This window comes from Capsicum annuum, chromosome 4, assembly GCF_002878395.1.
Source record: "Capsicum annuum cultivar UCD-10X-F1 chromosome 4, UCD10Xv1.1, whole genome shotgun sequence".
Taxonomy (NCBI): Eukaryota; Viridiplantae; Streptophyta; class Magnoliopsida; order Solanales; family Solanaceae; genus Capsicum; species Capsicum annuum.
Window position 1 is genome coordinate 197,396,098 of NC_061114.1, and position 72,089 is coordinate 197,468,186.

Here is a 72,089-nt window from a genome sequence, read left to right on the forward strand (position 1 = left end):
TGTGTCTTTACTTTTTGAAAGAGGGTAAAAATAGAAAAACATGATAAATTTATGTGTTTACTTTATTTTCTTAATATGTGTGCCAAAATCCAACAATTAACTTATTGTGAAACGGAGGGAGTACTTTATTTGGTGCTCCCTTCGTCCCAAATTATGTGTCGTTATTTCCTTTCTGATCCATCCCGAAAAGAATATCGCCTTTCCTTACTTGGTAAGTTTTCAAAAACACAATTACAATTTTACCCTTAGTGGTCTCACTTGATTTTAAATATTATTACTCTTTTTTTATTTATTTTTTCAATTAAAAGTGGTCCCACTTGATTTTAAATACTGTTACTCTTTTTTTAAGAAGGGTAATTTTGTAACTTTAACAAAGTCAATTCTTATTTCTTAAATATCGTGTCCGGTCAAATGGCGACACATAATTTGGGACGGAGGGAGTATATCTTTTTGCCTTGTGTGCATTAGTTATATACTCTATTGTGTATTGAATTGTGTATTACTAATACTTTAAAATTTATGGCATTAGTAATGCAAGGGATCTAATGCATGCATTAACATGCTTAAAGAAATTTTTCGCATCCTCTCCAACATATATATTGAGGGTATTATTTAAAAAAAAAAGAATTTTTTTTAGAAATTATGTAATTCATGTTATTTTTAATACACCGAATTAAACACTGCATAAGAAAAGTACAAACATAACTAATGCAAATATAGCTAACACAAACATTATTAATACAAACATTGTTAATACATCATATTGTGCATTATTAAACCTTTATCGCCTTTGCCAATGGCAATTGACTTTAGATTTACTCAGTTTATTTCCTGAAAATTAAAAAATAACAAAAAAAGAAAAAAAAGAAAGAAAAAGAATCAGTTTATTTCCTGAAAATTTAAAAAAAAAAAGAAAAAGAAAAAGGAAGAGAATCAGTTTATTTCCTGAAAATTAAAAAAAAAAAAAAAGAAGAGAATTACACTGTTTGAATGATGGTTTCTCGTGGTATGATATGGTATGACTATTAAGAGGATTATGTTTGTTTTGATTGTTTCTTAAAGTATATGATATGATATAGTTTAATTTTATGATTTAGTAATTATGAAAATCCTGTAACCACTGAATTAGTGATATATAGTTTGTTTATTTTTTTTCAGTTATACTCTTACTTAATATTATATAATTTTATTTTATTTTTCATCTCATATTATTTAACTCCATCTTGTATCCTGATCCTTCAATTTATTTTTTTTTGAATTCTTTTTCAAAAAATTTCAATCTTTTTTCTTATCTCACCAACCTACCCCGACCTCGACCCCACCACCTTCCAAACCACTCAATTTTTACTTTTTATAAACTTCGTTTTTTAAAAAATTTCAGAACTTTTTCTTACCCAGTCATATCCCTCCTCACCACCTACCATCCCCTTCCCCCACCAATTTTTATTTTTATTTTTAAAAGGAGTAATACATAAACACGCTTTTTAATTTGACTTCAAATCAAATTTATGACCTCCAACTTTGGAGTGCACAAGTAAGACACTAAACTTATATAAGTTAAACAAATATCTGTGTTTATTGTTTTCTATTAAATATATACAAATGTTTTTAGAAAATATTTTTCTACTTGTGCAATGAAATGAACAAAAGAAAATAAGTAAGAAACAATTTGTTTTTCTCAAAAATGATTCTTTTGAATTCTATACCGAACACACCCGTGGCATACATAAAGGCGCATTCAAACTTTGTACATGTCGTTGGTGTCACGTCTCAAAACACCCAAAAAAAATATTAGTATAAAAAATAAATTTAATTACATTTATTTTGATCTACTCTTTTATTACTTTTGTTAGAAATTACATGAATTTAATAACTTAACATATTTACATACATAATTTGTGTCAAATTAGCACAATAACAACATATCCAATATATTCCCATATAGTGGGGTCCGGGGAGGTAATGTGTACGCAGACCATACCACTACCTCAGATGAAGTAGAGTGACTGTTTCTGATAGACCCCCGACTCAGAACGTATAATAGCATAACAAATACAAAATATAAAAGCACACAACAAAATGAGGTAATAAACTAACTACGGAGAAAGGACATGGGCTGACCACTTTGAAAAGAAATAGCCTACAATTTGAAAATGTGGACAATTGGAGCCAGTCGATCCAATTTATTTCCGTTTTTTTAGCCATTTGGCCCAATTGGACCCAATTGGACACATTCAGTCTCTATACTAAATTAATACACTTTTATACCATATTGATACACTTTTATACCACATTGATACACTTTTATACTATATTAAAGGTTGTATAGAATGTGTATAGAAATTATATAATTATTGTATAAATATGAATCTATATACAATGCATACAAAAATTGTATCATTATTGATGTATGGAAAAAATATGCTAATTAGTGTATGTGTAAATATACATCATACAATTAGTGTATGTATATTATGCATTGATTATATATTAATTATATATTTATTACACAGAAATAACTATACACTCAATATTTTTTAAAACAAGAGCAACAAAATGGAGCGGGAAAAAAAAAGTGAAAATAAGCAAGTGCAGTGATGTTCTTTTTTAAAAAAAGCAGCCATAATTTTTTTTAAAAGCAAAATAAAAATAAAAAAGTAAGATGAGCAAACAATAACTGAAGCAGCAAGGACTAAATGGCATTTCAAAGTCCTTGGTCATTCGGTTGGAAATAGTTTTCACCGAATGGCTGTTTACCGGGTTTTTAAATTTAGGTGTTAGTTTTGTGAAATTATTTTAACTTTGAATGTTCTTTTTGTCATTTCCCCATAAACTACCAGCTAATACAGGAACTATAAACACTCTATTCGAAATCACATTTGTGACAAATTAGTAGGAAGAAAAATATTTTATTAACAATTATTGATAAATTTAATATTTATAATAATTAAGAACATTTTAGTAAATTTACTAGTTACGATACAGTACCATACAGTCGAACCAAATAATAAAACTGTTATTAAACATCAATGAACGATATAGTCTATCCAAATATTATATTATACTATACTGTATAATACAATACAATATCATACCGTACCGTACATTATGAAACCATGTCAAACAGCATCCAATTACACTACTGATTTTCTCTGTGTATGTATGGTGTTTTCCGGCCAACGCCATCGGCCTCAATGTGTGCATCGTCAAGCAAAATAAACAGCCAGGGCAACGCTATCTTCCCTTTCCCAGCCAAGCATATGGCGCATTTCAGCAACTTCAACATCCTTGTGTAACAAAAATTTGAATAAAAAGAAGAATTTCTATCAGAATGACTTGCATTGAGTAACCAAGATTCTATGCTCATTCACGACATCTTACGTTTTTGTACATTATATGGCGTAGCAATTTGTACACTTGAATTGAATTGTACAAGAAAAAGAAAATCAGCAGTGTATTGTAACGAGAGAATTACAATATTGCGCCTCCATACTACTAATACTACCTATATATGTTTAGACTTCTGTATTTCTTGCAACTGCATAGGTTCTGGGGACTGAGCTTCTCCGCCTTTTAAGATAAAATCAACCAAGATCTCTTCATTCGGGACTGGCCAACTTGATTAGATAATTGCAAACCCCAAAAAGCTCTCTGAGAAGGACCAATATCAAATGACTCGCTTTTTCCATGATAAGCTGGAACATTTCACAAGAATACCCTCTTTAACGTCCTTGCAGCTACTCGAGAAGCTAGCTTTCCCGCTAAATCAGCAGGCAACAGAAGTAATTGTTGTTGCATATCTTGTGGAAGCTGCAAAATAAATGCATCCATGATCCATTAGTAAACATGTAAAACTAAAATAGGCTTTCGCATAAGTGCTTTTATTTTTTAGTTATAAAGAAGTGAGTCACATTCGGGTCTCGAAAACCCATCTATTAGCCATTTGGCAGGCATTACCCATTTGCTGTCAAAGGCAGTTAAACTGAAAAAGAGAGTGACCACTAAACGTAGCTTATATAGTACCGTGAGGACAAAGTTGAAAACAAAAGCCATCAAAATGGAATAATCACCGTTATAAAATCCTATTTACGCATATCTTTTCACTCAGAGCAATCATACACTCAAAAGGACTTGTACAGCCTAAGTAACTTGAGGGTAAACAACGTTTAGTGCAAAGGAAGTAAAAAGAGGCGCGCCGTGTGTGTAATTTTCTGATCATCAGGCATATTTATGCAGTTAGGCCCTCATGACATCTGATCTTTCACCTTTTATTCTTTCAAAAGGTAGTGAATCATTTTTTTCACTATAAACAACAACCAAAAGATTGGATTAGAATTCTCTCATTGTCATTGCTATCATACAGATGCAACCCAGTTGTAAAATTGTTTTTTATCATGTAAATGATAGATCTCTTGAGCTTTACCTCAGGTAGAACTGAAAGGAGGGGTAGAAATTCTTGGACAGCTTCAAATTGCCGAAGGGCTACAGGTGCTCCATTTAAGGACATCATCTGCTCGTTGGATGTGCCAACTCCATTAACCTTTTATAAAGAATAAGTTAGGAGTCCATGATTTACTAACTTATCAACTAATTGTGCAATAACAATAAACATAAATTTGGCACTGAATTAATGATAAAAAAAAAAAAGAGGTGTCCATAGTTAAACCAAGTATTATAGATGCAGAGTATTTAAAGATAGCATATCAGTTCAGTAGCAGGGATGTCATCCATTACCGGAATAATAACTAGCCTAAGAGCATGGAGACCAGAATTGGTAATATGTGAAGCGGAATTTTAAGCTGGAGATGGAAAGTTTCTTGAATTCCATCAATATTCTAGCACGCTTGATGAAATATGATTTCAGCAGCTAACTAAGAAGCAAAGAGTGTTCTCATAATAGTAAGCAATAAAAGTTTGAAGCATCTTCTTGATGCTTTCCTAATACGATTTGATTACTTCACCCCCAGGAAAACTAAGCAACACAAGCAATTGGTATTTAAGGGGCCACATAAATATTTGCAATGAAACTATGGTCTTTTGAAAGACATGTAAGATATCAGATATGTGATGAGAAGCTAACGGAAATAAGATAACTGGATTCTAATCATTAAAGTGATGCTTCCTCTGGTGTCTCCAAGATCCAATATCTTAGCTGTTCATGTATCTAAAAGTGTTTTCTTTTGAGATTTCATGCATGTTATGGGAGTATACTGTGGATAGTTTCTCTATAATATCAAAAGTGGTAAGCAGGATAAAAATATTAACGTGCATGCAAATCCGTATCAACACTTTCTACAGATATTTTTCCATAATGGAGTTTGGTAACACCATGGTGCTTTTATATGCATCCACTTCAATTAGCAAGATTCTCTTACCATGCGGGGGTTCTCGTTCTCCCTAAGTCCTGATATCAACAGTAATAGACGTTGCAAATTTCTCAGATTAGTGATATCTTCATCAGTCATTGAAGATGGCCGGGAGGGAGAAAACGGTAACCTGGTTGCAACTGCATTTGTTACTGAATCGAGAGTTGCAACACCAAGTGCATCCATACCCTGTAAATTGGGGTAAAGAGTAAATTCCAAATATAATCAGTGCGGTTGACTTTCTAAAAGATATTGGGCGTTGCTTTATCAGATGAATTTCCATCCAAAAATGACCAGCATGATAGAAAAAACTCTCTCCAACTTTCTGCTTTGTATTTATGTCTACTACTACTCCCAGAACTATATTTTTTGGAAAAGAATAAAGATGAGAATGCCCAATTGTCAATAATATCTGAATTAGAAACACCAACCAGCTATTACTGCTAATGAAGCAAACCTGTTAGTCTTGATTATAATCCAATTAAATCGAAAAAATTTGACTGACATTATGAAACTGCAACTTCCTAACGAGTTAAGCAATTATAGTACCCATCATCTGTTTAAATTTAGCCAAAAGAAGGTGTTAGCATTCCTAAGAAGTTTGCTTGCATTTTTGTAATATTAAAACCTGAGACCATACCTTAGCAAATTCCTCAAGTAGAATTTCTCTGACAAAGGCACCCTGACGATAAACAAATGAATTAATAAGTAGTATGTGTATTTTTTCTCTCTTTCCTTCCTTTGTTCCCTGGTGTATTCCAGTCTCTGGCCTGTTTAATAGTGTAATATTTTCCAAGATAGAATACCTTATCATCCAGTGTAAAAGAAAGAATTTGCTTGATAACGACCTTCGTATCAGTCCCACCATTTTGATTCTCTATCAGGCTTCTTTCTGTCTTGGCACGGAGAGACTGTTATGAAGAGAGATTCAGGATCTACGCTTGTACATCAGAAACAAAACGCTAATATGGTGATACATGAAATACTAAAATTTTTCCAATTTTCTTATATATAAATATCAAGAAAACAAAACTTCAGCAGCAGCTTCCAACTTTCATTCGATATCTGTCAGGCATATGTTTACAAAATGTAAAAGCGATATGTACAAACATATCAAAAGGTTTACCTCTGATAAGAGCGACTCTAGCCGATCAATCCTGAACTGGCCATCCTATAATCAAATTACAGACTTAGAGTTTATCACGAGTACATAAACAGTAGGACTTGCAATTATCAAATTTTTTTTAATGTAAATAGCATTGGCAATGGGTAAAACTTCTATATACTGTCTCAGGCTTCAAGTTTGGTATTTCTCTACCTAACAGTTAATAAATTAGTCTTTAATTTTCTTTTGAGAAGAAAGCCCCTTCAAAGTAATCATAATTAGTTGGAAGCAAGTTTGTACCAAGTACTATGCTTAATGCTTAACAAAGACGACACGACAAAGAAAAAGAAGAGCAAACAAAGTCATTGCCGGCATAGGTGCAATTCGCACATGATGGAACTTGGCTTGCACATTATTTCGAACATTTAAAACAATCCCTTGTTCTTGTAACATCCTGAAGGAGGAGAAATAATTCCTTTTTTTGAATCAAGCACAAGTGTGGCATACTTGAAGATTCGAATCCAATTAAACCTTTTGAACTCATGAATACGACTTGTAAAGATTTTTAACCTTTTCCTCCTCTAAGAAAATTAATTGTTAGTGGTTTGGTTGTGGCACCAAAAATCAGAATGAAGGTCAGAAATATGAACGAGAACGAGGTCTGTCAAGTTGCTTCAGCAAGGGGAAAACTGATGCTAAAAAAGAGAATGAGAAACCTCATTTGCGTATACCTTATAAAGAAGTGCTCTTAAAGAGGCTTTCAGTTTTGGTGAGCTGTCAGTTAGTACTTTTCTAGCGATCCATGGGTATGTACTGCCCAGAACTTTGTAATCTGGGTTGATGCCAATAGCAATGCCCTCCAACACAGCAAGGCTAAATGTTTCAGAATACCAGCGAATAACATCAGCCACCAACAAAATAATCAAGAAAATACAAAACAAACTATCCCTAATGATTCTTTTTGTTGAGAAACTTTTCATGCAAAATTACCTTCGGATGACAAGAGAGAAATAAGAAGGTATTTGAAATTTAAATTTGTACCTGTGATCAAAGAATTTCGCAAAACTTATCAGAAAAATACTACTACTAATAATAATAATTAGAAAAAGAAATCAAAGAGTGTTGCAAAGAATAAATGATCAGTCTAGCATTTAGTGCCATCATAAGGAAAACCATACAATCTGCTAAAGCATTATCTAGACTATAAAGAACCTTTCTGAACATAATCATCAATGATTTCAACATAAATGCCAACATTTCCCAGGTTTAACGTGCAAAATGCACACAACTCCCCATGATAATTTGGTTTTCAGAGATAATTGAAGGCCATCACCACTTCATCTCATCACAGCGAAGACCAAAACCTTTAGTACTATACTACTTATGTGGAAAGTTGATATATAGTTTGAAGAGGAAGACTATTTCTGTGTCTTCAAACTCTTTGTGTACCCATACATAAAATCAAGAAGAGAATGACACCACAAAAATTCTAGATGAACATCAGACTCCGACAAAAATTAGACAATCTGATTCTGCAATTGGTGGGATTATGCATAACATAAGCAAAAGAAAGCAAAGTCCCCAGTTGAATGACCTCCTAGGCAGTGGACCAAGCATTACTTCACAAAGTAACTCCTTTAAACGGTGGTGTCCCTGCCTGCTTGTGTGCACTCAATTAACCCACCGTGTAGCTGCTAAGTCCCACCAGTTTAACTCTACCTACAACATAGGCAAATGAGAAGAATTCACTAATTTTGCCTCTGCTGAGATTTCCTAAGGTTATCACTCCAATTTTCCAAACAGATAGCCCAACCCTTGGCAGCATTTTAAGAAAAAGAATTTTGTTTCTTTGTCAATGTACTTTATTCATCACATCATAAAGTACCTACCCAAGATATCACTTTTTCTGTGGATGATTACTGAAAGCAGTGGTCATACTTCATCTACCAAGAAGAATGTCAGCATATGTTGTTAAAGCTTTGCATGCTTCAATAACTAAAAGGGCCATTAGAGATAACTACAGTGGTTTCTTAATGCGGATATATGCATTAGCAATGGCATAACGACAATTTTGCAACCATATTCTATTATTTTTTTTGAACTTGGTAATTTGTATTATATCACACAGTACATGGGTTATACTGAAACCTTACATACAAGTGTACTCCTAAATCCACTGCTTATATCTAAATTGAGTCTAGAACATCAATTCTATATCAAATTCTATTATGATATAACTTGAGAAAATGAAACCTTTATGATACAGTCTTCACACATTTAATGTAAGGAGGGGTAGTATAAGCATCAAATGGAATTCATACGCTAATTTTGTTTATCATTATTCACTAGTTCCTGTTCTTTCTTTATATGTTCAAGCAAAGTCTATTCTCTCTTCAGATTTTGGTGTTAGAAGCACAAGTATTAGTATCTCAGTTATCTATCAGATCAGGGTTAACAAATAAGATAATGTTCGATGAATTAGACTAGTGCCTTAAAAAAGACGCATCTTTTATTTAGAGAAGTCCCCTGCTCGGAGATTATCCTCATACCGAACTCCATGATAAATCTTCTCTACCAACTTAGACGATAGACATAATTTAAGCATAAGTGAAATAAGACCAAACTACATCACATAATAGAAGGTTAACGCAGGAAATAAAATATATATTCAATTTCAATCGAAAGAAGAAATCATGAAAAGCTCTTACATGGTAAATCCCAAATCTCCAAGAAGATCCCCGAAGCTTATATTGCGGACTCCTTTGGCAACAGCATCCCGAAAAACACCTGAATTTCATATCAGTAAATAAGAATCCAACAATTAGGCCACTTTCTAGGTCGAGAGTTTAACTGTATAGCTGATAAATGCCAATAGTATAAAGGATAGAACCTGTTAGAGCTTCTGTAACTGCAGCTTTGTCACTTGTAGGTGGAATAAGCCTGTCAAATAAGATATGTATCAACACTAAGCAATTTTCTTATATTAAGCAGTGACCTCTCATTGAGTAGTGGAGATGCTAATAATACCCAAGAGTGACAAAATCCTTGGCCAGTGCACTGTAATCACGATTCACTAGATGGAGACACGCTTCAATGAAACCATCACGATATTCTTGTTTGAATTCACCCATCATACCGAAATCTGGGATTAAGAGAAGTTCAAGTAAAATGAATTGATGATTGGTAGCTAAAGGTAAGGTACTCAACTGGGATAAAGTACTTATTTCTACAAGACTAACTGTTAAAAAGATGGACCTTAGGTTTAAACTCAACCCAAAGCTAGCCCAACTGTTAAGGCATTTCCAAGACTATATAAGGAGATACAACCAATACACTTGATCAATGTGGAATTCTTACCCTCCTCGCCCCTCCGACTGGACATTTGGAGTCTGGAGTATTATAACTTGGGTAGCTCAACATTGGATAGCCCAACATCACCAATTGCATTAGCTCTAATACTATGTTAAGAAAATAACCTTGGGCTTAACTCAAGCCCAAAATCTAGCTTAAGTTATGAGGATTATCAAACACGATATTATAAGGAGACTAAATACCATGAACTTAATCTATGTGAGATTCTAAAAATAATGAATAGAATTACAAGGAACATGAGGAATAACCAAGAGCAACCCAGAGAAATTTGTTATCTAGCATCACTAACAACCAGTTTCATGATACACTTCATAAGATATTCAACAAGCTACTTTGAGTTTCCCGAAAGATAGCTACCACGAGGTCCCAGCAGCATTTTCATTTTGTGAGCTACTAAACAGTATCTAAAACCCGCATTTGTGGATAGTTAATGCCTTAATGGTAATAAACAAAGTATATATTTCAACCTTCTCCTTAAAAAAAGGCAACAATGCTAGAGTGAGGGGGGAAAGGAAAAATTAGAAAACACAAAAGATTATCATCATATATTTGAAAGTAGCAAGTACATAAGTAACCAGCATATATTCGAGAAATAGCACGTAAAAAAGGTTACCAAGATGATATATTTATTTTCTAGCCCACATCCTACATGCATAAGACTAGAAGCCAAAATCAATGAAGTACCTAAGTAAGCTAGCTTCCCATCATATGTACGAAGAAGGTTTCCGGGATGTGGATCTGCATGATAGAATCCATACTCTAGAAGTTGATTGAATGAGCAATAAACCCCTACCTGTGAACATTAATTTCACTTTAAAGTATGGTTCAAAGTGGAAAAACAAACATTGAGGAAAATGAGTTTAATGGCTTACCTCAACCAAATAAAGATCCTTGACCCCAGCCAGCTTTTGCCCCTAGCCAAGAAAAAGGTGTAGTAACATGAGCAAGATGTCTAAGCTTCATAACCTAAGGAGACAACATACACTAGTTTATAAGATATTCCACCTTGTCGGAACTAAAAAGAAGGTTCTTGAAACTCTCCACGTTAATACATAAGTCAGTGAACCCAATGAGAACACGTTACTGCTAGGAGCTACTGTATTCAAATCTGAAATATCTCAATATAACAAAACCAATAATGACATAGAGGAAATTCTTCAAGGAAAAGACAAGACTCTCAAACACTCTATCCAAGTCAACATTCGTGTAATATAAACCTCTTTGGATTTAAGTGTAACTCTTTAATCTTGCCCTGTTGCTTGTCTAACCCCAGACAGTAGGTAATGTGCATCATCAGTGAATATGTTAACCTAGATAAACTCTCAATCAAGTAACATCTTTTATTTCCTCAGGGAATGAATCTCAAGGACTACCAGAAAGCCAACAGGAATCACAAATACCGATGTTTCAATCAGAGGAGCAAGGACAAGAAAGATACAAATATTCTCAAAATTATTGCTCTTCAGTAAGAAAATATCCAAAATCATTTTTATTTTAATTCAGCATTTGAAGTAATCCTGTCTTTGTAGACTTAGACATCTTCGTGGAAGAATATTAGCTGAAGATAAGAGGGACGTCCAACATAACTAGTCACAGACTGTAATTATCACTTGACCGAAGCTTTTAGCTCCTGATATGGCGTTTTTACCTCTAGCCATTGCATAGTGAGCACTTTCCGGGTTGTCCGTTCCAAATGCATTTCAGGAACCACAACATCCTGTATTGCACCATACAATTGCCTGTTCATGTAATTATGAAATATTCAGATCATATGTGAATATAATATTGTTTTTCCTATTATCTTAGTCGATGCATGAATGTGCAATCACAAATTAAAGCGTAGCATACACTCTAATACTAATGATGTTAGATGACGCATGCTTAATCAACCCAGCTGGAAACTACAAAATTTTTGCAACCATTGGAATGATGAGAATGCTACAAACTATGATAATCAACTAAAATGACATGGTGCATGAAAACTTTCTATTGACAGTCATTTGATAGTTGCTGAGCACTTACCATATTGCCATATCCAATAAGTGGTCATTCATGATGGACCTGATCCTAAATAATTGTGCAGGTTAATCTCTTCCTGATGTAGTGGTATGGTCTGCGTACACTCTACCCTCCCCAGACCCCACTAGGTGGGAATACACTGGGTATGTTGTTGTTGTTGTTGTATATGTTCTTTTCATTATATTTCATCATGCTTTCAAATCTTTTACTGGATTTTCCTTTCTCTCATTTTTATAATATATTGGTTCACTATTTTGACATCTTCTTACTACATCCTAAAGTAGCTTACCCTTGCATTTACATGACGAAGGGGGTGCATTTACCTCTAGTCTCGATGCATCAGAAGACCAAACAAAGGAAAATCAGTACACGATTTATCGATGGAGTTTTTTAAGTACTCTCTCTCTCTCTCTCTCACTCCATTTTCCAAAGCTTTCCAAGTTTGCAATTGTTTAGTGTCTCATAAAGAACAGTGGAAGAAATACTTCTCTTCCTACCTGCTGTTTAATTATCTCAGTTAACTCAAAAAAGAAACTTTTCCTTTTGGCTTTTTCCCTCAACTTGCAGAAGGATAAGGGTCAAAACAATAATCCATAATAATGAATAAGATGCATAAACAAAATGCTTGTCCGTCCTACTGTTGCAAGAAAGGTTTCTAGGTTCGTCACATTAATTTAAGAGAAAAGACTTGAAATTGAAAATTGTTAGACTAGTATTACAGTAGAAGGATCATAACTACAAAGCTTTGATGAGAATGTAAGTGATTGCAATAGCTCATCCAGTACAGAATGCTACAAGCTACCCCAGTTTCATATAAAAGGATAAAGATTTAACACATTCAGGATATGCATTCGCATGATAAAAATTAGTTGAGTTTCATTAAGTTCAAAACCCCAATGAAAAATTCTGTAACAGACCTTGGTGCAAATCAATTATCTTGTTGTTAACCAAAAAAACAGTGGGATTAATCTCTGGTCGGTAAGGTTTTTAAAAGTGCAAACTCACTCACCACGTTCTAAACGAGACTGGATTAAAGGTATGTAAGTTTCAGATATATTATACAGGATGCAGTCAGACAGGTCAATTATTTTTACCGAAATTTGATTCCATTCCGTGCTTCTCGTTTGTAGTCCATCTCCTGCATTCAATTTGATTACCTGTATTCAATATAAAGCACTAAGAATATTCCTCATTATTAAAAGTAGTTATTGTTAATTTTGATTTTTGTATATCTATCCATTTATGCACATACGAAGATGTTCGGTTAAAATGAAAGATTAAGACTTAACAGTATGAAACTGCAGTGGCGGAGCCAAGATTTTCATTGAGGGGGTTCAAAAATGCACACACAAACTAGCCGAAGGGGGTTCAACATCTACTATATATACATAAAAATTAATTTTAACCAGGTATAAATTACACTATTTATACATGGTACCAGTCAAAGATTTTCTGGTTTATTATAATAGAAGGATCAGAAATATTCATGTAAAAAGGGTAGTTGAATGTTGACATGTTATTCTAAGCTCACTTCAAGTGGATGCTTTCCTTGTCATCCCCATTATTCTTCAGTGCAGCATGACCTTACAAAAATTGGATTACAGACTACTAAATCAACCCATCAACCAAATAACACCCCAATCCTAAATTAGCTGGGGTCAGCTACATGAATCCCCTCTCTCTACACACACGCTCGCGCGCGCACACATATATATATATTGCTATCTGTGTCCGTTTCATTCCGATAATTAATGATTACCTTTCAGGAAAAATTAGGGCTCTCTAAATCTCACATTATAACTCTTTTAATCACAACTAATTTGTTAGAATAAGAGTAGAAATAGGAATAGTATATACAAAATCCTACTTGAAAAAGGATAATACTATAGTGTCTATAAATAGGGGATCGATGTAATTATGTAAACACACAATTCAATAATATTTTCTCTTATATTTTCTCACATGGTATCAGAGCGTTGGTGAGAAACTTCAGAAAAGAAAACTCAGTCACCGTGCGTCAATTCCGGTGACTGATTTGCGTCATTTTATTTTGTGGGTTGTGTGAAAAATACAACACCACCAAGAGGATCGAAAAGCTCAGGCGACAAAAAACTCGACCCAAACCACCGGAAAATTACCCCACGCGCCTTCCGAAAATCCGGCGAGTTACATCACGCGCCGGCGCGTGAGTCTTCTCCGATAGAATTTTTTGAGTGGTTCCTTTTTTGTTGGGTCGCGGTTCTTTTCCGATCCGGCCAGTTACTTTATTTTCAGATTCCGGCAATTTTTTGAAGATTCCGACCGCCGGATTTAGGGTTCCGGCGGTTTCAGATAATTTTTTTTTTCCTGACAGTTTTTTTCAGAGATTTAGATTCTGTTTCTTGGTGCTTTCAAGTTAAAATTCCCAAGATGTCTTTTAGGTATGATGTTTTTGGCCCCAAAACTACCAATATCGGAAGTTCAAGTCCTATGATCACTTTCGAACCATTAATGGAAAGTTCAAATTATTTAACCTGGGCTTCCTCAGTTGAGTTGTGGTGCAAAGGTCAAGGTGTCCAAGATCATTTAACGAACAACGCTAGTGTGGTAGATGAAAAGGGAAAGTCTAGTGCGGAAGATGCGAAAACTAAAGAGCAATGGGAGAAAGTTGACGCTCAATTATGTAGTCTCTTATGGCGATCTATTGATTCCAAGTTGATGCCCTTGTTTCGTCCATTCTAGACGTGGTATTTAGTTTGGGAAAAGGCCTGTGCTTTATACACTAATGACATCTCGTTTTTATGATTTAATAGCTCGAATGACCAACTTGAAGAAACAGGAATCCGATATGTCTACTTACTTGGGACAAGTACAAGCAGTCATGGAAGAATTTGATACATTGATACCCGTCACTGCGAATGTAGAAAAACAACAAGAGCACAGACAGATGTGTTTAGTTCTTACATTTGCTGGACTTTCTACTGACTATGATACTGTACGTGATCAGATTTTAGCTAGTCCTACGGTTCCTACAATTGATGAGTTATTCTCTCGTTTGCTTCGTCTTGCCGCGCCTCCCAGTCACAAAGTAGTTTCATCACCCACTGTTGACTCTTCTATTCTTGCATCTCAAACCATAGAAAACGAACATATCAGCCTATGGAAAATCGGCGAGGAGGTCGTTCTGGAAAATCTCGATCGAAGTGTAGTTATTGTCATAAAGTAGGACACACTCAGGATATATGTCATAGTTTGCATGGTCCACCACCCAATTATGATCCTACTGCTGTAAGGAATATAATGAGTTTCTTCGGAATCGAGCAAGAAAGCAAACATCTCCACAGCCTAATCGACCATCCAATAACGCTCATATTGCCCAAACAGAATATGATGAGTTCCTTCAGTATAGAGCAAGTAAGCAGGCATCTCCAAAAGTAGCCTCAGCTGCCCAGCCTGATGCTTTTGTTGCTGGTAATCCTTTTGTTTGTGTTTCACAGTCTAGTACTCTTGGATCACGGGTTGTGGACTCGGGTGCTTCTGATCATATTTCTGGTGACAAATCACTTTAGTCTGATATTGTTTATTCACAATTTCTTCCTGCTATTACTTTAGCCAATGGAATCCGAACAAAACCAAAAGGAATTGGACAGGCCAAACCCCTATCTTCTGTCACTCTAGACTCTGTTCTTTATGTCCCTAGTTGTCCTTTTAATCTTGCATCTGTTAGTCGTTTGACACGTGCCCTTAATTGTAGTATAACTTTTTTTTATGACTCTTTCCTAATGCAGGACCGCAGTACGGGACAGACGATTGACGCAGGACATGAATCACAAGGCCTTTACCATCTTACCTCTTCAAATTCCTTCACAGCATGCTCCATTACAGACCCTCCAGACCTAATTCACATACGTTTGGGACATCCGAGTCTATCCAAGCTACAAAAGATGGTGTCTAGTTTGTCTAGTTTATCCACATTAGATCGTGAGTCATGTCAACTTAGGAAACACACCCGTGCTACTTTCCCACTTAGTATTGAAAGTCATTCAGAGTCTATTTTCTCATTAGTACATTCTGACGTTTGAGGTCCTAGTAGAGTCAGTTCACCTTTAGGTTTTCGTTATTTTGTTAGTTTCATTGATGATTTTTCAAGATGTACTTGGGTTTTCTTAACGAAAGATCGTTTTGAGATATTTTCTATATTCAAAAGTTTTTGTGCTGAAATACAAACTCAATTTGGTATTTCTATTCGTACTTTTCGTAGTGATAATGCCTTAGAATACTTATCCTCTCAGTTTCAGGAGTTTATGACTCATTAAGGAATTATTCACCAGACATCTTGTCCGTATACCCCTCAGCAGAATGGTATAGCAAAAAGAAAAAATAGGCATCTTCTTGAGACTGCTCGCGCTCTTCTCATTGAATCCCATGTTCCGCTGCAATTTTGGGGCGATGCAGTCCACACATCTTATTATCTAATTAATAGAATGTCATCATCTTCCATTCAGAATAAGGTTCCCCATTCTATATTGTTTTTGGAAAAGGGTCAGAAATACCCTTCAACTATTAAAATTGGCTCAAGAATACCCTTTGTTTATCTATTGGGCCAAAAATACCCCTCCATCCACCTTTATGGATCAAATATACCCTAACAATTAACAGAATTTTTTTAAACCATAATTAGAAATTCTATTAAACACGTGGAAACTTTTTATAGATTGTAAATTAAATTAATTAAAATACTAAATTAAATTCAGATTTTTTTCATCTGAAACTTCAAACTAATGTGTCTAGTTTTGTCTATTTCCTTTCAGTGAGACGCTGCTTATATACTTTTTGCCGCAAGTTCTGAACTTCCCACTGTCACTACCTCAGGTTCTCTCCCTTTCTCTCTCTCTATGCAATTCATCTTGCAAAATATAGGATTTTTTAAAATTAATTTTGAATCTCTACATACTCTCAACTCCCTTGAATTCCTTTCAGCTCGCTGGTATTATACCTTGTCCAAGGCATCGGCTCCCTAAGTAAGCTGTCTAATTGAATCAGCTCATGTTTGGAATTCATGTTCGTATCTAGACTAACTAATCTTGTGTATCCTTTCAGGTTTGATACTCAGACCGGCTCATTAACCGGAACAAATGATGGGATGCTAGTGAACTTTTTCTCAAGGCAATTGGGCGGAATGTCGGAACAATCTCTTTGTGTCGCGCTACTAGCCTTTCAGGTAAATAACGTTTCTCTGTCTCTCATCTAAACTGCCAGGGGCATTCAATTGCTTCCTCGTCTAATTTGCAGTCAGTGTCTGTTACCTCAAACGACTATCCTTAAATCACAAAGACATTGATATATTTCTAGCTAGTCAACGTAGTTATGACCTAAGTTGCTCGGACTCTTTAAAAATGTTGACGCACCCGTGTCAGATCCTTCAAAAATGCACTATCCGACATGCACCCGATGACATTTTTGAAGAATATGAGCAATATAGGTTATGACAACAATATCACTGATCGTGGCATTCTCAATCGTTGAGCTCATGAACTACGTTTATTTACCTCTCTTTTTCAACTTCTTGTTCATGTGCATAACTATGTATGTACACGTTCTTGTCTGGATAGATTGTCAAGAGTAGTAAATGTTTGTGTTACAGGCTATTTGCTGCGGCTTCTGTTTTCTGCTGAGATGAGTACTTACGGGTTGATACAAATGACGCTACAATTCAAGGAGAGCTATTTCAAATTGAACGAATTCCATCGGAACATTAACTTAACCCTGCATGAAAAGGTCTTTATTTTATGGAGAAACAATGATACAGTACCATCTACTTTGAAGAAAGTGACAGCCATACATTCATGTATGATAGTTCAAATGAACCAATGATGTTTGTAACCTATACTGATTTCCTAGGAGAATTTTGTTAGAAACTGCGTTGGCACGGGTTGTACTTCAGTTTTCTTTGTGAGATTTTGATGTTGTTAGACACCTTTGTCTTGGTAATTTAGTCTGTAATGATCTTTGCATACGTTGATTATCTTGAATGCTTCTTGCTCGTAAATCCCCAGACCTGACTTGTGGGACTATACTGGATATGTTGTTGCTTCTTGCTCGTAAACCTGCAGGCCTCATTTGTGGGACTATATTGGATATGTTGTTCTTGCTCATAAACATCTCATGTATGTCCTGTTTATGCAAGTTTCGATATCATTGTAACTATCGAGTCACTTTACTTCTCCTTAAAAGAGCATATATACAACATAAAGCATACAACGAAAAAGAAAAGATAATGGTTTTACCAACAATATTTCGGAGATGCTGTTTCGTTTACAGCAACAAACCAAAGTGCAATCCTACAAGTGGAGCCTGGAAAAGGTAAAGCGTATGCAGACCTTACCTCTGACTTGTGCAGGTAGAGAGGCTGGTCCTGAAAGACCCTCGACTCAAGTGACATGTGGAGAATCAACACAGAGCATTCAACAAATAATAATAACAACAGCGAAATAATGCAGTAACTGAAGAGGAAGTACAAGTAAAAGACTTAACACTAGTACTCCCAGGCTCCTACCAAGCCTAGACCTGCCGAAAAGCGCGTCAAATTTCTGAACAGCTTACAATACACTAGAATGGAAGCTTCTCAGAATGTTCTTAAATTTCTCAATCTTGTTGGATCACTCAATACAATAGTTATCTGAGAAATGCACTGAATCTGCAATTGCTTATAATGAAGAACAGGATTACACCATAACATGAACCTTCATCAAAGCTTCTACAGATAACTTTGAACTACCTTAAAGGACCACTGTTATAGTGACGCATCGTATCAAAGTTTAGCTGGTATGCACAAAATTAGAACGAAACAACTCAAGATGTTCCATTTGTCAAGGAATTGTGTGAAATTGACGTTCTAAACTCAACTCATGGATTGGCAAACAACCGAACCCTTGGGACCTTCCTGAGCAGTAAAGGATGTCACAGTTTCATTGTTTGACGAAGGCTTTACATATTATAGAATGAGCAAAATGGTCTCGTGCTTCAATTTTCTACACATAAATCAACATAGTCAACTCTTCTTGATGATCTCAAAAAATGACACGAGTCGTATAAACTTAGCAAGGTGAAAATCTAGTCGATATCCATTTTTTCTTCCTTTTCAACTTTTTTGCTTGACCATATCTTGATTGTTCGATCATAAGACACAGTGGTGATGACCCTCAATTCCAAAAGAAGGGTGAAGAAAGCAGGATAGAGAGTGAAAAAAAAAAGAAATAGAAAAAACAGAACGGCAAGATAAACAAAGCAAACTAGATAACAAATAGTACTAAAATGGAAAGATAAGATAATTGTGAATACGAGGTCAGACAAATGACTAAATGCTAAACATATAGATCAAAACAACAACGGACATAGACAAAAAGAACATAAACAACGTCTCACTGAAAGGAATTAGACAAAATTAGACACATTAGTTTGAAGTTTCAGATGAAAAAAATATGAATTTAATTTAGTATTTTAATTAATTTAATTTACAACCAATAAAAAATTGTCACGTGTTTAATAGAATTTCTAATTATGGTTTTAAAAAATTCTGTTAATTGTGAGGGTATATTTGATTCACAAAGGTGGGTGGAGGGGTATTTTTGGCCCAATAGATAAACGAAGGACATTCTTGAGCCAATTTCAATAGTTGAAGGGTATTTCTGACCCTTTTCCGTATTATTTTCACAGACACATCTCTATTCTATCCCCCTCGAGTCTTTGGGAGCACATGTTTTGTTCATAACTTAGCCCCTAAAAAAGATAAATTAGCCCCTCGTGCTCTCAAGTGTGTCTTCCTTGGTTACTCTCAAGTTCAAAAAGGGTATCGTTGTTATTCACCAGATCTTTGTCGCTACTTTATGTCCGCCGATGTCACTTTTTTTTAATCTCGACCGTACTATATATATTTTGATCATCCTGATATCTCTGAGATCTTACTCGTATCTCCAGTCTTACCCGCACCATCCTTGGTTTTACCCATATCTCTAGACTTACCCGAACCAACCTTTAAGGAATCAACGGTTACCTCTACATCTCTTACTACAGTGCCACCACTTCTGACTTGTCATCGTCGTCCGCGTCCACCATTAGTCCCAGATGATTCATGTCATGCGTCGGATGCTGCTCCTACTGCGGACTTGCCTTCTCCTAGTCAATCAGTTGCACTTCAAAAAGGTATGCGTTCCACTCGTAATGCTAACCCACACTATACTTTCTTGAGTTATCATCGTTTATCATCACCCCATTATTGTCGTTCGTCATTGGCCTCTTTATCATTTGAATATTAAGAATGTTTTCTGCATGGTGATCTTGAGGAAGAAGTCTATATGGAGCAACCACCCGATTTTGTTGCTCAAGGAGAGTCTAGTAGCCTTGTATGTCGATTGCGCAGGTCACTCTATGGTCTGAAACAGTCTCCTCGAGCTTGGTTTGAAAAATTCAGCACAGTAATTCAGCAGTTTGGCATGATTCGTAGTGAAGCTGATCACTCAGTGTTTTATCGACGTTCTCATCCAAATTTGTGTATTTATTAGGTGGTTTATGTTGATGATATCGTTATCACCGGCAATGATGAAGATGGTATCTTTAAATTGAAGCAACATCTCTTTCACCATTTTCAGACCAAAGACCTCGGCAGACTGAAATATTTTCTAGGTATTGAGGTTGCTCAGTCCAACTCAGATATTGTTATTTCTCAACGCAAGTATGCCTTAGACATTCTTGAGGAGACAGGAATGATGGGATTAGACCCATTGACACTCCTATAGATCCAAATGTCAAACTTCTACCACGACAGAGGGAGCCACTCAGTGATCCTGAAAGGTATAGGCGGTTGGTTGGAAAGTTGAATTATCTCACCGTGACTAGACCTGACATATCCTTTCCTGTAAGTGTTGTAAGCCAGTTTATGACCTCCCCTGTGATAGTCATTAGGATGCAGTTGTTCGTATTCTGCGATATATAAAGTCAACTTCAGGTAAAGGACTACTCTTTGAGGATCGAGTTCACGAGCATATCATTGGATACACAGATGCTGATTGGGCAGGATCACCCTCTGATAGACGTTCTACCTCCGGATATTGTGTTTAAGTAGGAGCTAATTTAGTGTCTTGGAAGAGTAAGAAACAGAGTGTGGTTGCTCGATCTAGTGCAGAAGCAGAATATCGAGCAATGGTTGTAGCAACTTGTGAGCTAGTTTGGATCAAACAGTTGCTGAGAGAATTAAAATTTGGAGAAATCGATAAGATGGAACTTGTGTGCGATAATCAAGCAACCCTTCATATCGTATCAAATCCAGTGTTTCATGAAAGGACTAAACACATAGAGATTGATTATCACTTTGTCAGAGAAAAGATACTCTCAGGAGATATTGTTACAAAATTTGTGAAGTCAAGTGATCAACTTGCAGATATCTTCACCAAGTCCCTCACCGGTCCTCGTATTAATTACATTTGTAACAAGCTAGGTACGTATGATTTGTATGCACCAGCTTGAGGGGGAGTGTTAGAATATAAGTAGAAATAGGAATAGTATATACAAAATCATACTTGGAAAAGGATTGTACTATAGTGTCTATAAATAGGGTCTCGATGTAATTATGTAAACACATAATCCAATAATATTTTCTCTTATATTTTCTCACTTGATATTGTCAATATGGATAGCTTATTTCTGGTTTGCTCTTTTCTTAGCTAAATTTGCATTAACATCGAGATATTTTATATTATTCAAGAATCAAGATAACTATCCTCCATGAAAATAGGTCTAACTTCTCCCCCATCTTCAATATGCATAAAGTCATACTTAGGGACCTGTGCAATCTGTACGTCTATGCAAAACATGGAAAAACCATCACAAGCTATCTTTTCATATTATTTTCTATGTGCTACTTGCATCTTTATCACAAGGGATTCTCCAATCTTATAAGGATGCACGACCAATCAATCTCGCTTCATCTTCATTCTTTTATGTAAGCCAAACTTGCAGATCAAATACTCTATACATTCTTAACCTAAAAACCTTAGACTCGTGCTTATCCATGGTTCTAACTTCTAAATTTTGTCTGTCTTTGTTGCTACTGTCATCATCAATTAACACATTTGTATCATCTACATATATTATGTATCATGCAACCTCATCCTTCATACTACTAGTTAACTCATCCACGACTAAGATAAACAAGTACAAAATCAAGGAAATCCTTGTGAGTTGTGACAGAACATCTTGCATCTCTACATAATTTATGTAATTATGAATAACTTTATTCTCAAAAAGATTTTTCTTTGACACTATCATATATTTCCTCTTTATTAAATGAACGGACAAAGCTCGTATATACCCCCGAACTATTGAAAATGGCATGTAAATACCCTCCCTTATACTTTTGGGTTATTTGTACTCTTTCCATCTAACTTTGGTTACGTTATGCCCCCGAACTATTGAAAATGGTACGTATATATCCTTCAATTAGATGGTGCGGCACGTGTCCTCATCCTAAAGAAATTAACCCATTTCCCCTTAGCAATTTATCCTTGGCCTGCCGGCAAAATGTTCTATGGCCGGAGTTGGAAGTAAGTTACGCCCACGTTTCCTCATCCTAAAGAAATGTATTGTGACCGCATTGGTTTTGGCTCGCCAAAAAATAGGTGTGGGCAAAACTCACTACCAACTCCGGCCACATAACATTTTGCCGACTGGCCAGGAGAGAAATTGTTAAGGAAAAATGGGTTAATTCCTTTAGAATGAGGACACGTGGCCCCCACCGTCTAACTGAAGGTATAAACGTACCATTTTCAATAGTTCGGGGTTATATACGTACCAAAAGTTAAACGAAAAGGGTACAAATAACTCAAAAGTATAACGGAGGATATTTACATATCATTTCACTAGTTCGGGGGTATATATGACCTTTTTCCGATAAATGAATATCAATGTAGAGATCATACTTTTTCTCCCCATAAATTCCCATTCATGTTTTCACAAGAAATATAGTCTCCCTAAAATTTCTATTATGTATAATAGACAGAAACTGCTCTTTGTCAAAATGTTAAGCTTACGCTCCATTAATTTTTTCTCTAAGCCACAATAATTTGAACAATTTGTCATGGGGATAATAAAGGAAAAAAGAATTCCTCTTGCATGACAAATATATGAACATAAAAAGCAGAAAGTTTTGATCGGTTGAACAAATTTTAAATCTAGGACTCACAAAGTAACACTAAATGTTGAAACTCCAAGATAGGAACTGACGTAGAAGACATCAAAATAAATAGCTGACAATAATCAACAATCAATCAACTAAGCCTTAATCTCGAGATAAAACTAGACCAATTAGTTCACACCAGAAACAATTTCATTCACGCCAAAGGGCTTCGTCCAATGGGATTGACAACTTTGATGTCAATTATCATCTAGTTAGAGAGCAAGTATGTGGACAGCCACAAACATTTTTACTAGCAAGACTAAGATATAAATGCATACCCGAAAAAGACTTGAGGCCCACTCATCAACAACTGCCTGTATATCGAGAAAAAAATGTGCTCAGGACTAATAATTGCAAAGGATACATCTTTTTCATGTTGGAAATAGATGCTTGTGCATACTAAAATTGCAGAGCAGCCTAAATCATTTATGTGTTTTATATCTCATCTCATTTTTCCTCACTCAGCAAGGAATTTACTTGTATTATAGTACCTGAACGTCAGTATTAAGTTTTCCTGCCTTCTTTATTAAGCCTGCGAGATAACGTAATATCAATACGTCCAAGGAGATTGCACTTTGAACTCCAGGTCTCTGCACCTTTACAGCAACAACTTCCCCGGTAGAACGAAGCCTAGCTTGATAGACCTTAAAAATGGAACTCAAATTCAGTTTCTTTCACCTTTGGCTTATACTAAGAATGAATATGAATTCAACTTATTTTAATCTAAGAAACAGAAGTCCACTGCTTCACAGACCTGTCCAAGAGATGCTGCTGCGACAGGCTCAGGTGAGATCTCAGAGAACACCACATCTATTGGCATGCCAAGCTCCTGTTCTATCATTTCAAAAGCTACTTCAGACGAAAAAGGTGTAATCCGATCTTGCAACAAAGATAGCTCATCCAAATACGATGGTGGTACCAAATCCTAGAAGAAATATAAGTATGATCAGCATCACTAAATATAGTGAAATATGGGATGCTATTAAAATGAGTGTGCATTTCAAAAAATTAATCCATGCATAGACTATTAGCAGTTACTGCCCCACTATTTCAGAAGAAGTATAAATTATGTGCATAAAATGAATCAGTCCATGAGCATGAAAATTTTGGATACATACTCAGTACTCTAGTTCATGTGATTTCAAGGTGCATCAAAGCTAAATTCAATCAAGGAAAAGGGGCTTATTTTTCCTGAGGCTGATTCATCCTATTCAAATTAAGCTATGCTAATGGAAGAAGAAAAGTTTTCAGATGAGATGGACCCCCAAGCGATGAACGAGAAACCCCCAATTGCTTAGGGCCGCACCCCATATGCCTCCTCTGCTAATGCCACCGGGTGATGATGGCTATTCAAAGGGGGTTATAGTAGTTGCAAAGCTAGGAGAGTGAACAAATGAAAATTTTGGAAACCCTTTAATTTTTAATCAGTTTCAGTTTGCAGGCACATTAATTGTAATGCTCTTTGATTTTTTCTTTCTCTTTACATGGTTCCAAAAGATGCTTCCAAGATGCTTTGAATTTTAAACCAACACACATATCCAGTCAAAAAGGAACTAAATAAAAAATCAATCTCTAATTCAGCATGCTACCTACAATAATGCCAACACTTTCTCATTTTGTGAGTCCTTGTGTGAGATTCACACATTTCAAACTTGATTAATATTCACTAAAGAGAGGCCAGTCAGAGAAAATAAATCTAAAGCATGACTGCAAAAGCTCCTCCTATTGTGTATAATTTTTTCTTTTGAAACCTGTAACATGTATTGTGTCCTACATAATACAATACCAGAGACCTCAACAAGATCAATAAGTCCGATGGTAAATGGAATTTCCTCAGGTTTCCCCAATGTTCACTGGATGTTGGGTGGAAGTGAATCCACAAAATTGGAGAAAAACTAAATAGCTTAAAGAAGCTTTACTTACTGGTCGTGATGAGATAGCCTGGGCAATTTTAACATATGCCTGCAAAAGATATTTTAGAATTCATCACCATGGCAAAGGGATAATATTGTAAGAGTATTCAACAAAGAATGCACAAGAAATATATCCAAAAGAAAAAATGGTAAGAATAAGAACTATAGTCGCAAGCTGGCCCAAACATCGCGGCTATCAAAAAAACAGTAGATGAAAAAGAGAAAGAAACTAGACGAAGTATTGCAGGAAACGAAACTTGCACAACAGTCAGAATATAGTATTATGTTGCTGTAAAAGATAAGGAATAGCAAGGTCTTGAGACAGGAAAAGGACGAGTCTGAATCATTCTTTTTCAGATAAATTACGAATAGAATTGGCAGCCAATTGCACCTTTGTGCTCCAAATAATTCTAGAGTGAAAATGTTTAGTACAGACCTATCAATTACTAATACAAGTCCTCTGAAGACTAGAGTAAATCACAAAGTATAAATGGCATCAAACCAGAGTAAATCAGAAAAGTATAAATGGAATTTTTCACTAACTGAAAAGAAAGATATGTTTTGTGATGGGGAAGAAGGAAGTAAAGTTTTAGATATAATAATTTATTTATAATAAAAGAGAAAAGTCATCCCAAAATAGAGCATTCTTCAGATAAAATATATGCATGACTTGCCACATCCAAACCATCAATAAGACCAGTTATCTTTCCTTCTAAGAAAAAACCCAATCTATCCAATATAATTCATAGACAAAAATTGTCTATCAAATATTCTCATTCAGATTGATTTTCATTTTAGCACATTCCAACATGGCATTTTCTCTCATCCATTGCTAAAATGTGATTTTGATGTGTGCTTGTATTTCAAAATGAAAAAAGATTAAAAGCAAGATATTGGAGAAGCATCCGCACGTGGATGAAAAATTTACAATTTAAGATTAGATAAAATCTGATCTGGCTGATACCTAAGAACTTACAAGTCACACAAAGTAGGATATTGACTCATTCCTCCCAAGTAAGAAAGGAGGGACCAATTGGCAAAAAAAAAAAATGGAACTCCTTTTGCAATTGTCTATTCAACAATCTTCCCACCCTGTCATTCGGTAGAAATTGTTTACAATCCCTTCAAGTGGGCCTGACTACGAAGAAACCAAACCACCACCCCGAACCTACCCTTCGAAAAAAAGAAGGATAAAGTAACTAGCTAGCTAAAGTAGTAGTATATAAAATATCATAAGGTATCACAGAGAGAGCATGAATTCTGTCAAGCACATCAATCTTTCAGAGAGCAAGGTTCCATTACGTCTATCGAAGAGCTTAGCCATTAACATTTCAACACAATGGCTTGAACTTTGTGCAGAGCTGGTAGGAAAGTAGGGATTGATATCATGGGAGCCTCAGCCTGACAGGACAAAATGTCTGGTAACCAACATGTTATAACAAGGCAGTGCCATTGAAGATGCAGCATGTGGCTACTGAGCTGATTCATATTGCTAAATTCAGTTTGCACTATGCTACAAGTTCCTCTTGATGCCTTTGATCAGTTCTTATAAGAAAGTTACATTTATATGGAGTCAGTTATCCTGGAAGCTTGTAATGTAGGACTAGGAATTTAATTTCAGCTACTGCCACTTGGGTCAGTTACAAAGTTTCATTAAGTAGCATATGTTCACCGGACCTTAAGTTCACATGCATAGGCTAGCTGCTAGCATATGTAGGTTCCTATTGGAAAGGACATGGTCCACGGGATTAAAGTTTCAATGATTATTTATTGGAATCACAAGCCTCTAGTGCCCCAAAGTCTAATGCCTGCTGTCGGTTTGAAATTTGAATAGTTTGTTAGAAATAAGGTTACTGCACTACTATCCACACCAAAACTCGGAACTTATCATATTGAGCATACTATTCTTAGAAATTGCTATTGGTAAGAAGTTTTAGCTGACAGTTGGAACTAATGCAAAACAAAAGTATGGCCAATGAAATGCATCTAGTAGCAGAAAATGTTAAGATAGGAGGAGAAAAGAAGGCTTCAGGCATTTGAACACTTCTTGAAGAGAGTGAATATAATTGCCTAACTATGAGAATAAATAATAATGTTGTTCCTGGGATGTGAGTGAATATAATTGACTAACTATGGGAATAAATAATTAATGTTGTTCCTGGAATGCAACAAACTTATTATCATTCATCTGAATTAACTAATTTGAAAGTGGAGGATCATTCTTTGAAGGTCATAAACATTTAATATGGTATCAACAACTTGTAAAATTTCAGAACCAAGTTGCATCCTTTTGCCAATTAACTGTTCAAAAATTTCACCAAAAGAAATTTAATCCGAGTAAGGAGTCTTTATTTTTTCAGTACTACAAGCCCCAAGTCAATTTCAAGCCTATCTATGATACACAACACTGATTTCCAATTATAGTATGTGATGGGAAGTACCTTTAGTCGGAAATAGATAGAAAAACACTTGTAGATGCATCTTTACTCTTCCATTTTACGTCCGATTCTCCGTATCCAGTACACTCACTAATTAATTTGTTAGTCAGTCTCTTCACTTAATAGTCTGGCTTCTTACTAGTAGTAACAGCGAACACTTACTTATTGCTACTTCCATATTAAAAGCTATATAAAACCAAATATATAGAACTAATTGCGAGAATTATTCCAGTAACATCTGCAAGTTCAGTTAATAAGGCATACCGGACCAAGCTGTAATAGTATCTTCCTCAATTCTGCAGCTCTAATCTACAAGCAACCAAAACAAAGCTAAATTAATTCAAGTATACATAACAAAAATGCACTATTTAAAAAAAATGTACAGAAACAATACTAACTTTGAACATTTCATCGGCGCGTTCGTTAACAGTATCCATGTACCTAACAGCGAACCACTTGCCAAGAGTAGAACCGATTTGAACAAGCCTACGAAATACAATCAACGGTTTCTTCTGATAAAACGCTGCAATTTTCGCGATATTGTACTCCGTTAAAGAATCCTCTTCAGCCGGATTCAGCTCGAAAACGTAGCCGGAATACTTCGTGAAATCATCCTCGTCGCGCGCAACTGCCGCAACCGGCAGCGCTAAGCGACGGGAGCTGGAGTTATTAAGCTTGCTCCAACTGAATGGACGGCGGAAGGAGCCGTCGGAAAATGAAGTGCCGGCGAATAACGGCAGCGGTTGTGGCGGGACGGCAAGCATTTTGTGGCGGAGTGAATTGTATTTGGCGTGTGTGTGTTAGTACAGTTACGTAAGGCTGGAAGTTGTAGTGTTGTACTTGTAATCCATAATACTCTCCATTATTAATTATTCAGACTTATAGTTATTTTTTTTGGGAGCCGAAGTTAGAATTGGAGTTGTGTTTGGTCATAATTTTTTTCTATTTTTTTTAGATTTTTGAAAAAAAAATTAAATATGATTTTTTATCCTTAACTTTTAAAAATTATCAAAATTACTCAACTACTAATTTACTCACTAATATACAACCAAATGTTGAGAAAATAATTTATATGTCTTCAATTGATAAAATAATTAACAACAAATTAATTATTATGATTGTTATTCTTCTAAAATTTGAATAAAAAATATCACAAGTACAAGCTAAATAAGTTTATCTAATCATAATCGATTGAAAGAGAAAATATATTTTGATGAATATAAATATATTTTATATATTTTTAAATTTGTTGATGAAAATTCTTAATTACTTTCACTTGAATTAATTATTTTATTGAATATGGTCTTTCTAAAAAAATGTATGGATGAATTATTTTTGAATAGATTAGTGCTAATTTTTTACTTTTTCTTTATTGATGATATTGATTTTCCTTGAATATTATTGTGTCATAAATATGGATCGTTATGTTTGATATACGACTTTATTGATCACTTTTTAATAATTTATTAAAATCATAATAGTCATTATATGACATAAACAGAAAATTAGAATGGCAAAAAAAAATATTAAATAACATAACATAGTTTATTTTTCATTTTTAAATAACATAATGTACTAGGCCTTATATTTCTATAATATAGTTATTTCCGGCATAAATTGTCATTTATTATTTTTTTACTTCACGTTAGTAAATTTTGGTTAAAAGAAGGAAAAGAGATTAGAATATCTGTAACAATTAAAAATGATATTGTACCATAAAAAACAAATAATATTTTTTTTGGCGGTTGGTTGTAGTTATAAGAGAGGTTTGTGTAAAAATTTAAAGATTGAGGTTATATGTAATAATAATGAAAGTTGGAAATTGAACTGAAAAACTGTGAAACTTTTTGGAATCCAACTCTGGAATAATTTTCCAAATTTTATGACCAAACACCAAAATTTTTCGGAAAAGTGAAAAAAATCCGGAAAAAAGGAAAAAAAAAATTATGACCAAACGGACCCTTAGTTTTTTTATGTGCATCAATAAATTTACTTTTATATAATAGCTTGTAAATTACATAAGATGTAAATAAATCTTTTAGTTAAATATACACATACTAAGTAAAAGTTAGAACATAAATTATATATTTATTTTTTGCATTTATCCTTTTAGACATTACTATCGAACTATTCTTGAAATTTTAGCCACACTAAATACAATCAATTAAGTATCTTGAAATTCATAATCTAGAAAGAGTAAATAAAGGATAAAATTAAAAAAAAAATCTATTTTTTTTATAAAAATAAATAATTTACTTATTTTAAATATTAAAAAAAATTAAAAAATCATTTAGTTTAGACTACAGAAAGTACTAAACAAACCGTTTGGGAGCAACTTAAATCGCTGGAAAAAAATTAATGCTCCACCAACTCAGTCATCAATAATATAATAATATCTCAAATTTTTTTCAAAAACTCCGTATATGTTTGTTGATTTTTTCAAAAAGATTGAATTTAATATTGGTTTTTGTTTTTGTTAAGTATTTTTTATGGTTTTGGTTGTTTAAACGTTTTGAGATATTTATATTATAGAAAAATCCAAACAAGATGATGAGAAAAGAGAGGGAAAGAGAAGGACGGGGTTGGATTCGTGGCCTTGAGGAGCTTAGTAGATGCGTGTAGAAATAGGAACTGTATGGCAACAGAATAGTTACTCCGTTACTTTTCAAAGTCTAGGAAAAAGTTTTTTATTCTTCTTTCATATTAGATATTCGATAAGACACTAAATTTGGACTTATTTGAATTTGTGTTAAATAAGATTCATTTGAGGCTAGTTTTAAAATCAATATTTTTCAATAATTACTAGGCTAAAGAAATAATTACAAGTTATAGCAATTTTTTAGAAAAAAAAATTTTATTTAAATATTCAAAAATTATTTTTTAATATTTAATATTCATATTATTTCCTTATTTATAGCATTTAATGTGAGTTTTTCCGTTCATGAATGACAATGAATTCATTGCATTTATTTCTCTCCTATTAATTGTGCAAATTAAAATGCAAACTAAAAAATCCACAATCATTCTCTCAAATTAATTATCGTGATGAGAGTTAAAGATATACATCATTTACTGAGATGAAGTGAAACACTTGTCTTGAATGAGATAATAACTGATCTTATTTATTTCTTCACCAAAACGTACATTCTCACACCTATATAATTGTGTTTTTCACTTGATGAAAAAACACATGCACACAGAAAGAAATACCATTTGTCTTTTCTTGGCTTTCTTTCTTAATTACTTTCTCCTCATTGGTATTCTATTCCTTGTAAATTTTTGGGCAATAGTTTGTGCAGCTTCAAACTTTCAGCCATGAGTGCACGTGTTTAGAAGTAGCTGTGGAACCTTGGGGAGCGACCGGCTAGAAGAATTTGCACCTGAGTCGGGCCGAAATCGCTTTCAAGGCAGTGGCTTGCCACGACACAGTGTTTGTGACAACTCACTTACTATTACTGATTTCTATCCAATATCAATATTGTAGTGATTTTTTCTAACAATTTGAAAGCAATTTTCTTACAAACAATATTGATAAATGGCTATTTCTTTGAATAAATTTTTTCTTGATTTGTCAAAACTTAAGCCATTAGGCGAAAATAATTTTAAACGTTGGTCACAAAAACTTCTGATTTTCTTCGAACAATTAGAAGTTGATTATGTTTTGTTTAATGAACCTCCCACTAATGGTTCTAACAGTACTACTGGACCTAACACAGTTATGGTTAATGATATTGTTAAAAACAAATTTGAAAAGGATAATAAAACATTTAGAGGATATTTGTTGAACCATATGACTAATCATTTGTTTGATTTATTTGTTACCTATAAATCTGCTTAGGGGTGTGCATCGATCGGTTCGGTTCGGTTTTATGTGTTATTGGCTCGATTTATCGGTTTTCGGTTTTTAAATGTGTAAAACCAATAACCAACCAATAAGATATTTTCTTATCGGTTTCAGTTTATCGGTTTATCAGTTTTTGGTCCTTAACGATTCGATTTTCGGTTTAACCAATAAGAAAATACTTATAAAATAGAAATGGTAACAACTTACATAAAAAAAAATGAAATCTTAGTTACCGCCAAAATCCTACGCAGTGCATTTTAGTTTACAAGAATCTTCAATCTTGAACTGAATGTTAGTTAGAAAAAAAATTAAATTATAATTGTTGGAATCTATAAATGCTTCAAGCTTTTCAATACAATAATAACCAAGCTTTATATTGTGTCTTTGTTACCCTGAATAGGTTAATACTTTGTGAATCACTGAATTGTGAATAAGTAGCGCATATAATATATATATATATACACACCTATCTATCTATCTATCTAGATAGATAGATAGATAGATAGAGAGAGAGAGAGAGAAAGAGATTTTTATATATAACATAAATAGGGATAAAACAATAATTTAGTGTATCCTTATTGGGTTATCGGTTTAACCGATAACCCAATAAGCTAAAATCGAAACCGAACTGTTTACCCAATAAATTTTTTTATAAAACCAATAAAAAACTGTTAACCCAACAATCCAATACCAATAACCCAATAACATTTTAATCGATTCGTTTTTTGCACACCCCTAAATCTGCTAAAGAAATATGAGACAGTTTAGAAAAGAAATATAGTACCGATGATGTAGGAAAGAAAAAATATGTTTTCGAACAATGGATTAAATTCCAAATGGTTGACAATAAATCAATCATGAAACAAATCCATGAATATGAAAATTTAACTGTTGATGTTCTCAATGAGGGCATAAAGATGTGTGAGATTCTTCAGGTTAATGTTCTACTTGAAAAAAATTTCTCCATCCTGGAGTGATTACAAAAATCAATTGAAACATAAGAAAAAGAATTTAATCCTCCAAAAACTTACCAGTTACATGAGAATAGAGGAGGCAAATCGTCTCAAAGATAAGATGGAAGCTCTTCCTCTTAATTCTTCTAAAGCTAACCTTGTGGAATCTTCTGGTACTATTGCAAAAGACGGGTATGAATGCAAACAAAAGAATTTTCAAAATAAGGAACAAATGAAGAAGAAAAATAATTTCAACAAGCCGGAGAGTTAAATTAAAAAAATAAAGGGGCTTGTTTTGTGTGCGAAAAACTTGGCCACAAGGTTGTCCAGTGTTTTCTAAGAAAAGGACAAAAGTCAAAACAGGGAGGACAAGATGATGTTCAAGCTCATCTTACCGATGGTGATGAAGTAATTGTTGCAGTAATCGTTGAGGCAAATCTCGTAGCTAACAAGATTGATTGGGTGTTAGACACATGCGCTTCAAGACATTTCTGCGCCAACAAAAAATTATTCCATGACTTTTAGGAATCCACCGATAGTGAGTGTGTCTACATGGATAACTCTACTACTGCTGGAATTATGGGTAAAGAAATTTTTTTACTTAAATTAACTTCTGGAAAAACATTATCCTTGAACAATGTTCTGTATGTTCCCTCGTTCTGTAGAAACTTAATTTCTGGAGCACTTCTCAACAAAGTAGGTCTTAAACTTGTTTTTTAAGCTGATAAAATAATTATTTTTCATGGAGGAGACTTTATTGGAAGGGATACCTTAGTGGGGGCTTATTCATACTGAACATTGATCAAGAGATTGCCAATAATATAAATATTTCTAATTCTGCTTATATTGCTGAGTCTATTAATTTATGGCATGGTAGATTAGGTCATGTTAATATTGCCTCTATTAAAAGACTTAGAAAAATGAGATTAATTTCTGAAGTAAATATTGATGATATTTCTAAATGTCCTATGTGTATAGAAATAAAGCATACGAAGAAACCTTTTAAATATGTTACTGGTAGAAAGACCGAATTGCTTAAACTAGTACATTCAGACTTAGCAAATTTTAAGAACACTATGAACAAAGATGAAAAGAAATATTACATTACTTTTGTTGATGACTTTTCGAGGTACACTAAGGTATACCTCCTTAAGTTTAAAGATGAGGCTTAAAGCATGTTTTTAAATTTCAAAGCAGAAGTAGAAAATTAATTAGATAGAAAAATCAAGAGATTTAGATCTGATAGAAGCGGTGAAATAGTACTAAAACTCTAGAAGATTTTTATGAGAAAAATGACATTATCCATGAGTTTAGTGTTCCATATACTCCCCAACAAAATGGTGGAGCCTAACGAAAGAATAGAACATTTAAGAAAATGATGAATTTTATGCTTTTAAACTCGAGTCTACCTGACTATACGTAAGGGAAAGCTGTCTTATCTGCATGTTATCTTCTTAATAGAGTCCCTCATAAAGAGTTAGATGAGACCTCATATGAATTGTTGAAAAGATTTGCTCCTAACTTGAATTTTTTAAAAGTGTGGGGGTGTTTGGCTAAAGTTGATCTACCTGATTTAAACGAGTAAATGTAGGTTCTAAGACCTTTGACACTGTCTTTATTGGTTATGCTCAAAATAGTGTTGCATATAGATTTATGTCATTAAATGATTATTCTATTTGTGAATCTAAGGATGCAGAATTTTTTGAGCGTGTCTTTCCTTTGAAAAATGATGTGTCTATTGATGTATAAAATAATACTTCTATATCCATGTCTGTTAACTCTCAAGTAATGTCTGCATTTGATGTTATTGCTAATGAGCATGAAAATAAACTTAGAAAGAGTAAAAGACGTAGAACTGAGACTAATTTTGATCTTGATTTTATCACCACTTTCTTAACGGAAGATTTTGATATTGATACTTTAATTGATGAATTAGGGTCTATCTACTTAATAGAAGAAGACCTTAAGACATATGATGAAGCAATGAGTGCAATAGATGTGATGTTTTGGAAAGAGGCTATTAAAAGTGAATTAGACTCTATAGTCTCTAACCACACCTGGGACTTATATGATTTGCCTAAAGGTTGTAAACCCATAAGTAGCAAGTGGATATTTAAGAAAAAATTGAAGCCTGATAGCACAATTGATAAATATAAGGCTAGACTTATGATTAGGGATATTAACCAAAAGATAGGTGCTGATTATTTTAATACTTATTCTCTTGTGACTAAAATAGCAATCATTAGAACTCGTATTGCTCTAGCTGTTATTCACAGTTTAGTGGTACACCAAATGGATGTCAAAATTGCATTTTTAAATGGTGATTTAAAGGAAGAGATCTATATGACTCAATCTGAGGGTTTTGTTGTCCCAGGGCAAGAGGATAAAATATGCAAATTGAGAAAGTCTTTACATGGACTTAAGCAGGCACCTAAGTAGTGGTATGAAAAATTTAATTTCATATTAATGGATAATGACTTTGTTGTTAATTCATCTGATACCTATGTTTATTCTAAAATAATAGAATCAGATTGTGTGATTATATGTTTATATGTAGATGACATGTTAATCTTTGACCCTAATGTGAATGTTATAAATGAGACTAAGAAATTTTTATTTTCTAAATTTGAAAGGAAAGACCTTTTAGAAGTTGATGTAATTTTAGGAATTAAAATCAAATAAGTTGTTAATGGATTTTCTTTGTGTCAATCTCATTATATTAAAAAGATGTTCAAAATGTTTGATTGTTTTGATATAGTTTCAGTGAGAATCTCTTATGATCCTAGCATACACTTGAAAAAGAATAAAGTTTTCAGTGTTTCTTAAATTGAAGATGCTAAAATAACTGGGAGTGTAATGTTTCTCATGAACTATACTTGGCCTGATATAGCTTATGTTGTTAGTAGATTGAGTAGATATACTCATAATTTCAGTAGTGAACACTAAAATGCTCTTCATCGCTTGTTAAGGTATCTGAGAGGTACTATGAATTGGTGTTTGCATCTTAATAATTTTTTTGTTATTTTAGATGTTTTTTGTGATGCAAATTGAGTGACTGACAATGATGAAGTTAGCTCTACCAGTGGCTATATATTTAATTTGGGTGCAGGTGCTATTTCATGAAAGTCTTCAAAGCAGACTTGTTTAGCACGTTCTACCATGAAATCCGAATTCATTGCTCTCGAATTGGCAAGGCAAGAAGCTAAGTGACTGAGAAATCTTTTAGCAGATGTGCCTTTATGGGAAAGACAAGTGTCACCACTCTTTTTATAGTGTGACTCAAATACGACAATTGGGATTGCTAAAAATAGTGTATACAATGGTAAAAAAAGACATATTCGCATCATACATGATGCAGGTAAACAATTATTGAAATATGGTATTATTTCCTTGAAATATGTAAGATCCAAAAGAAATTTGGCGGATCCTATGACCAAAGATTTGATAAGGAAAATAATCCTTGAATCGTTGAAGGGAATGAAGCTAAAGCCCATGGATTGAGGTAATATAGTGAATACCTATTTGTGGTCAAACAAAGTCATACAGACCTTCAAAAAACACTACATATCTTATCCTTGTGGCGTGAGGTACTCTATTATAAGGTTGAGCTTATTTTTGCTCTTAATGATCCATAGCCTTAAGGTGGTCTATGAGATAGACTTGATGGATTACCTACGTGAGTGTAAAAGATTGATTACCTTTTTATGAAAGACTTGGGTCGTCTTTCTAGAGCACTAAAGAGACCCAAGGTTTGTGTACATGACCATAAAAGCACTTTATGAATATCGCGGAGTTTGTATAAAAACAAGGATATGGTATGTGTTGCGGAGGTCTCAACTTATATCCATTTTGTTCAAGAGTACTTCACTTTGTGGATATTTGTTGTTGCCTCATTTCACTACGTATCAATGCAAATCGAAAGATATTGACACTTAAGCACATGTTCCTTTCTTTTTTCCAGAAACTATTCCTATTATTTTTTTCTTTCCATTTTGTGGGGGACTATGAGCTTTTCCGTTCATGAATGACAATGAATTCATTGCATTTATTTCTCTCTAATTAATTGTGCAGATTAAAATGTAAAGTAAAAAATCTGCATTCATTCTTTCAAATTAATTGTCGTGATGAGAGTTAAAGATATACATTCTTTATTGAGATGAAGTAAAACACTTGTCTTAAATGAGATAATAATTGATCTTATTTATTTCTTCACCAAAACGTACATTCCCACACCTATATAATTGTGTTTTTCACTTGATGAAAAAACACATCTACAGAAAGAAATATCATTTGCCTTTTCTTGGCTTTCTTTCTTAATTACTTTCTCCTCATCGGTATTCTATTCCTTGTAAATTTCTGGGCAATAATTTATGCAACTCCAAACTTCTAGCCATTAGTGCACGTGTTTGAAAGTAGTTGTGGAACCTTGGGGAGTGACCGGCCAGAAAGCTTTGCACCGGAGTTGGGCCGAAATTGCTTTCAAGGCAGTGGCTTGCCACGACACAGTGTTTGTGACAACTCTCTTACTATTACTAATTTCTATCCAATATCAATATTGTAGCGATTTTTTCTAACATTTAATATTTAGCACTCTTCATTAAATCTTTTAATAATTATGACAAGTTATATTATTGGTATCAATGATTTTTTTTATTTTAATAATTAAGTTTCAAAGTTTGTTCACAATTTTAAGGAGTCAAATATGGTAAATATATATTTTTTTTACATTGATACTTGATTTTTTACTTTTTATTAACTTTTATAATTAACTAACTTTCTACATTTTATCACGTTTTACAGTGTTTCTTTACCAATAAAAGTCTTCACTTCTTACCATATTTTTTTCATCTTCTTTTGAGTTTCATGCGTATAAAACTTGGGATTTCCAACATTCACAATATTCACTCATACGCTTGGATTAAGAGTTCTTCACTTTAGTTTGTTTTTATTTTTCTTGAGACATGTCAGAAAAATGCAAATTTGATTCTACTTCTAATAGAAAAAATATTAAATTAATACAAGAAAATAGTCTGATTATTCTATCTAGACCCTCGTTTGACTTGGGGCGTTTTACCTCATCTCCATTATCAAAGAACAAGAAGAAGGTAATTGAAGGTGAGTCTATATCGCATAATCAAAATGAAATTTCGCCGGTCAAAATTGATATGAAATTGATTTACTAAAACAATATAATCATGTATAAAAAAGAAGAAAGTGTATGAAGATGAAAATTCTTAACAGACACATCAAAATAAGAGAAATAAAAATGGTTAGAGAGAACTTGGCGGGGGGGGGGGGGGGGGTTGATATCAATTATTAAGGTTAACTATATTTAAAGAAGGGATATTGTAGATTAGTTATATTAAATCTGTATTTTTGGAGAACTGGTTGTAGCAGTGTGTTTCTTTTTCTTCGTCAACATCTTTTGATTTTTTTTCATTCTTGTTCTTGCGCCGACATATAAACAAACATCTATTGTTTTCAACCAACATCTTTCATAAAGTTTTGGTATTTTTAGTCGAGATTGTATTCCTTCAAATTGATATTAAATAACAATTTTAGTATTTTACGTCAAATTCAAAAAAGACTTTTTGCCGATTTCTATAGAGGATTTTGATTGATTTTGAGGAAATGGTATATAATTGATATCAGGAGGCTGTAGGATTTTACGTGAGATTGTATGATTGATCTTGATTCAAAGAAATAAGCACATAATGTATGGAATGAGTATATAAATTGATATCACCTAAATTGAATATCACAATCTATAAATATCAGTTTATATATCTATTTCATACACATTTCATACAAATGTGACATGTAAGAAATCATTTTATAAACTGATTCCATTGAATTTATAGTCTCAACTATATCTTCTTAATTGAATATCACAATCACATTATACTCATTTCATATAAATATAACATGTAAGAAACTATTTTATAAACCTTGAATGAAATGTTGATATTTCATATTGATTTTATACAAGTTTCATACATGAAATAATTCAAAAAATACAAATTTATATATTTATTTCGTACACTAAAATAAATAATAGCATATAATATTTGGTCAAAGTCAATTTCTATACCAACTTCTGCAATCACTATACTCATTTCGTATAAATATAACATGTAAGAAACTATTTTATAAACCTTGAACGGAATATTGATATTTCATATTGATTTTATACAGATTTCATTCCTGAAATAGTGTAATAAGTATATACAAGATAATTTTCACTATATTATGCTTATGAAAGATTCCAATCTACATTCAAATCCTTATTTATATTGTTACCAACACAAATAATGAATTGTTCAGTATTTTTCGTATGTATTTAATTACTGAACTATTAATTTTTCGAATAGAATAAATAAAATCAAAAGATTAATTGTCTTTAACAAATAAAATATCATTAACATCTTATCTTCCTCTATGCATTATAAGTAGAGAATGTAACCTATCACCATCCATTAGATCGAATTAAGATAAAATTATACTTATATAAAAACAAATTTGAAGAACAAAGGAAAAAATTGAAGAAGAGAATTTCTGATGAAAGAGAATAAAGCGTTGGTTGAATAATAATTTTAGAAATATGAAACCGTTTAGATTTTTAATGAAGTTGAAGTAATACTGTGTCAAAGAGTTTTTTTTTCATCTTCTTTTTCTCTTCTTTTGAGTTTCATGCATATGAAACTTGAGTTTCCCAACATTCACTCATACGCTTGAATTAAGAAAACTTCAATTTAGTTTGTTTCTTTTTTCTTGACACATGTCAGAAAAATACAAATTTGATTCTACTTCCAATAGAAAAAGCCCTAGAAATACAAGAAAATAGTCTGATTATTCTATCAAGACCCTCATTTAATTTGAAGTGTTTTATCTTATCTTCATTATCAAAGAACAAGAAAAAGGTAATTGAAGGTGAGTCTATATCGCATAATTAAAGCAAAATTTTGCCGGTCAAAATTGATTATGAAATTGATTTGTTGGAACAATATAATTGTGTAGAAAAAAAAAAAGAAAGTGTATGAAGATGAAAATTCTTAACGGACACATTAAAATATGAGAAAAAAAAAAGTGATTAGAGAGAATTGGGGGTGGGATTGATATCAATTATTAAGGTTAATTATATTTAAGAAAGGAATAATCTAGATTAGTTATATTAAATCTATATTTTCCTTTTCTGAAATTATTTTGATATGCTTTTTTAAAAAAAATAAAAAATATATTTTTAAGCCTTTTTTAAAAAAAATAAAAAATATATTTTTAAGCCTTTTTTAAAAAATGAAAGTTGCTATAACTTGAAAACTAAAAAGAGTTGCTATAACTTGTAATAAACAATCTAATAAGTTTATTTAGTTAATTTTCCCAAAATCGTTTATAGGGTGTATAAGGATAATGAATGTGATGTATTAGTAACGAGAGAATTAGTAATTTTGAGATTAGTAGCATTAGGTTTATTCTTATTCAATGTTTGATTTGATGTATTAAAAATAATATATATTGTTATATTTCTTTAAATATATTGTTCGCTTACAAAAATATCCTCCACATTTTATAGTTGTGCATGTTCTTTCCAAAATTTTATTATTTATTCTTAAAAATAATTTAGTTTATATTCTCACTTTTATTATTTAAGGATAAAAAATTATCATCTTAATAAATTGATTCACTCACAAAACGTCAAATTTCAATTAAAAAGGTTAGATTATCTAGTTTTAAAAATGAAAGGCCCATAAAAAATAGTAAAATCGAATAAAACATTTATTGTTACACATAATAAATGCAAGTTATAGTTTTAATATGTGTGCAATTTTATAAATTATTTAAAATACAAATAATCAGAAAACCACGTATACTATATCAACAACTAATAAATTCAATTAAGATCACAAATATCATGTGGTTATACATTTGCTTTTTCAATTACTCTCTCCGATCCGTTTAAAAAAGAATGACCTACTTTGACTTTGCACAAAGTTTAAGAAAATAAAGAAGACTTTTGAATCTTGTGGCCTTAAATTAAAATAGTATCAAATGTACCAAAATGCCCTTTAATATTGTGGTCATAAACATGTCATGTGGAAAGTTGAAATTAAAGTATTGTCCAAAAAGGAAATGAGTCATTCTTTTTTAAACAGATTAAAAAAAAAGTAGGTCATTCTTTTTTAAACGGAGGGAGTAGTAAAGAGAAAATACATCATTTCACTCCTGAATACATCATTTCACTCCTGAACTTGTCCGCATAACTTACTTTGGACCCTAAACTACACGGATAATTATATATCTCCTTAACAACTTTCAAGTGAATCAATTTCACCCCTACAAATACAATACCACTCTCACAGAGTGCATTACACGCGCCTATACATCAGTGCCATGTCAATGTCACGTCGTAGCCACATAAAAAAATATTTAAAAATAATTTCATACATACATACATACATATAATGTGTGTGTGTGTGTGTGTGTATATATATATATATATATATATATATATATATATATATATATAAGAAGATGCTTTCTTCTTCACTTTGACTTGGAAATCTCTTCATTCATGAACTCTCCCTTCGTTGTTCTTCTCCATTTTTCATAATTCTCTTTATCTCCAACTTCCCCTTGTTCTTCTCTTTTTTCCTCACTAAACAGTTCATTTTTATCAGTCATATTAAAAATAAAATTAAATTTTTTTTCTTGGGTTTCAATTTTATGCACTTTTATGATTGATTTAATGAAATAAAGATAAAATTGGAGATGAATTTTTTGCGAAATTTGTATTTTTTAAATCTTTTGATTGAAAAAACTGGAAAAAAAAAAAACAAAAATTTTCAAGTATATTTTTTGTGTTTTGATTGAAAGAGCTTAAAAAAAAGCTCAAATTTTTTATTTTATTTTTTATTTTCCATTGTTGCAAGCTGCCGATGAGTTTTTTTTCTTCATCAAATCAAAAATTGACTTCAATTAACTTGAGATTGTTTGATAAGTCTCGATCATAATTTAATTCGTGAAACTCTCTTTTCCTCCACCACCATCATTAACACCACTAGTTGACTTTCTATATTGATGCTGGAGGTGGCGAATTTTGTAGTTAAAAGAGGAGATATAGGGATGAAAATGACGAATTTGATAGTTGAAGGAGGAGAATTGGCATGGAATAGGATGGGGGAGACAGATTTGATAATTAAAGGAGAAGAAATTAGGATGGAGGTGGGAGGTTGGTTATTGAAGGAGGAGAAATTAGAGATGATTGATGGATAAGGGAGAAAAAAAATTATTAGAATTTTATTTCTTGAAATATTTTACTATGTATTTGATTGAAGATGGTTGATGGGTAAGATTGAAAAAGAAAAAAAAAATGTTGAAATTTTGATTCTTAAAAATATTTTTTGTGTATATGACTAGAGATTGTTGATGGGTAGAAATGAAAAAAAATGGAGAAAGGAGAAGAGAAGGGACGGTAGGGTGTGAGGAAGAAGAAAAGAAGGGGTGATGGGGTGTGAGGAAGAAGAAATGAATGAAAAATGTAAAATTTAAAGTAGGTCCCACCATTTTTTGGTCATTTAAGCATTGAAATAAACAAAATTTGCCACGTCAGCTATTGAGGAGGTGTAAATTCACTTGAAAGTTGTTAAGGGATATATAATTGTCCATATAGTTTAGGGTCTAAAGTAAGTTATGCGGATAAATTCAGAGGTGAAATGATGTATTTTTTCGTTAGTAAATATTAAACAACTCAAATTTTAAATATTATACCGATTGATTTTAATTTATTAGAAACAAACAACTCTCTCTAGATAATAAAAAAATTAAGCTAGTACAAATGCAAAACATAAAATCAAGAAAATTTAAAAAATACTTAAAAGGATTTAATTAGTTGTCTTTACATGTATTAGTTTGATTGCATTAAATCTTATGTATTAGTAATACCAATAAATGGAAGGTATTAGTTATACATCCTATAATGTCATAACTATTAATTATACAGAAGTCCAAAATCCTATCAAATACAGTACTAAATAATATCATGGATGATTTATGAATTATTTCTCCTAATACACTCTATCATACGATTCCTTAGTGATATACATTTTCATTTTTATGAACTCTATACCCAAAGATTTATAACTCTTTCTTGAGTTGTTATGATCGAAAAGATATTGTTCAAAGTACTTATTTTCCTGCTTTATTTGGTCCTAAACTTAAAATCTTAAATCATAAACTTTAAAGTCTCAAATCTTCTTTAAACATAAAGACAAAACATAACCTTTTTTTTTTTTTTAATAATTATGGTGTTCCTAGTATTTGTCTAAGAATTAAATTTGAAATTCCATGATGCTTATTCTATTTTATTAAATCACTAGGTCAAATATCTGAATGCTAAAAAATTTAATTATAATCTAGGAAATATCATACTTTTTTTACTTTCACAAATATATCATACTATATGAACACGACTCAAGTAAATGTATAAATCAAATTGAAAAAGTGTTTACGTTTGCAAACACTTTTCCACATTGCAAGATATGGAAAAGTGCAATATGGAAATCAATAGTGCAAGATAAATCAAGCCAATTAATAAGGCACCAGAACCTTATAAGGAGTTCCTTGCGCTACTGTATAAATTTTTCTTCTTTCTCTATTTTAGAGAAAAGTTGGTGTAGTCTGAATTCTCCAGCCATTGTTTGTTTTAGAAATCTCTTTGCACGACAAGTGAAAATTGTAGGCAATCAGATATTTTCTTTTTTGTGTATTTTTATATAATCTTTACGTGATGTATGTTATATTTTGTCCAAATTTACATGGCGCAAATAAAATTTTGAAAGTCAACAAAACATTGTATATTACATTTTATATATGATAAGTTGTAAATTATTGTGATTTATATTATTTTAGATATAATTTTTATTTTTTAATGATTATGTTGTATAAATATAATTTTGAGAGTTAACTATTTTTTATATATTTTAATAATTAAACATATATTATATTAAAAAATAACTAAAGACAAATAAAATGGAATTAACATATTATAAAATCACATATAAAGTACGAAAGTGAACCATAAAAAGGAAATAAAACTATCAGCAGAAATTTAAATGTGGGGTCCATATATATATATATATGAGAATTGAAATATAAAAAATGTACTAAACTAAGAGCATGTTTGGGACTGTTTTTTCTAAAAAAAATATTATTTTTTTTTAAAGAAAAGTATTTGATAAACTTGGAAGGATCTGGGCATTTGATTCCCCTGAGGTTTAATTGTTGCATTTTGTCAAGTGATTTGGAAGAACTACTTTAAAAAAGAAGTAAAAGCAATTTTGTATTGTTGGGAAGAAGTAGAAAATTTTATTTTTTAAAATAAAGCAGAAGTAGAAAATTATTTTTTAAGACAAAAATATCTCTATCACTTACAAAAACATTAAAGTATCTTTTATTAATTAACTAGCATATCTTATAAGTTTAATTTTAAAATTTTATACTTCATATTTATATTATAATTTTCTTATTTCATTTTAAGATTTAAATATTAATATTTTATTCTTCACTTATTTGCTTTAATAACATTGAAAAGATCATTGAAGATGGTGATCGAAGAATATATATAACTTTTTATTTTTTTACTATTAATGACAATAGATGACATATGAATTACGTTACAAAATTAAATGGGATTTTTGACAGCATGTGTAAATACTTTTCCCAAATGTTTAATTTTTTAATTAAATAATTCATGATGTTTTAAAATAATATTTAAATTATTTTAGTAATATTATATCAAAATTCAATATTTTTTTAATGTATCTATGTATATAAATATTGATTGAAAATTTAATAGTACGTTCTTTTTAATTAAATAAAAATATTTTTTTAATTAAAAATATTATAATATATATTTAAAATAAACTTTCTTTGTAAACTGATTTTAGTATTAAAATTTTATTGATACATGTCTTTTTTATCATTTATCTCTCAAAAACACTTTTTAAAAAAGATTATTCAAGCATAATCTATTTATCAAAAATACTTTTCAAATGAATTTATCAAACACAAATTATTTTTTTTCAAAAGCACTTTTCTAAATTTTTTTTTAAGGCAATTTTCTACAACAATTTCAAACAACTCTAAGTCAAGGCTAGGGTTTTTGTCTAATACCCAAAATATACACATGCATAAAAGAGTTAGATTCAACAATTTCAAGCACCAAAAAATAAAACATACCTAAAATATCTTTGAATCCACTTATATATAATATATTAAAAGTGTGAAGACTCTTAGAAAAGTAATTTGAACTTTTTGCCCTTCATTAAAAGATTTTGCAATAGACAAAATTGTCTTTTCACTTATTTTCTTCAATTCTCAATTAGTTATTTAAAAAATAAAAAGTTCTAAAAATATATAAAAAGAATAAAATATAAGGTAAATTACTTTTGGTAGGTATTCTTTTTCCTTGTGTATATGAAAAGAGAATCTTAAAATATATGGCAAGAACAATTAGAAAAAATATATTTTAACTTTGGAGTTAATGTTAACGAGACTAAAACTCAATTTAATACATTGAATCCCAAATTACACCGGAACCATAATTGCTCCAACTATAAATACAGCCCATAAGACGCCATGTCCATAGGGAAAGAAGCACCAAACCGAACTACTCATTATTAACACATGTATATTACGTGCAACACCTCAAAACTGAAAATTAAAGCTTTCAGCCTTTCACATTGCAAAGTGCACCCAGGTGCCCGAAAATTGGTCCGTATTTAAGATAATTTTTATATCTTTAATTTAATTTTGAATTTATAGAATAATAAATGATAAAGTATTTTTAGTAGATAATTATAAATTCAAAGGTCTAAAACATTACAATTTGTTCATATTTAATTATGGATACTTTTGCGTGCATGTTATGTATACTCTAATAGACTTTTGATGAAGTAATTGGTGCTTTGATAAACCTTTACATTTTTATTGATAAGTATACATAACAAAATTTACGTATATAAATATTATAGCTAGAAACATTAACAAATCTTGAACTTTGTGGACTCTATAAAAAGAGTTCAATTTTTGTTAGAGTTCTTGGGAGCTATTTTACCCTAAATCTAGCTTGGTGGCTACTCCACCTAAGCCCTAAATTACCCATATATAAAGGGGCAAATATCCCTTTAAAGGCAATCTCCAAGATCCACAAATTCATGAGATATTCATAAAGAAATCAAATATCTCTAGATAATTACATAAATTCATGGAATATCACAAAAGGGTCAAAATCTCTCTCTTCTTGATAATCAAATACATCACGAAGATCCACAAATTCTCTTTTCATGGAGATCAATTTCAAATATTCCTATGTTGGAGAAATACGCTACTCGCGATCTTTGAATTACGGAGAAAATCAAGAGAGATGAATCAAGGAAGGAACAAATTTGTACCCACTTCGTATATCAATAAAATTATTGTTTCTTCATATTTTTATTTGTGGTTGAAGTTTATTTTCCATGAATTAAATTATGTTGCAAATAAATATATAAAAATATCTTAATTCAAATAAGATGGTATAGCTATTACACATTGTTGGATTGAGTTATTATTTTCAATATTTGATGAAAGCATGAATCTTATATCCACATTCGCTATATCCATAATTTATAATCTATATCTATATCTATAATCTATAATCTATATCTATAATATATTAAAAGTGTGAATTTGTATCTATAATATATTAAAAGTGTGAAAACCCTTAGAAAAGTGATTTGAACTTTTTGTCCTTCATTTAAAACTCTCATTTAGACAAAACTGTCTTTTCACCATTTTCTTTAATTTATTATTTAATTTTTAAAATTATAGTATCTAGACTCCTGAAATATATATGACTCCTAAAATATAAGAAAGATGAATCAATTAATATTTTTCTTTACTGTTCAATTAGAAAAATACTCCTAAAATAGGGCTCTATTAAGGAAACACTTCCATAAATATTACGATGCACATTAAACTAGAGAAAAAAATGATTTACCTATTGGGAGAATATAATGGATGTTTATCTAAGTCATCTGATCAAAAGCTTTGGTCTGTCAGAATTTCTCAGTAACAAACAGATTACGTATGATATATATTTTTGTTTTTATGTTACTGCAGAGAGAGATAGGAGGAAGTTGAATTTGTTGCATCTCAGAGCAATCTCTGTTTTTTCTCCTGATTTATGGGAGGTGTTGTGGTAATAAAGTGAGTTTTGCCATGAAAATTATGAATATTTAAAAATTAATTTCTTTTAAATGATATTCAAAAATTAGAGTTGTGTATCAATATTTATAATCTATATCTCATTTTTTAGAGTCAAAATTTTTACTCGGACAAGAATTTCTATCAAAATCGAAGCTTTGTGATCACTATTGTATTGTTTTGTTGTAGTTTACAAGTCGAAGTTGCAGATGAATGTCAGTTGGAAGAATTTCTTGTGTAAAGGTTAGATTTAATTGTATTATTTTGATATTTTTATTTTATTATTGTTTTATTTATGTTTAATTGTATTGTTTTGATATCTCTTTTATCGTATTGTATTGCTGTAGTCTACCGGTAGTAGATAGATATCGATTGACTTTGAAGAATTTTTAAAGGTAAAGGTGAGGTTTAATTGTATTGTTTTGATATCTCTACTTTGATTTTTTTTTGTGTGTGTGTAAAGATTAGATTTGGTGTATTATTTTAGTATCTCTATTTTCGTATTATTTTGTTATAGTTTAAGGTTTTGTCTAAAAATTAGATTTAATTATATTATTTTGATGTCTCTATCATTGAATTATTTTGTTACAGTTTACAAGTGGTAGATGAATGTCGATTAGCTTTGAGAAATATTTTTGGTAAAGGTTAGATTTAATTAAATAAATTCTCTATCTTCACATGTTCAAAAGATGTTCAATTTAATTATTGTATTCATCTTTATTATTTATTTAAATAAATATCCTATTTAGTGTAACGTTTAAATTCATTACAGTGAGGTACACACGCGAGGCGCGTACACCTAAACTAGTAATTTCAAAAAAAACACATGACAATCATGATATATATGCTTCACTCACACTTTTAAATAGTAGTACTTGAGGATGTACATCGATCAATTCGGTTCGATTTTGTGCATTATCGGTTTAATTTATTGATTTTTGATTTGTAAACACGTTAAACCAATATCTGAACCAACAAGTTATTCATTATTGATTTTTGGTTAATCGATTTTTAGTCTATATCGATTCAATTTTTGGTTTAATCGGTAAGAAAATACCCCCTAATATTTATTTACTTTATCTTATTTTCATTTGTTCTGCACTGTCTTTATGTAAAAAATCTATACAAATTAAAAGAACTATGAAACAACTATAAATATGAAAGACAATAAGGTATGTATATAGAGAATCTACAACTGCTATTATATAAGTATGAATAAGAATATAATTTTAATATAGTATTATTGGGTTATCGATTTAACCATTAAAGAGTGTTACGTCGGACGTTTGTGCTTAATTGATATAATTTGTGAATGAATAAAGGGTTGATAGGTATATAAACTAATTGAGGTGTCAATATGAAAAAGTAAAAATTGTTGAGTGGGCTGTCTATGTATTTTGCCAATTTTCAAATACTAAAAATATTAGTACTTGGATCAAATTTTATTTTTTTGAAGATTTTTAAAAGTGGAATATATTTTTTAAGTATTATGATTAAATATATGATAAAATTTTATCAAAAACTAATTTATCAAAAATATTTAGAAATACGTGGCGAAACACAAGCTAAGTTTGGTGCTCGAATAATTGTTTTCACTTTCACTACTATTTCAATTTTTTGTTTCTTCTTGTGTTGGTGAATATCCTGCACTATATTATTCAATCATAGTGTGACATCCCTCACTTGTACTACCCTAAAAATATCCCCATTCCATTCGATTTTTGACGAAAATAGTATTAATGGCAGAATCATTGCCAGTACGTTTCGGCATATTAGGCTGCGCTAACATAGCGCGTAAAGTATCACGCGCCATCGCGCTTGCTCCAAACGCCCTTATCTCCGCCATCGGCAGCCGTAGCATTGAAAAAGCAACTGCATATGCTAAGGAAAACGGGTATCCGTCAACGACGAAGATTTACGGGAGTTATGAGGCCGTTCTGGATGATCCGGAAGTGGATGCCGTCTACGTTCCTCTACCGACGAGCCTGCATGTGAAGTGGGCTGTGTTGGCGGCGCAGAAGAAGAAGCACGTTTTATTGGAGAAGCCGGTTGCGTTGAACGTGAAGGAGCTGGATGTAATACTGGAAGAGTGTGAATCGAATGGAGTGCAGTACATGGATGCTACTATGTGGATGCATCATCCTCGTACTGCTAAGATGAAAGAGTTTCTCTCTGATTCTCACCGTTTTGGACACCTCAAATCGGTATTTTTTTTTTTTTAAAGTTTGTGTACTATAAGTACTGATAAATGGATCTGAATCATCTGGAAAATACGAGAAATTAAGATATCTTGGTCATTTATAAAGTTAATAGGAGTGTAAGAAAATATCCTTTTCAAAAAATAATGATATCTCATAAAAAGGCCATAAATTTTTTAAAAAATTGTAAGAGGTCTACAAAACTAATTCTCCGATAAGATACTCTTGGAAGATGGGGTTCATAGTTTAGAAATGCCAAAGATATAGCTTTTGAAAATATGATCAAAATAACAGAACTGAAATTGCTACCTAACTATATTGAATAAAATTGCCATAAGAGTAAAATAAACTAACTATGGAAGTACCATAAGAACTAGATAATTATAGTGTTGTACCAAGTAAAATCAATTGTTTCTAACAAAATTTAAAAGGCATTCAATATCATTTATTGAAAGCCTAAAGCCTAAAATTGTTCTAATTTAAATGAAAATATTTTCTTTTGGCAATTTTCCTATTTTACTTCAGTAATAAACAAACATAGGTCTAATAAAAACTCAAAAAAGTTCAAGTATCTTGGTCAATAATTCAAGGAGAGCGGGAGATTGATGATGATGTTGTTGGGTTCATAGTAATGAAAGGGTGTGAATGGAAATGTTAAAACATGCAGGAACGCGTGAACAGTGCCTGTTCCGCGTGAACAGAAGCACTGTTTCGTGAACAGTAGCACTGTTTTGCGTGAACAGTGCACTGCTTCACGAACTGATGCATGAACAGTGACTGTTTTGCGTGAACAGTAGCACTGTTTTGCATGAACAGTGCACTGCTTCACGAACTACTGCAACACTATTTCGAATTGATGCAATGTTTCACATAATGGTGTACTGTTTCAGAAAATTACTGCAATGATTTAAGTAAACAGACATGTATTTTCAAGAAAAGACACACCTCTAAATTGAACCAATGCCACCTTTCAAAGGGGCATCTTGTGGCTATAAATAACCTGATTTTCATCCACAGGTTAAAAAAAGATAGTACAGAAATTTTTCAGAATTACAAGCTTCTTTTTCTTCTGAAAAATACTCTAAGTGTGATCATTCAAACCGTGAGTGTGTTCGAAGAATCCGCCTATTTGAGGTACCGCTATAGTCGGATTGAAGACCATTTTATCCTGGGAGGAAGATTCCATAACCTCGGGTACAGTGAGGGGAATTATTCCTTAAGGAAAGTCCGTGAATTCGGACGACTTGGCCTTAATAATTTCTGTTTCATCTATATTTTTGAAATATAAAATACACCTTTTGTAAAGATCATTTTGATCTTGTGTTGAGGGTATTTGTTCAACTTCGTTGTGTTCTTGTTCATACTTGAACTCGAGTTGAAGTTGTTATTCTATTATACAGATTCTACGTACCCGTATTGTGGAAAATAACAATCTTAAGGAATAATTTTTTTTACAGAATTTGTATTGCTTGTTTTTGGAGATTAAAGCTTAGGCTTTCTACTCCGCTTGAATTTAACTAGTGATTAGAAGACATAAAATCTTCATCACAAGTTAAGGTTCACTCGGTTGACGATTCGAAGTAATAAAAACTTCATCGTTAACTAGAAACAAGAAGAAGAGTTTCAAGTTACTTAACTTTATAAATATTTTTCTTAAAAATATTAAGTTTTCTGTCTTGTGGTGACAGGAAAAATGACAACTGAAAGTCAAATGATGGATGCGACAACGTCTATGGGGGCAAATATATTGCCACATCAAGTCGCACAAATGCTCCGCCAACGATGGCACCGGCGGAGAAGCCCGGAAAATTTTCTGGCATCGACTTCAAGCGGTGGCAACAAAAGATGTTCTTTTACCTCACCACTTTATGTCTACAACGGTTCACTAGCGAAGACGCTCCCGAGGTGCCCGAGGGAACCTCGGACAAGGACCGCTTCGTTATTGTAGAAGCTTGGAAACATTCGGATTTCTTTTGCAGGAACTATATTCTGAGTGGTCTCCAAGACGACCTCTATAATGTCTATAGTGGAACCAAGACATCAAAAGAACTGTGGGGGGCACTTGAACAGAAATATAAAATGGAAGATGCGGGAATTAAGAAATTCCTTGTTGTACGGTTCTTGGACTTCAAAATGATTGGCAACAAATCTGTTGTCTCTCAACTCCAGGAGTTGCAAGTCATCATACATGATCTCCTAGCAGAAGGTATATTTTTGAAAAATACCTTAGTTGAACAAATTAAAAATGTTCTTAATACTCACATAAACTGTTTTGTAGGTTTAATTGTGAATGATGCTTTCCAAGTAGCAGCGATAGTTGAGAAGCTACCACCTTTGTGGAAAGACTTCAAAAACTACTTAAAGCATAAACGCAAAGAGATGACCGTTGAACATCTTATCGTCCGACTTCGTATTGAAGAGGATAATAAAGCTGTTGAAAGAAGGTCAAAGGAAAATTCTACAATGAATGGAGCCCATATTGTAGAAGATGGCCAAAACAACTCGAAGAAAAGAAAGAAAGATGAACATGGAAGCAATCAACCCAAGAAAAAGTTCAAGGAAAAATGCTTCAATTGTGGAAAAATTGGCCACAAGTCCACAGATTGTCGAGCCCCGAAGAAAGGCAAGAAAAAGGACCAAGCGAACATGATTGAGTCCAACAAAGAATATGATGATTTGTGTGCTATGTTCACGGAATGCAACTTGGTGGGGAATCCACGCGAATGGTGGATGGATTCTGGTGCCACACGCCATGTTTGCGCAAACAAAGAGTTGTTCTCGTCATTTGCTCCGGTTCAAGTAGAAGAAATGTTTTACATGGCCAACTACGCTACTGCTAAGGTGGAGGGAACAGGAAAAATTTGCCTAAAGATAACTTCCGACAAGGTCTTGACACTGAACAATGTGCTATATGTTCCGAAGTTACGTAGGAACTTAATTTAGATAAGAACGGATTCAAATGTGTAACCGTTTCTGGAAAAATTATAGTTAATAAAGGAGAAATGTATGTAGGAAAAGGCTATCTCACGGAGGGCCTTTATAAGATGAATCTAATGACTGTTGAAATGAATAAAAGTTCGAATTCGTCTTATTTGCTTGAGTCTTATGATTTATGGCATGAACGTTTAGGCCATGTTAATTACAAAACGTTACGAAAACTGATTAACTTAGAAGTTTTGCCAAATTTTGAGTGCAATAAATCAAAGTGTCAAACGTGTGTGGAATCGAAGTATGCAAAGCATCCTTATAAGTCCGTTGAAAGGAATTTCAATCCCCTAAACTTAATACACACTGACATTTGTTATATGAAGTCAACACGATCTCGTGGTGGGAAAAAGTATTTCATAACTTTTATTGACGATTGCATTAGATATTGTTATGTCTACTTGCTAAATAGTAAGGATGAAGCAATAGATGCGTTTAGGCAATATAAAATTGAAGTTGAAAAGCAATTAGACAAAAAGATCAAAATGATAAGAAGTGATAGGGGCGGAGAATATGAATCTCCCTTTGCGCAAATATATGTAGAGAATGGAATAATCCATCAAACTACGGCTCCATATTCACCTCAATCTAATGGAATTGCGGAAAGGAAAAATCGAACTTTGAAGGAAATGATGAATGCCTTACTTATAAGTTCTGGTTTACCGCAAAACTTATGGGAGAGGCTATTCTTACGGCCAATCGTATAATCAACAGAGTTCCCCATAGTAAGACACAATCAATTCCTTACGAAAAATGGAAAGGAAGGAAACCTAACTTGAAATATTTCAAAGTGTGGGGTGTCTAGCGAAGGTTCAAGTTCCTATACCTAAAAGGGTTAAGATAGGACCTAAAACGGTGGACTGCGTGTTCATAGGATATGCTAAGAGTAGTAAAGCATGTCGATTTTTGGTTCATAAATCCGAACATCCGGATATAAATGAAAATACGGTAATTGAATCAGATAATGCTGAATTCTTTGAAAACATTTACCCGTATAAAATTAGACATGAACAGTCTAGTGGAGGATCTAAACGACCTCGAGATGAACCAAGTGAGAATGTATATAATGAAGAAAATCCAAGACGTAGTACACGTCAAAGAACGTCAACTTTGTTTGGATCGGATTTTGTAACATTTCTTTTAGAAAATGAGCCTCAAACATTTAAAGAATCGATGTCTTCGTCAGACTCATTCTCTTGGAAAGAGGCAGTCAAGAGTGAGATAGATTCAATCTTACACAACCATACATAGGAATTGGTTGACCTTCCTTCCGGAAATAAACCTTTAGGTTCTAAATGGATCTTCAAAAGGAAAATGAAGACAGATGGTACTATTGACAAATACAAGGCAAGACTTGTAGTAAAAGGCTTCAAACAGAAGGAAGACCTTGATTACTTTGATACATACTCGCCAGTAACAAGGATAACCTCGATTCAAATGTTAATTGCCTTGGCGGCGGTATATGATCTTTAAATCCATCAAATGGATGTGAAGACCGTATTCCTCAATGGAGATTTGGAGGAAGAAATATACATGGAACAACCTGAGGGTTTTGTGGTTCCAGGAAAAGAAAATAAGGTGTGTAAACTTGTTAAGTTACTTTATGGACTAAAACAAACACGTAAGCAATGGCATGCAAAGTTTGACCAAACTATGTTGGCAAACGGATTCAAGATAAATGAATGTGATAAATGTGTATATATTAAAGACACACCAAATCACCAAGTCATTGTTTGCTTATATGTGGATGATATGTTGATCATCAGTAGAGACATTTCTGACATAAATGCAGCAAAACGAATGCTCGAGAGCAAGTTTGATATGAAGGATCTTGGAGTTGCAGATGTTATCTTAGGTATAAGAATCCATCGAACTCCACAAGGGTTGGCATTGTCACAGTCTCATTATATCGAAAAGTTACTTGACAAGTTCAAGTATATGGAATTCGGTATTGCCAAGACTCCATTGGATGTGAGCTTTGCACTTCGAAAGAATGAAGGTGAAAGTGATTCGTAATTGGAGTACGCAAGAGTATTGGGATGTTTAATGTATATAATGAATTGTACACGACCAGACATAGCATGCGCTATCAATAAATTGAGTCGGTACACGAGTAATCCCAACAAAACTCAGTGGATAGCAATGAAAAGAGTTTTGGGATATCTTAAATACACTCAAAATTATGCTTTGCATTATAATAAATATTCTGCGTTACTTGAAGGATATAGTGATGCAAATTGGATCACCGGATCGAACAAAGTAAAATCCACAAGTGGATATGTATTTACTATCGGTGGAGGAGCAGTTTCTTGGAAATCATCCAAACAGACTTGTATTGCTCGCTCTACAATGGAATCTGAATTTATCGCATTAGATAAAGCCGGTGAAGAAGCAGAATGGCTCCGAAATTTCTTGGAAGATATTCCGTATTGGCCCAAGTCAGTGGCACCAGTATGTATACACTGTGATGGCCAAGCAGCAATAGGTAGGGCAGGGAGTATGATGTATAACGGTAAATCTCGTCATATAAGACGAAGACATAATACCGTTATAGAACTTCTCTCTAGTGGAATTATCACTATAGACTATGTAAAGTCAAAGGATAATGTTTCGGATCCACTTACAAAAGGCCTATCTAGAGAAGGAGTGGAAAGAACATCTAAGGGAATGGGTTTAAGGCCTAGGACAAGTCAGCAAGGCGGTAACTCGACCTAGCAGACTGGAGATCCCAAGAGCTAGGTTCAAGAAGATCAAACAAAGTTGTGTCTGACAGGTTCAACATTATCAATTACCTAATCCATTCTCATGATGTAGACAATGTATAGTAAACAAGGATAAGACTTAAGGTGAAAATTTTTTTAATGATTATCTAAATTTGACAGATTTGACCAAATAGTTTAATCTACAGGATTGAATGTTTAGAAATCACCTATGTGTGGGCGAAGTGGAAACCGCTTCAAAGAGAATGTTAGTAAAGGCCTATTCTCTAAGCTCTCATAAAAACTGGGACGTGTTCATGGCTGAAAAGAACAAAACCGTAAGAACCATAAACGGTAAAAGGTTGGTTGTGTGACATGTGTTGTCTGTGTACATTAAAGCTCGACGGTTCAAATATATCAAATCTACCGATTGACCGAGTGCATCCGATGCATGTTCACTACGGAAAGTTCAAAGGGAAACCCACTTATCCAGATGCAATTAGTCTTTGTTTGATGATCACATACTTGTCCGTAAAAATTTTACGAAAATAATAGCCATTCCCCATTCATGTGGGGAATTGTTGGGTTTATAGTAATGAAAGGGTGTGAATGAAAATGTTAAAACATGTAGGAACGCGTGAACAGTGACTGTTTCGCGTGAACAGTAGCACTGTTACGTGAACAGTAGCACTATTTCGCGTGAACAGTGCACTGCTTCACGAACTGACGCGTGAACAGTGCACTGCTTCACGAACTGACGCGTGAACAGTGACTGTTTAGCGTGAACAGTAGCACTGTTACGTGAACAGTATCACTGTTTCGCGTGAACAGTGCACTGCTTCACGAACTGCTGCAACACTGTTTCGAACTGATGCAATGTTTCACGAAATGGTCTACTGTTTCAGAAAATTACTACAATGGTTTAAGTAAACAGACATGTATTTTTAGGAAAAGACACACCTCTAAATTGAACCAATGCCACCTTTCAAACGGGCATCTTGTGGCTATAAATAACTTGATTTTCATCCACAGGTAAAAAAAAAGATAGTACGGAAAATTTCAGAATTACAAGCTTCTTCTTCTTCTTAAAAATACTCTAAGTGTGATCATTCAAACCATAAGTGTGTTCGAAGAATCCGCCTATTTGAGGTACCGCTATAGTCGGATTGAAGGCCATTTTATCCTGGGAGGAAGATTCCATAACCTCGGGTACAGTGAGGGGAATTATTCCTTAAGGAAAGTCCGTGAATTCGGACGACTTGGCCTGAACAATTTCTATTTCATCTATATTTTTGAAATATAAAATACACCTCTTGTAAAGATCATTTTAATCTTGTGTTGAGGGTATTTGTTCAACTTCGTTGTGTTCTTGTTCATACTTGAACTCGAGTTGAAGTTGTTATTCTATTATACAGATTCTACGTACCCGTATTGTGGAAAATAACAGATGTCACACACCGTATCAAAGCGGGGTGGATGAAATTGAGGCTTGCCTATAGGGTACTATGCGATAAGAACGTGTCGCCAAAACTTAAAGCTAAGTTCTATGAAATAATGGTTAGACCAACATTATTGTATGTGGTAGAGTGCTGGCTAGTTAACAACGTCAACGCACAGAAGATGACAACATAGATGAAGATGCTCAAATGGATGTGTGGATATAATAAGAGAGAAAGGATAGGAATAAAGTTATACGGGCAAGGTGACGTGGCCTCTATGGCAAACAAGCTAAGGGAAGCGAGGTTGAGATTGTTCGAGCATGTGAGAAGGAGCCGATAAGGAGGTGTGAGAGGTTGGCAGTTCGGAGAGGTATAGGTTGATCAAAAAGGAATGGGGGAAATGTGCTTAGACAGTTGTGGCACAACTTTTTTTTTATTGAGGAAAGGACTCTAGATAAGAAGGTTTGGAGGGCGAGATTAGGACAGGAGACTAGTAAGTAGCTGGGTGTGTCATACTTTATGTAAGAGAGGTCGGGCTATTTAGTAGTCGTGTAGTCTCTTATCCCACTTGTGCGATTATACCGTATATGCTGTATGTTGTTGTAGTCTCTTATTCTTTATTGCGTTTACAACATGTTTCTTCATTTGCTTTGCATCTTGCTATTTTGTTGTCATCTTATTCTTGCAATTTTGTCTCGAGAACTTTTCTTTTGAGCCGACGGTCTATCGGAAACAACCTCTCCCCCACAAAGGTAGACGTATGATCTGCTTACATCCTACCCTCCCTAAATCCACTTGGAGGATTATACTGGGTATGTTGTTGTTGTTGTTGTAAAAGATCGAAAATACTAATGCCATAAAATCAGAAAATAGCATGTGAGATTTTTTTGGGAAATTACCAATTTCATCTAAATTGAAACTAACTAGAAGTGAGAGCAGAAATAAATCTTGAAGCTCTTTCCTTTCCAAAGCATGTAAAAGCTACACTGGAGACTGATCAATCAAATTCCAACTTTTAAGGATGCCACTTAGAAAAAGGCTACTTCACAGATGAAAGACTTTATTAAATGAATTTGTATAAATAAATGTTTATTGGGTATAGCATTCTTTTATTGTGATCTGTCATCAAATGTAAAGGAGAGGAGACAACCTCCATTTCTGTAGTAGATTGTGTTCAATGGGGACTTGCTTCAAAGTTGTAATATAGTTAGAACTTAGAAGTAAGGTATCCGTCTAATGTACTATACTTTTGGTTAAACGATATCTCGACTCAAGCTTGTGGGAGCACGCTGGGTATGTTGTTGTTGTTGATATCTTGGCTCAAGAATGGGTACTTGAGTGATTTAGGATTAAAAAAATATTGAAGTCAAACCTAAGAAAAATATTTAAATGCTAAAATATATTAGAAGGGAGGGTGTGGGTGGTGGTAAAAAGATTACATGTCTGGAGAAAGAAGTTAGAATTGTTTCAAAACAGTTTATCAGAGTTGTGAGAACCCAAATGACGGCTTCTGAGCTTACTGCTTTTCCTACCCAACAGCTCTTTACTCTTTAATCCAAGTTTTGACTCAGACTCTTCCCGTAGGAATCCTTGAAGGTGGTCTTATTTTTTGTTAACAGGTACATAGCACTTTTGCTTATCTTGGTGACACAGAGTTTCTTAAGAATGACATTCGTGTAAAGGCTGATCTTGATGCTCTAGGTGCTCTAGGAGATGCTGGTTGGTACAGCATTCGTGCAATCTTGTGGATTACTGATTATGAATTGCCCAAAACAGTGACAGCTCTGCGTGATCCAGAATTAAATGAAGCTGGAGTTATCTTATCTTGTGGTGCTTCTTTGAGTTGGAAAGACGGAAGGATAGCAACTTTTTACTGTTCGTTTTTAACCAATATGGCCATGGATATCGTTGCTAGTGGATCCAAAGGAAATTTGCGGGTCCATGACTTTGTAATTCCATTTCAAGAAAATGTTGCTCCGTTTTACACGGTGGAAGATTCGAGGTTTGGTGAACTTGCTACAGCGATTCATCCTGTTCCAAGTGAGCAACAAGTTGGGACAGATCTTCCTCAAGAGGCTCTCATGGTAAAGGAGTTCTCTAACCTGGTCGGAAGTATCAAAGGAAAAGGTTCTAAACCTGACAAGAAGTGGCCAACAATCAGTAGAAAGACACAACTTGTGGTGGATGCCGTCAAGGCATCAATAGAGAAAGGTTTTGAGACCGTTGAGGTCATCTATTAGTTGGTGTTCAGCTATCTTCCCTGTGTAATCCAAACGTTATATCATTTTATCCGAATGTTGTATTTGCTTGAATTGGCTGTTGTATTTCTGAATAAGACTTTATCTGGTTTCTTCCATTGTAGTCTCAGTTTGTTGACAGTGCATGTAGTACGGGTGTTTGGAAGTGAGAAGAAGTGAATTGGCCGAGCAAGTATGAACAACTTGAAGCTGGAAATAATTGAATATTTTCGTGAAAAATAACAGCCATCCATTCCTCCCCAGATTTTTGACCCTCCTTTTCACGGGTCTGGATAAAGGAAATGGGGGAAGATTCAATCCCTGGGGTAGCCTTTAGAATGACAGTAATATGTACTTATTATTACCAATAATTTATCAGCATGCTTTCTGTGGAGAGATTAGTCTTGTGGTTCTTCTCTGAGTTGGAAAGACCGAAGGGTAGCAACTTTTCATTTTTTTAAATTGACACGGCTCTGTAGATACCATGGGGGCTGGGACCCTTAGAATCTAGTGTTCTGATATCAACGTTTGCTATGATCCAAATTCATTCAAGTCATCGACATCTGAAACACTACGATGACACCTGACACTACCCGATCCAAACGAACAAACCAAGTGATAAATACCCCCAATCATATGGCTGCTTGAAAATCATATACATTTTCAATTCAAATCAGGGAAAAATTCCAATCCCGAAACCTCCCGTGAAGCCAATATGTTCGTGGTTCATGGATATGGTTGCTAATGGAGCCAAGTAGATATGCTGTTGTTGTTGTTGATATCTCAACTCAAGAATGGGGAATTTGAGTATTACAAAAGAAAACTAAACACTGAAGTTAAACCTTTAGAAAGTATTTAAATGCTAAAATATATTAGAAGGGGTAGCGAGGGTAAAAGTTAGCTGTCTACAGAAAGTGGAACTGATGCAAAATAGTTTATCAGATTAGTGAGAACCTAAATGAAGGCTGCTGAGCTTTCTGCCTTTTCCTACCCTTCTCTTAACTCTTTGATCCAAGTTCGGGCTCTAGACTCTTCCTGTAGGGATCCTTGAAGATGGTCTTATTTTTTGTTAACAGGTAAATAGCACTGTTGCTTTTCGTGGTGACACGGAGTTTCTTAAGAATAACATTCGTGTAAAGGCTGATCTTGATGCTCTAGGTGCTCTAGGCGATGCTGGTTGGTACAGTATTCGCGCAATCTTGTGGACTGCTGATTATGAATTGCCCCAAACAGTGACAGCTCTGCGTGATCCAGTATTAAATGAAGCTGGAGTTATCCTGTCTTGTGGCGCTACTTTGAGTTGGAAAGACGGAAGGGTAGCAACTTTTAATTGTTCGTTTGTAACCAATATGGCCATGGATATCTTTGCTAGTGGAACAAAAGGAAATCTGCGGGTCCATGACTTTGTAATTCCTTTTCTAGAAAATGTTGCTCCATTTTACACAGAGGAAGGTTCGAGTTTTGGTGAACTTGCTACATCAATTCATCCTGCACCAAGTGAGCAACAAGTCAGGACAGATCTTCCTCAAGAGGCTCTCATGATAAAGGAGTTCTCTAACCTGGTTGGAAGTATCAAAGGGAAAGGCTGTAAACCTGAAAAGAAGTGGCCAACAATTAGTAGAAAGACACAACTTGTGGTGGATGCTGCCAAGGCGTCAATTGAGAAAGGTTTCGAGCCTGTTGAGGTCATTGATTAGTTGGTGTTCAGCTACCATTCCTATGCTGGTGTATCTGAATGCTGTATTCACTGTGTTGGCTTGGCTGTTGTATTTCTGAATAAAGGCCTTTTATGTTGATTTCTCTCATTGTTGTAAAACTTGAATCGAGTCTTTAGAATGGTTAGTAACATGTATTGACCATTGTTAGCACTAATAGACTTGGTTTCCCAACTGAACTCTTCTTTGAGTTTCAACTTGGATGATTTACTAATCTCTAGTTTCATCTCAAGTTACTTGCTCTATTTTTCTTTCTTGTTAATTTCTTTTTTTAATAATTGGATCTCCTATAATTGTTTTGAACTCTTGCTTATTTTGGTAATACTGTATAAAAAATTAGAACAATTTTGATAGTTTTCACAACTTATGTGATTTTATGTTTATGAGAAAAAAATATAATTTAAAAATTTAGATTACATGTCCAAACAAAACTTCAATTTCATCTCACACACTGTTTGAATGGTGGTTTTTCATTGTATTGTATGGTATGATTGCTAAGAGAATCATGTTTGTTTTGATTATTTATTAAAATTTATGGTATATTATAGTTTAATTTTATGGTTTGGTAACCATGAAAACCCTCATTTTATGCCATCACCGATTTGATGGAATCCCATTATTTGCTTCTTTTTTTCTCAATTATGCCCTTATTGGAGTATTATATAATCTTATTTTATCCTTTACCCTATATTATTTAACTTCACCTTCTACCACTCCCCCACCCCATGAGCCCCTCCTCTCCCCGCCCAAAAAAAATTATCTTTTAAATTATTTTTTTTTAGAAAATTTTAAATTTTTTTCTTATCCTACCCTTACCCTAAACCCGACCCCACTCCTTACCAAACCTCCACTCCATTTTTTTTAAAATTATTTTTTAAAAACAGTTCAAAACTTTTTCTTACCCCACCCTCACCCCTTACCTCCCCACCACTTACCAACCCCTCTTTTGAATTTTTTTTTTTTTACAGTTTTAAAAAAAATTCACCACTTCCGATCCCCCCCCCCCCCCCCCCCCAATCCATAGACAAATATTTTTTAATTTACTTTAAAAAAATTTTAAATTTTTTTTCTTACCCTACCCTCGATCCCCCACTCCACTAATCCACCTCCAAATTTTTTTTTAACAAAAAATTCATAATTTTCTTCTTAATCTCATTGTTTTGTGTTAAATATATACAAATATTTTTAGAAAATATATTTCTATTTGCGTAACAAGCATAAGAAAATAAGCTAAGTTGCTCGGACTCTTCAAAAATGTCTTCGAATACATGTCGGATCCTTCAAAAATTGTGTATTTTTGAAATATTCGACACGGGTGTGACGATATTTTTGAAGAGTTCCAACAACTTAGAAAATAAGTAAGAAACATTTTGTTTTCCTAATTTTTTTTTGTATTTCATACCTAATACACCTGTAGCATATACAAAAAAAGTATTCAAACTTTGTACTTGTCGTTGGTGGTCACGTTTCAAAACACCAAAAGAAAATAAAATTTATTACTATAAGAAATGAATCCGAATACATTTATTTGATCTACCCTTATGTTGATTTTGTTTAAATTTAGATGAATTTAACAACTTAATATATTTATATGACATAATTTATGACAAATTAGCATAAAAATTATTTTATTAATAATTATTGATAAATTAATATTTATAATAATTAAGGGCATTTTAGTAAATTTAATAGTTATGATACAATATCATACCGTCAAATCAAACAATAAAACTGTTACTCCCTCCATTGAAAAAGAATGACCTACTTTGGCTTGACACAAAGTTTAAGAAAATAAAAAAAACTTTTGAATCTTGTGGCCTTAAATTAAACTTGTGTCAAATGTACCAAAATGCCCTTTAATCTTGTAGTCCTAAACATGCCATGTGGAAAGTTGAAATTAAAGTATCGCCAAAAAAGAAAAAGGGTTATTCTTTTGAAACGGACTAAAAATGAAAGTAGGTCATTCTTTTTGAAACGGAGGGAGTACTAAACAACAGTGAACTCTATAGTCCATCCAAACATTGTATGGTATTATACTGTACAGTACAATATCATACCATACCGTACATTATAAAATCATGACAAACCACTATCCAAATAAAGTGTCATATGATTTCATTTTGCACCGTCACACAGGCCCTAAGAGTCCCACTTTCCCTTTTTAGGCTGAGAACATAGGTAATTAGATAGCATTAGTAGTGTTCTTTCCAAGGAAATGTCTATCTAAAGTGTGGAACTATGTGAAAGAATTGAAGCAAAATATTGGAGAAATTTTCTGATGATCTTATTTTGTGTGAACCAATATATATATATACATGTATCTTGTGCAAAAAGCTAAATAATAAAAACACATATATCTTGTGCAAGAAGCTAAATAATAAAATAAAAAAATATCTAAACACTTGTATCTTGTCCAATATCCCCCCTCAAATTAGAGGGTGAAGGAGCAACCCCAAATTTGTTCAACAAAGTTCGATGCAATCCACTGGATAGAGGTTTAGTAAATAGATCGGCAACCAGATGATTTGATGGAATGAAAGAGAGAGTAATCAAACCAGATGTGAATTGTTGCCTCACGAAATGACAATCCAATTCCACATGTTTTGTCCTTTCGTGAAAGACGGGATTCTTGGATGTTTATAGCTGATTGGCTGTCGGAGTGCACTGGTATGGGTAACATCAGTGGTGCAGATAGATCATCAAGAAGACACACCAACCAAGTGATTTCAGCAGTCACTCTACGCATTAACCTATATTCGTCTTTCGCAGAAGATAAAGAGATATATGCTTACTTCTTAGATTTCTGTGAAATTAGAGCACCACCAAGAGAAATGAAAAAACCACTAACGGATCTCTGGGAATCTCGACAGGAGGCCCAATCTGCGTCGCAAAAGGCAAGGAGATCAAAAGAGGCTTCTGAGGATAAAATGATTCCTTGATCTAGGTTTGTTCTGAGGTATCTCAAGAATTGAAGTGCAGTTGAAAAGTGGGAATCTCTGGGCTTTTGCATGTACTGACTTAAGGTCAGCATAGCAAAAGAAAGGTCTGGCCTAGTGTGGGTTAAGTAATTTAATTTTTCAACTAGGTGACGATAAAAAGAAGGATTAGACAAGGGTTGCCCATCTTCAGCAGTCAACTAGTGTATGGGTCAAGAGGTGAAGATACCTGAGGTCCAGAAAAATCAAACTCATGAAGAAGGTCTAAGGTAAATTTTCTTTGACTGATTATGAAACCATGCTTCTCTCGTAGGATATCCATTCCTAAAAAATAGTTGATTTCCCCCAAATTATTAACTTTGAACTCTTTGTGAAGGAATGCTTGAATTTGTTGAATTTCATCAACATCGTCCCCAGTAATCAAAATGTCATTCACATATATTGCTATAATAGAAATCAGCTCACCTGACCTTTTGCAAAACAAAGAATAGTCATTTAGAGAGCTAGTGTAACCTTTGTAAGTTAGTGCTACGACTAATCTAGCATACCACTATCTGGATGCCTGTGTTAACCCATAAATAAATTTATTCAAGAGACAAACTGATTTAGGACTAGGACACTCCATTCTCACAGAAAACTACATATAGACTTCTTTCTGTAGCTCGCCATGTAAAAAAGCATTAGAAACATCCAATTGATTGACCTTCCAACCTCTTTTTACAACAATATTAAGTAAACATCAGATGGTGGTCATCTTGACCACCCGAAAGAATGTTTCAGTATAATCCACACCCTCTTGCTGAATGTCCCTCCTCACTACTAGTCTTGCTCTTAGCCTTTCAGTGGTTTCATCTAATCAGTGTTTTACCTTGTACACCCATTTACAAGGTAAAGCTTTCTTCCCTGGAGGGAGTTGAACCACATCCCAAGTGTGATTTACCTCTAAAGCTGGAATCTCTTATTTCATAGCATCAATCTACCCTTCATGTTGAGAAACCTGTGCATAACTGTTGGGTTCAATAATGTTTGAAATAGAGTGAAAAAACTGTTGATTAGAAAGAGAGAAAGAACTAAAACAATAGGATGTTGCTTTAGTAGGATGAATGAAATAGAAATTAGTGACATCGGTTAAAACCACATAATTACAAATGTAATCTAAAAAGTATGCAGGTTTTTGAGTCACTCTCATTGATTTCCTTGTTGGAGTAGTTGGTAAAGGATTAGGATTGGATGAAGAAGGTGTGTTGGGTGGAATAGAAAGATGAGGTGAATTAGGTTCTGTAGTGGGTGATATAGGTGTAGGATATTGGAATGGATGGGAATTGTGTGGACTAGGTTCTGCATATGCATGATCATCTTGAGTTATGGGAATGGTGGTGAAATCTGTGTGAAAAAGGGAATTTCTGTGAAGGGGTTGTTTTGAAGCAACAGGGAATATATGTTCATGAAAATGGACATCTCTAGAGATAAAAACTTTGTTGGATTCAATGTCCAAAGCTTTGTATCCCTTTTGTCCTTGTGGATATCCAAGAAAGACACAAGTTGTTGCTCTTGAATCAAACTTTGTCCTATGTTGAGACAAAGTGTTGGAGTAGGATAAGCAACCAAAGTTTCTGAGTTCTCATAATTAGGTTCCTTCTAAAAAAGAACTTGATAGGGTGTCTTCCCTTGAAGAACGCTAGAGGGAAACCTATTTATTAAACGTGTTGCTGTGAGAATAGACTCACCCCAATAAGAAACTGGTAATTTAGATTGAAACACAAGTCCTCTAGCAGTCTCTAAGAGGTGCCTGTGCTTCCTCTCTACCACTCTATTTTGTTATGGAGTGGTTAGACATAAAGTTTGATGAATAATGCCTTATGATTGCAGAAGTAAGCTCTCTTGGGTCCCTTTTCCCAATTCAAAAGCATTGTCAGATCTGATACTCTTCACTTTGAGATTAAACTATCTCTCAATCATAACCAAAAAATTTTTTAGAGTAGGAAAAACATTACTCTTAGAACTTAGCAGAAAGGTCCAGGTTGCCCTGCTATGATCATCAACAATGGTAAGAAAATATCTATAACCATTATAAGTAGAGCATTTATATGGACCCCATGTGTCAATATGGATTAAATCAAACAACCCTTTGGACTGAATTTTGCAAACAGGAAAAGACAGCCTAGTTTGCCTAGCTTTAGGACACACATTACAGACCAGAGGAGAATTAGAAGCAAAATGAATAAAACTCAATTTCTTCATTGCTGAATCAGGAAAATGCCCCAATCTTAATGCCATAAGTCAACATTAGGAACAACATTTGCCAAAACTGGAAAAGAAGCTGAAACTGAACTAGGACTATAGTTGGAATTGCTTTCTTTTTGAAAAGAAACTACATCTTCATAACACTTAGAGTTAAAAGGCTACAATAGATATAATCCCTCATTAAATTCACCAAAATCTTGAGTGTTAGGGGTGTAATACCCCGAAAATTTTTTCGTTGAAAGACGTGTTGGGTTCTATCTTTTAGAATGAATTATAAATTTTTTTGTGAGGAATGTCTTAGATTATGACCCACCATTGCGTAGAGTATCGAATAATCTTTTCAACGATATGTGGATCATCCAAAACGGACACCCGAGCGACGAGTTATGAACATTCTGATCGAACCGTGAATAGTAGTGAACAGTAAAACGTGCAGGAAAAAGTACTGAGACTTGGCATATTTTTGTTCCAACTTTAAATGACCATAACTCCTTTTACATAATTATCTGGGTGATCTACTATATATCAACGGAAAGCTCTGTGAGTCCTTTTTCCAATGAAATTGGTTTCATCCAATTTGTCTATCGGAGCAAAAAGTTATGATCGATCTACTTCAGCCTATCAAAAGCGAATTTTTGGGTCAACTTCAAATGATCATAACTTCTCATACATAATGATCTGGGTGACATAATATATATCAATGGAAAGATATGAGAGTCCTCTTTCAAATGAAATTAGTTTCATCCAATTTGGATATCGGAGTAAAACGTTATGGTTGATCTACTTCAGACTATCAAAACAGTCCACCAAAGGACAGATTCGAGAATTATTTGATTTTTAGGGGCATTTTGGTCATTCTCCCTCACCCAAAATCCGTCCAAACCCTATATTAAAGCCTATTAAAAGCATTATATGTTATATTTCATCAAATTCCCTCAAAAAGAAAACCCTAAGCTCCTACATCCAACTTCAAGAACCTCCAAAGTTCACCATTAATTCTGCAAATTTATTCAAGATTCCAAGTTCCTAGTTCAAGAACTTCAAGAACCTCCAAAATTCACCATTAATTCTGTAAATTTATTCAAGATTCCAAGTTCCTAGTTCAAGAACTTCAAGAACCTCCAAAGTTTACCATTAATTCTGCAAATTTATTCAAGATTCCAAGTTCCTAGTTCAAGAACTCCAAGAACCATCATTCAAAGGCACGATTAACATCTCAAAAATGAGTATCGATCTAAAGTTCATTATTCAAGGTATGTGGGGTTTTTCAACAAGAACTCTCTTTTGTTCTTGTGCCCAAAAGTAATTTTCTTTACAAAGGCATGATTTTTATTTGATTTTTATGAATTTGAAGCATGAAACCATATCTTATGATGATTATTATGAAATCTTGATGTTTATGATTTTGAAAGATGAATTTACATGTGTGGAGATATAAATTATGAATCTTGAACGATATTTATCATGATTTTGATATTTGGGTCGTGAATCTCCATTGGAAATTTTGTTTTTTTGAGAAAGTGTGTGTTATAAGCACGTTGATGTTAAATATTTGAGATATTTTGAATGATTTGACCTTTTGGTCTTAATGGAGTTGTTTTGAACTCGAGTGTGAAAGAAATCCACAACATGGTTGATTTTGATAGATGGGAAGCATGATGGCTCCCGATGTATATTTATATTTTATTGAAATTGTTTTGTTGTGGATTGTCTTTGAAATGATCTGAGCTAAATCCGGAAGAAATCTTTAGCACCGAGTGGGAGGTATAAAGCGACCTTACTTTCCTAGAACTACGTGCCCCCGTAGGAGTGAGCCTGAGGCTGATTTATATAGTGATCACTAGTTTGTGTGGATTTGATATCGATAGTCCTACTCCGATGGAAAGGATAGGACGGCTCTCCCCAACGTGGGTTGTACGTTGGACTCCATATAGCTCACATGGTTTATGTCGGTTATAGGATCTCCCAGTGTATGTGTGTTTCCTTGTGTTTATGGTGAACGGTGAAGTGATTTGAAAGTGGAATTGTGAAAGTTATTCTTTTGAAAGATTTAAATGATATTTACATTATGAGAATTGATATTCTTGATGAACTGAAAGTGATTGACAAATTATATGATGACTCACATGTGTTATTATACTTATTTCATCCTCTCATGATTATGATGATTTTCTTCGGGCTATGTGAGTCTTTCATACATCTTACATATTTCTTATAAATATTTATTTTTATTAAGTTTATAAAACTGCATACACCCCCATTTACTCGGTTCTTATCCATGGTACTGACCCACATCTTTGGATGTGGGCTGCATTTTCTCGGAATGTAGGTTCAGGTGCTCAGTTCTAGGTTCGACAGTGATTCTTCGAGCACGCTGTTCTACATCCTCTGTCGTGGTGAGTCCTCATGTTCTGAGGACGTGATGTCTGATGTTGGTTTCACGGAATTGTTTACATTTGATAACTGAGTATGAGTCAGTTGGGGCATGTCTCAATGGCTCGCTGGTTTTATTGATTTTCTTAGAGGCTTGTCAGACTAGTATAGATGTTGGGAGTTGACTAATAAGTCGTATTTTGTTATCTTTCTGAAATTTTTTTATTCTTGGATGATGATTACTCTGTTGATATTTGAGGGTTATTTATGGAAACCCCGTTGATTCGTGTTGAACTAAATGAAAATGGCTCAAAGGGTTAGCTTGGGGCTACTCGTAGCCTCAAGCACCGTGTGACGCTCCGGGACTCGTTTTTGAGGCGTTACAAGGGTGTGTAAAAATCGAACCGATAAAATGCTATTGGGTTACCGGTATTGGGTTATTGGGTTAACGGTTTTTTATTGGTTTTATAAATAATTTTATTGGGTAAATGGTTCGATTTTGATTTTAGCTTATTGGGTTATCGGTAAGTTATTTTTTACCCTTATTTATGTTATATATATATATATATATATATATAAGGAAATCAAAATCCTTAAAAATAATTCACCAATAAGAATAAATAATCTTATTGAAAAGCAGACGATTTTGACAAAGACGTAGGGTAAAGAATTAAGATATATATATATACACTACTTATTCACAATTTGGTGATTCACAAAGTATTAACCTATTCAGGGCAACAAAGGCACACTATAAAGCACGGGTATTATCGTATTGAAAAGCTAGAAGCATTTAGTAGCTTCCAACAATAAGGTTCAGTTTTTTTTTGAACTAACATTCAGTTCAATTTTGAAGATTCTTGTAAACTAAAAATACATTGCGTAGGATTTTTGCGGTAATTAAGATTACATTTTTTTTCATGTTAGTTGTTACTATTTTTATTTTATGAGTATTTTCTTATTGGTTAAATCGAAAATCGAACCGTTAAGGACTAAAACTGATAAATCGAAAACCAATAAGAAAATATCTTATTGGTTGGTTATTGATTTTACATATTTAAAAATCGAAAATTGATAAAGCTAATTAATAATACATAAAATCAAACCGAACCAACCGATGCACACCCCTATTGAATGTTCTTCATTAAAAGGTCCTATAAGACACAACCACTAGAAGTAAATAATAGATCATATTTATATTGAAAACATAACCTATGACTAGATAGAAGGTTATATTTGAAGGCAGGAACATGAAGAACATTTTCCAAAATCAAATTTGGAAGAATAGAAACACTCCCTATATGAGTAACAATGATTTTGAAAAAATTGGGCAAAGTCAGACTCAAAGGAACAGGAAGAGATTTTAAGTAAACAAAGGACCTAGCATCATAACATATATTTTCTGAGGCCCCTGAATCAATAACCCATGTCCTTGTATTGAACACAGAAAAACATTTTCCATGATATTTCAAAATAGTACCGGCAATAGCATTTTGGTTAAAACCTGCACTTGAGGTTCCTGCTTTTATGTCCTTTGCCACCTGCTGAACTAAGCTTGCATATTGGTCTTTGTTCATTTTCATGAATGAAGTGTATTTATTTGTAAGTGTCTCCTCTTGTGCAATATTTCCTTTTTTCATTTCTTCTCTTGTAGTCACACCATTTGCTTTTACAGAACCTGGATAACTCTTTATTTTTGTGAATTCAAAATCATCTGGGAATCCATAAAGCCTAAAACAATCATCCTCAACATGCCCCACCTTATCACAGTAAGTACAAGTCACATTAGGATTATATTTGTCTTTTCTCTTCTTTCCTTTGGGCATGAGTTTCCTAATTCTTTGGTAGTTGTTTCTTGCAAACTTTTGTGTTGGGACTGTTGATTTGATATTTTGATTTCCAAATTTTTGATTGAATCTTCCTTGAGTTGTTGCCATGAAAGCTCCAGATTCAGTTGAGAGAGTTGAATTCACATACACTTCCCTCTGATTCTCATCTTGAAGTAGTAGTGAATATGCAGGATCAATAGTTGGCAAGGGATTCATCATTAAGATATTTTCCCTTACCTATGCATATGCATCATTAAGACCCATTAGAAACTTGATTAACTTCTGATCTTCTAAGGACTTTTCCAGCTTTTCTTTTCCTTGACATGTACACTCACAAGTGCAGCAAATAGTATGATTAAGAGACTCTAATTCATCCCAAAGTCTCTTTAGCCTAGTAAAATATCCTGCTATGTCGTTAGTTCCCTGAACTAGTTCTAAGATCTCCTTTTGTAAATGATATAGCTTAGCACCATTAGATCTACCAAACCTGTGCTCTAAGCTATCCCATAATTCTTTGGCCTTCTTGGAATAGATCACACTATCCCCAACCTCCCTTGATAAAAAATTGAGCAACCATGATATCACCATGTCATTAAAACAACTCCACTGTTCATAGTCAGTTGCATTCAGATCTGGTGCTTTACATATTCCATTAATGAATTCAAATTTCTTTTTTGCAGATAAAACTATCAATACTCCTCTTCTCCACCCTGGAAGTCCTCTTCTATCAAAGATGGAGTTGACAATGGTCATACCAGGTGAATCTGAAGGGGCAAGATAGTAAGGATGATTCATGTTGATCCCAGGTTTAGTAGGAATTGCAGCTGTAGTAGGAGCTGCAGTGGTAGTGTTAACCACACCTGGAGTACCGTATTGATCCATTTAAATCAGGTGATGCTAGAAGGGAGGATGAGAGATTGGATCGAGCTACCGCTCTGATACTATGAAATAATTGAAGCAAAATATTGGAGAAATTTTTTGATAATCTTATTTTGTGTGAACCAATGTATATATATACATGTATCTTGTGCAAGAAGCTAAATGATAAAAACACATGTATCTTGTGCAAAAAGCTAAATAATAAAAGAGTAAAAAATATCTAAACACTTGTATCTTGTCCAATACTATGTTTGACACGTATGATGTAATTCACTACTAAAAAAATGACAAAAAGCAACGGCCAAAGGCGACGGCCAACATCGCCTTTTTGGGAAAAAACGACGAAAATCTGTTGCTTTTTTTTCGTCTCAAAAAGGGGCATTGTTTTTTTGAAAACGATGGCCTGCGTCGCTTAATTACGACGGACAGTGTCGCTTTTAGATTTTTTTTTAGTTATTTTTGAAAAAACCAACGTTGTGCATCATTTTATTGAAAAAAATATTTTTTTCAGAAAAATTGACATTGTCTGTCGTAATTTGAGAAAAATAAAATATATATTTTTTAAAAAAGCGACGTTGATCGTCGTTTTTTGTTCGTCATAATGAATAAAAAGCGACGTTGGTCGTCGCTTTTAGTTCTTCATAATGAATAAAAAGCGACGACCGTCGTCGCTTTTTGTTCTTCATAATAAATAAAAAAGCGACGTTTGTCGTCGCTTTTTGTTCTTCATAATGAATAAAAAAGTGACGGCCGTCGTCGCTTTTTGTTCTTCATAATGAATAAAAACGTGATGGCCATCGTCGCTTTTCTGCATTTTTTTTAATGCAGAAATCTGTATTTTCTTCATCCCACCTACTAAATAAAAATGCAATTCAATATATACATCCCTCATGCAACACACATTATTACAATAATCATACAACACACTACATCAACAAATCATTTAAGCAATTCAAATCAACAACATTTAAACAATGAATCCAACAACATTCAAAATACTTAAACACTCCTAAAGATTTTTCACTAAATTAAAAGCTAAATTCAAAAATATCTAAAAATTATCTAAAAGTCAAGTCCAACAACACAACACTAAGGAGTAGCCCCAACAAACTCCTCATCACTCTTTGTTTCCTCTTCGCTACTTGAATCAGAAGCAACGGCCTGTGTCAAGGTACGTCTAAGATGTGCAATCTGATGTGACATAGCAGCATGTCTCTCAAAATTATAGAAATGGCCTGATCGTGCTTTGCCAACCAACAACACATTGTTTGAAAATCAATTGACTAGTGTTATATGATTTTATATAACTAGTATATATATATATATATATATATATATATATATATATTAATATATATATATATATATATATATATATATATTAAATTTAATTAAATAATAATTAAATCTAATATAGCTTACACTCTTGAAACATGGCTTGTTTAGAGACTATTGGAATGTCCCACCACTCGTGCCAAGGATATGTAAAAATTCTCATAACACTCTCCCTTACAGCCTCATTAACTTCTTTTGACGCGGGATACCACCTGTAAATAACATAATAAGTATGTAAGCTTGAATATTTTACTAATGAAAAAAATAAACTTATCAATTGAAAAATAAACTTACGAAGATCCATCAGGCTTGATAAACACTCTACCAAGCATGTCCGTATCTCCAGGCATGAGACCAATCAAATCTGCATCAATATTTTCTTCTACAGGAGGAGGTGCACCAATTTCAAGTCATGAATTCACATTTTCAAATGATTACACTTTAATAATTTCAAAACACAAGTTCATCTTTTAAGTAACTACACTAAATCATTTTCAAGTCACTAATTCACTTCTCAAGTAACTACACTTGATTAATTTGAAGTCACTTCTCAAAACACTACACTCAACCATTTTCAACTCTCTAATTCACTTCTCATGTGACTAAACTTAACCAATTTCAAGCCATCAATTCACATTTCAAGTATCAACACTAAACCAATTTCAAGTCATGAATTCACATTTTCAAGTGATTACACTTTACAAATTTTAAAACACAAGTTCACCTTTCAAGAACTACACTAAACCATTTTCAAGTCGCT

General features: G+C 33.4%; 3 protein-coding genes across 4 annotated transcripts; 1 reads left to right on the forward strand and 2 right to left on the reverse strand.

Annotated features, from left to right (window-relative positions):
• Positions 1 to 3,341: 3,341 nt before the first annotated feature.
• On the reverse strand, positions 3,342 to 28,273 carry LOC107856093 (uncharacterized aarF domain-containing protein kinase At1g71810, chloroplastic). Its single transcript, XM_016701085.2, has 21 exons — positions 27,821 to 28,273; positions 27,687 to 27,731; positions 24,995 to 25,033; positions 23,826 to 23,996; positions 23,563 to 23,715; positions 23,350 to 23,385; positions 12,957 to 13,000; positions 11,492 to 11,582; positions 10,716 to 10,757; positions 10,528 to 10,636; positions 9,499 to 9,613; positions 9,362 to 9,411; positions 9,180 to 9,258; positions 7,462 to 7,512; positions 7,203 to 7,344; positions 6,493 to 6,537; positions 6,173 to 6,277; positions 6,007 to 6,048; positions 5,376 to 5,555; positions 4,424 to 4,540; positions 3,342 to 3,810 (listed from the first exon to the last, which is right to left on the reverse strand). The coding sequence occupies exons 1-21, from the start codon at positions 28,184 to 28,186 to the stop codon at positions 3,706 to 3,708; spliced, it is 2,127 nt and encodes a 708-aa protein (XP_016556571.1). The 5' UTR covers positions 28,187 to 28,273; the 3' UTR covers positions 3,342 to 3,705.
• Positions 28,274 to 48,018: 19,745 nt separating this feature from the next.
• Positions 48,019 to 59,965, forward strand: LOC107856095 (uncharacterized oxidoreductase At4g09670). Of its 2 annotated transcripts, none has more exons than XM_016701088.2 (2): positions 48,019 to 48,664; positions 57,401 to 58,137. In XM_016701088.2, exons 1-2 carry the CDS (start codon positions 48,200 to 48,202, stop codon positions 58,019 to 58,021), a joined length of 1,086 nt encoding a protein of 361 aa, XP_016556574.2. In that variant the 5' UTR covers positions 48,019 to 48,199; the 3' UTR covers positions 58,022 to 58,137. The 2 variants fall into 2 exon arrangements, with proteins under 2 accessions (XP_016556574.2, XP_016556575.2); XM_016701089.2 differs by lacking the exon at positions 57,401 to 58,137 and adding an exon at positions 59,095 to 59,965 and having other exon boundaries at positions 48,038 to 48,664.
• Positions 59,966 to 69,352: 9,387 nt separating this feature from the next.
• LOC124898042 lies at positions 69,353 to 69,997 on the reverse strand. Its single transcript, XM_047411659.1, has one exon. It carries the CDS (start codon positions 69,995 to 69,997, stop codon positions 69,353 to 69,355), a length of 645 nt encoding a protein of 214 aa, XP_047267615.1.
• Between the last annotated feature and the right edge of the window lie 2,092 nt (positions 69,998 to 72,089).

What these genes read in the sequence shown, in the direction of transcription:
- LOC107856093 (XM_016701085.2), bottom strand. Translation starts at nt 28,186, where the DNA reads ATGCTTGCCGTCCCGCCACAACCGCTGCCGTTATTCGCCGGCACTTCA. An exon ending in TGGGAAGCTAGCTTACTTAG is followed by an intron (nt 9,614 to 10,527) that starts GTACTTCATTGA and finishes TCTTAATCCCAG; the next exon opens with ATTTCGGTATGATGGGTGAA. An exon ending in GGAGATTTGGGATTTACCAT is followed by an intron (nt 7,513 to 9,179) that starts GTAAGAGCTTTT and finishes CTTTGATCACAG; the next exon opens with GTACAAATTTAAATTTCAAA.
- LOC107856095 (XM_016701088.2), top strand. Translation starts at nt 48,200, where the DNA reads ATGGCAGAATCATTGCCAGTACGTTTCGGCATATTAGGCTGCGCTAAC. An exon ending in GTTTTGGACACCTCAAATCG is followed by an intron (nt 48,665 to 57,400) that starts GTATTTTTTTTT and finishes TTTTGTTAACAG; the next exon opens with GTACATAGCACTTTTGCTTA.
- LOC124898042 (XM_047411659.1), bottom strand. Translation starts at nt 69,997, where the DNA reads ATGGATCAATACGGTACTCCAGGTGTGGTTAACACTACCACTGCAGCT.